The 72,089-nt window shown below is 40.2% G+C and overlaps 2 protein-coding genes across 3 annotated transcripts in view; one reads left to right on the top strand and one right to left on the bottom strand.

The window, feature by feature from the left end:
* Window positions 1-21,415, top strand: part of CAPSL (calcyphosine like) — a 36,687-nt gene extending 15,272 nt beyond the window's left edge. For both annotated transcript variants that reach the window (XM_025388580.1, XM_025388579.1), the window contains exons 2-5: window positions 8,171-8,307; window positions 15,153-15,330; window positions 15,625-15,834; window positions 21,065-21,415. In XM_025388580.1, the coding sequence (XP_025244365.1) occupies window positions 8,171-8,307; window positions 15,153-15,330; window positions 15,625-15,834; window positions 21,065-21,166 (627 nt within the window). In that variant the 3' untranslated portion in view covers window positions 21,167-21,415. The remainder of the gene's footprint in view (window positions 1-8,170; window positions 8,308-15,152; window positions 15,331-15,624; window positions 15,835-21,064) is intronic.
* A 26,859-nt stretch (window positions 21,416-48,274) lies between these two features.
* On the bottom strand, window positions 48,275-71,380 carry IL7R (interleukin 7 receptor). The gene is made up of 9 exons (XM_025387668.1): window positions 70,989-71,380; window positions 70,620-70,702; window positions 66,666-66,804; window positions 60,369-60,526; window positions 56,618-56,775; window positions 54,213-54,381; window positions 53,328-53,421; window positions 52,281-52,356; window positions 48,275-51,886 (listed from the first exon to the last, which is right to left on the bottom strand). The coding sequence occupies exons 2-9, from the start codon at window positions 70,699-70,701 to the stop codon at window positions 51,383-51,385; spliced, it is 1,380 nt and encodes a 459-aa protein (XP_025243453.1). The 5' UTR covers window position 70,702; window positions 70,989-71,380; the 3' UTR covers window positions 48,275-51,382.
* Between the last annotated feature and the right edge of the window lie 709 nt (window positions 71,381-72,089).

Raw genomic sequence — 72,089 nt, 5'->3', positions numbered from 1 at the left:
TTTGCTCTGCACTGCCATCCTCACTCTCTGCTGGTATGAAATCCAGCAGCACTCCAAAGTATTCTTTTCCCTGAAGTTTTTCTTTTCCTGCATCTCTTATTTCAGGGACCTTCTCTGAGTCCCCAAAGCAATTAACCAGTTTTAAGCAACATCATGGTGTAGTTGTTGCATGAAGTGACTTAGAACTGTTTTCAAGGCCGGGCATGGTGGCTCACGCCCATAATCCCAGCACTGGGGGGCCAAGGTGGGTGGATCACAAGGTCAGGAGTTCGAGACCAGCCTGGCCAACATGGTGAAACCCTGTCTCTTCTAAAAATACAAAAATTAGCTGGGCGTGGTGGCAGGCGCCTGTAATCCCAGCTACTCGGGGGGCTGAGGTAAAAGAATCACTTGAACCCAGGAGGTGGAGGTTGCAGTGAGCTGAGAACACACCACTGCACTCCAGCCTGGGGGACAGAGCAAGACTCTGTCTCAGGAAAAAAAAACCAAAACAACTGTTTTCAGCCCTGGCTCTGCTACTCCCTAGTGACACATTCTCAGACAAGTGACCTGGGTTCTTCAGGTCTCTGCTGACTTCCTGTAATAGGGCAGCAGTATTTGATAGAATCCACCACATGAGGCAATATGTGGATGTATGTAAAGTCCTTAGCCAAGGGCTTGGCCCCCAGCATAGTTACAACTGTATTACTACATGTTCTCTTCATGCCTTTATCTTGCCCTGTGTTGTGTTATAATAAGGCCTTACTCCTCTTACTAGAGGGTGACCTTGTAATTCCTATAGCTTATGTTCTCAAATTTAGGGATACATAAAAACCAACTAAAAACATTAAATGCCCAGCCACAGCATCTACACCAAAAGAGTCTAATTTACTGCACTTGGTGAGTGCTGTGGGCATTTTTGTTTTTCAACAGCACCCACAGTGGTCCCAGGTCTTTCCCTATTGCAGGACTTCTCAACATCAGTACTGCGGACATCTCTGACTGGTAATTCTTTGTTGCCAGGGGCCGTCTTGTGTATCTTGTGTAGGATGTGTAGCAGCATCCCTGGCCTCCACCCATTAGATGCCAATACACTCTACCCTACTTCCATTGCAACAACCAAAAATGTCTTGCAGGAGGCATTATCAAATGTCTCCTGGGGTTGGGGAGGGATCGTACCCAGTTGAGAAGCACTTCTCTATAATTATCGCCTGAAGAGTTAGCACAGTGTCTTGCATAGCTAGTGGTGCTAAGGGTATGTTCAGTTGATTCAAACTCAAATGGGCTCCGTGAAGTAACTCTCACGATGTCAACAACACTGACAAACATTCTTGTCTGAGGCTTCTGTGTACTGCAAAAGCCACGTATTCAAACTGTCAGAGTCTTCAATTTCAGTCTCTTTGGGAGGACATCACTATTTATTCATTTCCTAGCCACCTACTAGGCTATATTCAACACCTAGTGCTATGATTTGAATGTTTGAAATTCATGTTGAAACTGAATCCCCAATACAATAGTATTAAGTGGTGTGGTCTTTAGGAGTTGGTTAGGTCACAAGGACCCCTCCCCCATGAATGAGATTAAGGTGTTTATAAAAGTGACTTTGCAAATTGTTCAGCCCTTTTTTGCCCTTCCTTCTCTTCTGCCATGTGAAGACACAGCATTTGTCCCCTCTGGAGGACCCCGAGTTCAAGGCACCATCTTAAAGGCAGAGAGAATAGTCCTTGCCAGGCACCAAATCTGCTGATACTTTGATCTTGAACTTTCCAGCCTCCAAAACTATGAGAAAGAAATTTCTCTTGTTTATAAATTACCCAGTCTATGGTATTTTGTTCTAGCAGCACAACTGTACTAAGACATCTGAAATGCAATATATATTTCAGAAGGGCATTTTCTAAGGGGAAACTTATTGAGGAACTATGGGTTTTTGCCATCTATCACGTAGTAATATCTAGTTTATTGAATGGACTAAAGTCAGTGCAGATGGTTTAATTTTTTTCCGTTAATTGCCTTCAGACATGGTCTGTTGTATCTCTCTTCTCATACTGAGATGACGTTTCAAGTATTGAAAGGTCGACTGAGTCTTAATCAAAATTTCACCCTTATACTCAGTTTCCAACTACGGAGAGAGAGCAAAAACCATATCAAGTTCCCCATCTCTGTGGGGGACTAGTCTCAGTGCTCAGGATCAAGCCTGAGCTAGCAGAAATAGGAAATGTTTTGTCTTGGATGAGAATTTAAAAGAAGGCAAATGTTTTCCACCTTCTCGGAACTAGCTTGATGCCCTACAAGCCTCATCAGTAGCTGCTTACTGTATACATTTCTCCTTTCTTCTCTTCTCATCGTAGAATGTTTTAAAAGCACATGGGACCATTGTAGCAACCCCAGGTTCCTTGCTATTGAAAATAGCTAATGTACTTGCACAGGTATCTAACCATTACAGAAATGCCTACAAATGTTCGTAAGGCAAAAATAATGACATGGCCTGGCTGTGGGGAAAAAGGGCTCAACAGCATCAAGAGATGGGACAGGTGCCCGGAACAATTGGACTGCAGATGGCTGCTGTTGTCACAGGGTTGGACCTGCAGGACTTCCTCAACAGGACAGCTTCCTCGCAGTACCTGCTGTTCCAAGCAGTGGGGTGCAAAAGAAGACTGTCCAGGAAACATATGGTCCAGCCATCACAACTGCACGTCCCTGTCAGCGGGGAAGGCTCCTTTTCCTCCTCAAACACATCTCGCCTCTGTCCCCTACACCACATTTACTGTCCCTTTCTATTTATCTAATTCTGTCCCTCCCTCTCCACTTTAACACAGGTTAACCCTGCTCTTCTCTAAAGTTCATCCGAGCTGACTAAACCTGCTTCAGTTCCCTTTCAAGGAACTGTATTTCCCTGAAAAAGGAAAACCAGGAATGTACTGTCAGAGAAGTCAAAGGAGGGAGGGTTTCTTGAGGGTGAGGTGAGAATTTTCCATTGGATTTTGCAACAAAGAGGATGTAAAAGCCTTGGTGCCTTATGGTGTCTGGATCAATGATCTCTAGGGTTGCCTCTTTAGCAGTAAGATCCCCTTCTGTGTTTGCAGGTGGAGAGGAACAGAGAAAGAAGAGAGAGAGATGTAATTCAGCTTACTGCCACCAGGGAGCACCAAAGACAAGTCAATAGATGCGGGCTAGGGCTAGAGCGGTTCCCTCTTCTAAGGGTCCACTTAAATCTGTCTCCGAACCTTATAGAGGGAACCGTGAAGATATAGACCCCACGCATTTTCCGCTTTCCACATCCTTCCTACAATAATTCGCAAAATCCAGGCCGACAGAGAGTTTGGCGTGGCAGTCGGTTGTGCACCGGGACAGTGGAATGAGACAGCCTAAATGGGACCGCTGCTACTGTGGCTCCACTCTGCCTCTGCCCCAAATCTCCAGGCTTCTGTGAATATCCTCCCTTGCCACCAGCCACTGGAGGGTGGGGGTGGAGAGTGCAAGCAACAGCTCTGGATGCCAGCCCCGAGTCCGCCCTCTCCCTCAAACTGCACGTTCTGCCACTGGTCATCTTGTATCTCTTCCTCTCTCTCCGTCCACACCGTCGAGGCAGCATAGCTGGAGACAACAGTCTCCCACTGGCTAGCCTTATGTCCCACCTTCCTATCCATCCTTTTCACTGTACAATGCAAACGGCCTTTCCCTTTTTAAGAAGACTTTGTGGTCTCCTGTTGCTCTCAGGACAAAATCCAAACCTCACCCTGGCACCCCAGGCTCTTTGGGATCTGATGGCTGCCCGCCTGCTCAGTGTCATCTTTACCCCAAATTCCTCCGAATCTCCACGACTGTTCATCTCCCCCTGCCACCCATACATCTATTCTCCAACCATACTGAAATACTTGTACTTTCCTAATTATATTGGTTTCTCTCTTACCTTGGTCTAACAGTTGGTACACCTGCTCTCTAAAATATCCTTCTATCCCCACGTCCCCAGCCTCGATAACTACCACCTTCCATTAGGATGAAAGCTCAGACATCACCTCCTCTGAGAGGTCCTCAAAAAGCCCCACTCCCAGGCCAGGTAAGCAGCCCTCCCTCTTGTGATTGCATTCTCCACTCAACCCCCAGGCTGTAAGCGTTGTGTTGGTCCCGCTTTCATACTACCCCTGGCACATTGCGTGGCGCTTCCTGAGCTCTTAGTAGACCTGCGTGAAAGGCAGACTGAACCGCACGCCTGGCCGGGGGACTGCGCAGACGCCTGAGAACACGTGGTGGCGCTGCGGCCAAGTGGGTCGGGAGTGCAACCTCTTCTCCACCTTGCACAGGGATGCGCTCCGTTGTCACCACGCCGGATCTTTAAGGTTCAGACAGTCTTCTGCAGGCAGGGACACTTTGTGTACTGCTGTGAAGTCGGTGACATATGTTTGGGTACTGACTCTTGGCCTGGTGCCTGGCGCCTTTATTGAAACTTCAACGCTGAGGAGCTCCCTTCTTCACTTGAGATCCTGTGCAATCCTGCCTTCCTTAAAAGCCCCGGTGCTTAATAAACTTTATGTTTTCCGTTCTGCTTAAATATAGGAGATCAGGATTCAAACTAATGAAGACTCTAGGCTATTCAAGGGCTTGGTTCTCTGAATAATTCCTCACACTCCCGCACTCTGTTCCTGCATAGTGCCTTGAAAAAGTACACAATACAATTAGCTAGTGGTTGGTGAACTGGGTGATTCAATGATTCAAAAGGATGGTTACTAGGGGCATTTCAAGCTTCATGGTAGGGTAGCAGGAGAGAATGGACTTTTTTTCCCCTTGAATTTATTAAAGACTCCAGATAAAAACTGCCCACATCATCGCTGGGTAGGGTCAGCCACAAGAGGTGGGACAGCCTGGAGTACTGGGCTGGCTGTTTCTTGCCTTGCTGGACTTGATCCCACTTTCCTATGAGAAAGCACCATCAAACTGTGCTTTGAGATTCTTATATTTTATTTCATAAACCACAAACGTGATGAAGCAGAAAGAGCCCTGCTTGGGAATCAGAAGCCCTCTGTTTTGGTCTTGGCCAGGACTTTTGAGCAAGTCACTTTGCCAACCCAAGCCTTCGTTTCCAAGTTTGCAAAATGAGGTTGCACCAGAGGATCTTCAAGGATCATACAATTCTAACAGCGTGTGGATTACTGTGAGCCACGTTTCCGTGTGACTTGGGCAAGTTACCTGATTTCTCTACATCCTAATTTCTTTATCTGTGAAATACCAATAATAGTAGTAACTAGCTCATGGGCTTGTTTTACTTTTTTAACTTTCGCTAATTTACCAAGATGACTACATGCCCAGCACACTTTAAAATTTATTTTTTAAATTGACAGATAAAGTTGTATTTACCTTGTATAACATGATGTTTTGAAGTATGTATAATTGTGAAATGACTAAATCAAACTAGTAACATCTGTGCATGGGTTTTATTTTATTGAGATGAATACACATAACATAAATTAGCAATTTTAAAGTGTGTATTACATTCACAATGTTGACAAACCACCGTCTATATCAAGTTCCAAAACATTTTTATTACCCCTGAAGGAAACTTTACACTCATTAAGCAGTCACTCCCCACTGGCCTTCTCACCCCAGCCCCTTGCAACCACTAATTTGCTTTCTGTCTCTATGAATTTGCCTATTCTGAATATTTCACATAAATTAAATCGTACAATGTGTGACATTTTGGGTCTGGCTTCTTGTACTTAGCATAATGTGGCCAAGGTTTATCCACATTGTGGCATCTGTCGGTACTGTGTTCCTTTTTATGGCTGAAGAGTGTTTCATTGTATGGCTACACCACAATTTGTTTATCCACTTATCCATGGATGGACATTTGGTTTGTTTCTACCTTTTGGCTGTTGTGAATAATGCTGCTATAAACATGGGTATATGTGCACTGGTTTGAGTTCCTGTTTTCAGTTCAGCTCACGGGGTTGTTGTGGAAACTGGACACATGGTTACTACCTAGTCGGGGCATGGGGGCACCACTGATGCCTTTAATATTATTCTGAAGGTGTGCAAAGAGGGTCCTACTGGGGATCTGTCCCAGATCCAGGAGCCAGATCTCACTTTCTCTCCATGACTGGTTTTTAGTCTCTGTTTCTCTTCATTCTCACTTACTGTCATGGATGGCAGAGAAAAACCAGAGCAAAATGAATAAAGTGGACAAGGTAGGGGAGATGTCATGGGAAATGAGAATGGGAAGTGTATGGCTGGGGACAGCCATTGGGAAAGTATCATGAAGCAAGGTCGAGGGTCAGGAAAGATGGTGGTGGTCCTGGGAAGGATCAACACTCTGAGGTGGGTTTGGAGAATGAGAAGTGCATGTTGTCGACACCTGTTCCTGCTTCCATAGGGGTTGGGGTGGGGATGGGGCACATGCCACTGGCAGAATATGGTCAGGGCAAGGGAATGGTTCAGGCAAGGATGAGTAAGGCAGCAGGAGATGGCTAGATGAGTGAATTGGTGGTTTTGTCCGTGACTCAGGATTCTGGCTGTTAATGAGGGGAGAGTTAGTGCTGAAGCTGGGAATGAGCTCTGGGAATTGTCAGCGTGAGGTCGGGTGACAAAAATAAGCAAACACCAGTTATTAGAAAGCTAAAGCTGCCAGGAAGGGCATGGTCTTGGCTGCAGGTGTCCCTGTTGGATGAGAATTGGAATATGCTCCTTGTGTGTGCCTGGCAAGAACGGAAGCCTCTAAGCGCAGGGTGTGCCACCGTCTTGAGTTCCAGGGAAACTCTGCTTAGGTGCCAGAGGAAGCAGAGGAAGACTGTGTAGCTTTAGACAAAGCAAGTTTTTCCTAACGTAGAGTAAAGCAGCTGAGACCTAGATAGGTTTCCTTCTTGACCCGAGGTTCAAGAGAACTGAAAGGAATTGCTCCCATCTTCACCCACATACTGGGAATATGGATACAGGGCAAGAAGGTGGGATCTTGTACGTTGGTTCAGTTGAGGCTGCAAGAAAGTGGCCATGTCAAGTGTGTGCATCCCTGAATTGTCTATTCTGGCCTCAGTTATTGGCTTGATGAGATTCCCTTTCCCAAAAGTCAAATAAGGAGTACCCTGTGTGGGAGACCTTTCAGGGTGTATAGGAGAACAACAGTCTTGGCATAGACGAGGTTGTGAATCTGCAGGTTGCTCTCTTTGATGAAAATAACTCCGTCCTAACGTAGCACTTAGGGGAAGTGCCAGAATTTGACTAGGGATGGAGCCTTGAAGCCAGGGCGGAACCACATTCTAATACTATTTTTTTTTCTGCACATTGCATGCTGTCCTTTGCACATCCTTCAAGCCTCTTGCCTCTCATTCTTTTTATTTCACAACTCACAAGTAACTTCTAGAGCCTCCTGAGAGCACCCATGAGAATTAGTGTTTTTTGAAGCTGGAATGGAATTTAAAGACCATCTTATCCAATCCTCCCATTTAACAGAGGAGGAAACACAGGCTGTGAGATTCACTCACAGGGAGGTTACCAGGCAGATGGGGGTGAGGAGTAGGGGGAGTTGTGGGGTGGGGATTGAAGAGTCAGGACTATAACCCAGGTCTCCAGGCTCCCAGCCCAGTGCTCTTCCCACTGTTGTGCAAGCTTTGAGAGCTCATGTGTGGTTACAGGAGTTTGTACGTCCCTCGGGGACCACTCAGGAGACAGCACTTCACTGCACCCATCCTAGGAACCTTGTTAGGTGTTAGTGGACACTAACTTGTGAATCAAGGAGACCACGCCCATTACTAGTAAGAATCATTAAGGATCAAGTGCTGAAAATCTCATTCAAGACAGAAGTAACAAAATCAGAGGAGAACATTAAATGTCAGGGTCAAGGGAATATGGAAAATTCTACATAAAATAATGTGGCATATAAGGTTGGTTCAAAAAAGAGAGTATAGAGAAACTGGACTTCTTTTATGGATGGAGGAGGGCCTCAGAAAGACCACAGCATCTTGGGAAATGGTGATATATTTAAGATTATTGTCTGGGCTGGAGAAACCAGATGTCCTCAGGACTAGATAAGTAAGTTATAAATATGCCAGGCACACAGTTGGCATAGAGAAAAATGGGAAATTTTGAGAGGTTTCCTGACAGAGAAGGCTGTAGATTTCCTTCTCAGTGAGGCTGCTGTCACCCTGCCCAGCCAGAGGCAGTGGCAAGGCCTGGACTCTGCTAACATGCTATGGCTTCCCCTCAGATGGCAGGGACAGTGCGCCATGACCGAGAGATGGCAACCCAGGCCAAGAAAAAGCTCACCACGGCCACCGACCCCATTGAAAGACTCCGACTGCAGTGCCTGGCCAGGGGCTCTGCTGGGATCAAAGGACTTGGCAGGTAGGACTCAGCTACGGTTAGCAGTGAATGGAATGGGAAGGAACGACTCGGCGAGGTGAGGCTAATGTTGGCCACGTGGTCTTGGGCAAGTCATTTCCTCCTAGGGCTCAGTTCCTTATTTGTAAAATGTGGAGTGTAGAAGAGTTGATCTATGAAGTCCCTCATAGTTTTTGGATCTTAGTCCCAGATTCAGCAAGACTCATATCTGCTACAAGACAGTGCAGCTCTGGGAAAATATGAGGTAAAGGGAGAAGCAGCATGTGCCCTGGCATGGAGATGCCTACCAGGACAATGAAAGGAACTCTCTCTGCAGCTGTGATAATAATGTCCAGGGTGGAAGAGGGAGGAAGGAACAGCCATTTAGCCCTAACTGCAGAATTTGGAGTTTTGCTCTCAGGCAATCATTTCTCCGTCACTTCGAGGGACACTGGTATTGCTTGTCAGATAACTGACAGCTCACTGCCAATGAGGTTCTATCAGCTGGGTAGCTCCTGTTCTCCCACCCTCTGTCCTCTGAGTGTGAATAGTTTTAAGGACTGAGAAACCCAAGGGGAAAGAAGATTGTGAGCCTCCTGAGGGCAGGTCCTGTGCACCATAACAAACTCCATCAAGAGTCTGCCATGGGCCAGGCATTGGACACATCTCAGGGACCCTTGGGTGAACAAGGCTTCTTAAGCCCCCATGGAGGACTAAGACTATGGAGTACATGAGTGATCTAAATGTATCTCAGTGGTGTGAGAAGTTGTATATTAGAGATTACAGGATGCCAATGGGAGGGAAATCCAGCCTTGCACCCAGCTGATGTGAAAGGCTTCACTTCCAGCAAGGTACTGAGTGCCTGGGAGACAACTCTGAACAGTCCCAAGTCTCAGACTAAGCCCAGATCTGTCAGAAGGCCAGGCAGTGGGGATATGGACCCAGGTGGCCAGGCTGCCCCAGTCCAATGGGAAGACCAGTCCCCATGCCCTCAATATTGTGTCACTTCAACCTCTACTCTGTTCATCATGGGCTCACATCATTGTCCTTAGTGCAAACCCTTGAAGAATCCTCTCTTCCACTCTCTGGTTCACTCAGTGGAATCCCTCCTGCTGCCTGTGCTGTCTTCATCCCATACCCACACTGCACACTGTGTCTCTACCAGCCTTTCTACTGGGAACCAGTCTATGGTGAACAGACACCATTCCATCCTAGACCTTTTGCAGAATGTGCCGTCTGCCTGCCTTACTGACTTTGGCCTTCTCTAAGTACCTCCTAACTCAAATGGAAGCTGCCCCTTCTCCTCCACTCCTACCTTAGGATCAGTTGAAGACTAAATACTCTCCTTCAGTCTAACTCCAAATCCCAGGTCATATTCACCCCTTTGTTCATTTATTTCTTTCCCATAAATCCTGTCTTAGAAGGACATCTCTTCAGGTTAGACTCTGCCATCTTCCCACCTGCACAACATTTAGCATTCTGTGAAGTGTTGGCTCCTGGCACCATCTTTCCACCCTGTCTGAGTCTTTACCCTGACCAAGATCAAGATGACTTTATCATTTATAACCTTGACACCTTCATTTTTTGACATGAAATTCTCATGGTTTTCAACAGTATATGTTCTTTCTTAGTAATTTCCAATTGCCTTGTTAATGTAGATACTTCTCTAGCATCTAAATTTTCAAGATTCTTTTGCCAGTATCCTTAATTTATCAGACACTTTGGCTACTCCTGAGTTAGCACATCTCTACTCTGGCCCCTTGCCACATTCTTGGAATGATATCCTTTCCTGAGATACAAACTAATTTCACCATATATATATATACACACACACACACACACACACACACACATATACGTGTGTGTGTGTGTATATATATATATATAAAATCAGGAAAGATATAGCTAATTAGCCAACTAACTAGTGAATATCTCTGTGTGGTTGCCTTACAGAGTATCTAATCCAAACAAAACAAGAGTCTTTTTTTGTTTGTTTGTTTTGCAAATACAGCTTCTTCTGCAGCCCCTGCTGTCTTCGTGGTATTACTACTCTTCCAGGTCCTTGGGTTGAAAACTTTAGAATTACCTTCATTAGCCCACCATATTGACTCCTTTATTTTTATAATATCTTGAAATCTTTCTTTTTTAATTTTCATTCCAATGGCTCAAGTATAGACACTCAACATTTTTTCACTGGACTCTTAACGATAGTATTCTTACTGGTTCCTTTGCTTCTAAGTTTTCAGTCCTCCAATTCATTCAACCCACTGTTGCTAGAGTTCTCTTAGTTCTCCTATTGCTAAAGTTCTCATTATTTTGATAATGCACTTCAAGTCAACCATTTAATGACTTTAAAAATGACTTGCTAGTAAAGTTCAAACTTTTTAGCGTGTAAGGACATTTAAGTCTTTAGATTCTGATTACTTCAACTTTCCATCTTTTATAAAGATTATTCTTTAATTGCTGGGATACATGGGCAGAATGTGCAGGTTTGTTACATAGGTATACACGTGCCATGGTGGTTTGCCACACCCATCAACCTGTCATCTACATTAGGTATTTCTCCTAATGCTATCCCTACCCTAGTCCCCCACCCCTGATGTTCGTGTTCCCATGTGTGATGTTCCCCTTCCTGTGTCCATGTGATCTCATTGTTCAACTCCTACTTACAAGTGAGATCATGTGATGTTTGATTTTCTGTTCCTGTATTACTTTGCTGAGAATGATGATCTTTTAATTGGGGCATTTAGCCCATTTACATTTAAGGTTAATATGATTACGTGTGAATTTGATCCTGTCATTATGCTGCTAGCTGGTTATTTTGGCCGTTAGTTGATGCAGTTTCTTCATAGTGTCGATGGTCTTTACAATTTGGTATGTTTTTGCAGTGGCTGGTACCAGTTTTTCCTATCCATGTTTAGTGCTTCTTCAGAAGTTCTTGTAAGGCAGGCCTAGTGGTGACAAAATCTCTCAGCGTTTGCTTGTCTGTAAAGGATTTTATTTGTCCTTCACTTATGAAGCTTAGTTTGGCTGGATATGAAATTCTGGGTTGAAAATTCTTTTCTTTAAGAATATTGAATATTGGCCCTCATTCTCTTCTGGCTTGTAGGGTTTCTGCAGAGAGATCCACTGTTAGTCTCATGGGCTTCCCATGGTGGGTAACCCAAACTTTCTCTCTGGCTGCCCTTAACATTTTTTCCTTCATTTGAACCTTGGTGAATCTGATGATTATGTGTCTTGGGATTGCTTTTCTTGAGGAGTTTCATTGTGGTGTTCTCTGTATTTCCTGATTTTGAATGTTGGCCTGTCTTGCTAGATTGGGGAAGTTCTCCTGGATAATATCCTGAAGAGTGTTTTCCAGCTTGGTTCCATTCTCCCTGTCATTTTCAGGTACACCCATCAAATGTAGGTTTGGTCTTTTCACATAGTTCTATATTTTTTGGAGGTTTTGTTCGTGATTTTTTATTCTTTTTTCTCTAATCTTATCTTCACGCTTTATTTCATTAAGTTGATCTTCAATCTCTTATATCCTTTCTTCCACTTGTTCGAATCAGCTATTGATAGTTGTGTATGCTTCACGAAGTTCTCATGCTGTGTTTCTCAGCTCCATCAGGTCATTTATGTTCTTCTCTAAACTGGTTATTCTAGTTAGTAATTCCTCTAACCTTTTTTCAAGGTTCTTAGCTTCCTTGCGTTAGGTTAGTACATACTCGGTTAGCTCAGAGGAGTTTGTTATTATCCACCTTCTGAAGCCTACTTCTGTCAATTTGTCAAACTCATTCTCCATCCAGTTTTGTTCCCTTGCTGGAAAGGATTTGTGATCCTTTGGAGGAGAAGAGACATTCTGGTTTTTGGAATTTTCAACCTTTTTGTGCTGGTTTTTCCTCATCTTTGTGGATTTATCTACCTTTGGTCTTTGATGTTAGTGACCTTTGGATGGGGTTTTTGTGTAGACGTCATTTTTGTTGATGTTGGTGCTATTCCTTTCTGTTTGTTAGTTTTCCTTCTAACTCTGCTGCAGGTCTGCTGGAGTTTGCTGGAGGTCCACTCCAGACCCTGTTTGCCTGGGTATCCCCAGTGGAGGGTGCAGAACAGCAAATATTGCTCCCTGTTCCTTCCTCTGGAAGCTTCATCCCAGAAGGGCACCCACCAGATGCCAGCTAGAGCTCTCCTGTATGAGGTGTCTGTTTACCCCTGCTGGGAGGTGTCTCTCAGTCAGTATGCATGGGGGTCAGGGACCCACTTGAGGAGACAGTCTTTCCCTTAGCAGAGCTTGAGCACTGTGCTGGGAGATCTGCTGCTCTCTTCAGAGCCAGCAGGCAGGAACATTTAAGTCTACTGAAGCTGTGCCCACAGCCGCCCCTTCCCCAGGTGCTCTGTCCCAGGGAGATGGGAGTTTTATCTATAAGCCCCTGACTGGGGCTGCTGCCTTTCTTTCAGAGATGCCCTGCCCAGAGAGGAGGAATCAAGAGGGGCAGTCTGGCTACAGTGGCTTTGCTGAGCTGCACTGGGCTCCACACAGTTCAAACTTCCTGGTGGCTTTGTTTACCCTATGAGGGGAAAACTGTCTACTCAAACCTCAGTAATGGTGGCCCTCCTCCCTTCACCAAGCTCGAGCATCCCAGATCAATTTCAGACTGCTGTGCTGGCAGCAAGAATTTCAAGCCAGCGGATCTTAGATTGCTGGGCTCTGTGGGGGTGGGATCCACTGAGCTAGACCACTTGGCTCCCTGGCTTTAGCACCCTTTCTAGGGGAGTGAATTGTTCTGTCTCGCTGGCCTTCCAGGGGCCACTGGGGTATGAAAAAAAAAACTTCTGTAGCTTTTTTTTGGTGTCTCCCCAAGTGGCCGCCCAGTTTTGTGCTTGAAACCCAGGTCTCTGGGCATGTAGGCACCTGAGGGAATCTCTTGGTCTGTGGGTTGCAAAGACCATGGGAAAAGCATAGTATCTGGGCCAGAATGCACCATTCCTTATGGCACAATCCCTCACAGCTTCCCTTGGCTAGGGCAGGGAGTTCCCCAACCCTCTGTGCTTCCAGGGTGAGGTGATGCCCCACCCTGCTTCTGGTCACCCTCCATGGGCTGCACCCACTGTCTAACCAGTTTCAGTGAGATGAGCCTTGTACCTCAGTTGCAGATGAAAAAATCACTCGCCTTCTGCATTGATCTTGCTGGGAGCCGCAGACAGGAGCTGTTCCTATTGGCCATCTTGCTCAGATCACCCAACTTTCTATCTTAATTTCGTTATTTCTTCCTTCAGAGCTGTCCTCTAGCTTTCTGAGATGCCCCAAGAATACTCTAGAAACTGCCGTTGCTCTGAAATGCATCCTTTCTCCCTTCACTTAAAACCACTAATTATCCTTTTTAGTGTTTCTCTTTCAATAACTTCTTAAGACCAGAGACTGCATCTCGTTCACCCTTTTATTCTTCTTTACAGGGCTTAGTGCAAAGTTTCATGCATTATAAATTCCTAAGCAGTGAATTTTATTGAATAACACATGGTGGCTTAATAATACATAATTAATTTCAGATTTATTTATGTTTTACAAAGAAACTGATAAGTTCACTTTCTGTAGCACTGCTGTCTGTTCATTAATTAGTTATATGTGCTTATTGTTACTGGAACATTATTATTTCTAGGTCTTCTTGGCTGACAAAACAAAGAAATATGTGTGTGTATAGTAATCTACATATAAACATTTTTTGTTTATTTGTTTATTTTTAAAAGACAGAGTCTTGCTCTGTCACCCAGGCTGGAGTGCAGTGGTGCGATCTTGGCTCACTGCAACCTCTGCCTCCCAGGTTCTAGTGATTCTCCTGCCTCAGCCTCCTGAGTATCTGGGATTATAGGAGCATGCCCATACCTGGCTGATTTATTGTATTTTAGTAGAGATGGAGTTTCGCTGTGTTGCCCAGGCTGGCCTCGAACTCCTCAGCTCAGGCATTCTATCTGCCTCGGCCTCCCAAAGTGCTAGGATTACAGGCATGAGCCACCACGCTTGGCCTAAATATTTTCATATGTAATGATTTATGTCTATATTAAGCTAAACATGAGTTCACACTGATGTCTCCAACTCTAATCCATGCCTCTTTTCCTATCTTATCTCTAAATTCTCACTTCCACTTTGAGAAACCTGGCTTCCATCTTTGTTATCCATTTACTTGATGGTTCAACTTCAGTATACATGTACATCAGTGTCAGAATTGTTAACCTGTATCCCTGTGGGAAACAACTTTATCAACTAGAGTACAGTAAATTGTGTGCAGTTCCTGTGTCCTTACAGACTCTACTCATTTTCAAAATACTTAAAGCAGCACCTGTCTCTCTTATCCCTTTACCCCTTTTGGGGATGTTTTGTTCTTTCATAATACAGTGAGATTTTCTTGTCACAGTTTGCATTCCTTCCTGTGATTTTCTGAATTCCTAAATCATTTTTTTTAAAATTCATATGCATTAAGGTTTATGCCTTGTTTTGTAAAGTTCTATGGGTTTTAACAAATGCATAATGTCATGTATCCACCATCATAGTATTATAAAGGATAGTTTCATTGACCTAAAAATCCCATGTTTCACCAATTCAATTATTTCCTCTCCCTTTCATCTTTTTACTGTCTCCACAGTTTTGTCTTTTTCAGAATGTCATGTAATTAGAATTATACTTTGTGTATGTGCGTGTGTGTGTGTGTGTGTGTGTGTGTGGTGGGAAGAGGCTCTTTAGTTTTGGAAGGGAGGGTGCAGAGAAGAATTTAAGACTTTTTTATTTTTATTTGACGAAACCCTGAGTATGGATTTTTTTTTTTTTTTAAATCTTTACACTTACACCTGTTCTTTGTAAAATTCTTCTTAATTTTTGTGTGTATTTTCTTCAGAGTGTTTAGAATTATGGATGATGATAATAATCGAACCCTTGATTTTAAAGAATTTATGAAAGGGTTAAATGATTATGCTGTGGTAATGGAAAGGGAAGAGGTGGAAGAGCTTTTCCGGAGGTTTGATAAAGATGGAAATGGAACAATAGACTTCAATGAATTTCTTCTCACATTAAGAGTAAGTGGCCCCATTAATCAGTATATCTGGTGAGTTTGGCTTTCACGTGGTTTGGGTTGGCTACCTTGAGGTTTTGTTTTCACAAGTTGTTAGTACACTGTGGGGAGGGGGATGAGCAGAAGACTGTGAACAGACTTAAGAACTTTTTGGAGCAATCGTAGTGCTGCTTATTATATAATAGCACACAAATACTATTTCACATCATTGAGGGGAATAAGATATTTTGTCACATAGGATACCAAAAAATCTCATTTGCTTATGTATGTCTCTGCATGTATTCTTCCATTTTTGTAGCCTCCAATGTCCAGAGCCAGAAAAGAGGTAATCATGCAAGCTTTTAGAAAGTTAGACAAGACTGGAGATGGCGTTATAACAATCGAAGACCTTCGTGAGGTGTATAATGCAAAACACCATCCAAAGTACCAGAATGGGGAATGGAGTGAGGAACAAGTATTTAGGAAATTTCTGGATAACTTTGATTCACCCTATGACAAAGATGGATTGGTAAGTAAAACAGTCTAATCCAGGGGAAATTTCTTCAATTTGAAATTGTAAGTGGGAAATAGGTTCAAACCCTATTCAAACCCTATATATTAACACGTGGATATATATTTGTAGTAAATAGAAGTAAACTATTTCCCTAGGAACCATTTAGAAACTTCCCCGTTGCCAGGGGAAACTTTCATGTTACTTCAGTTGAAAACTAATATATGTATGTGCACGCACACACTCATAGACATATATTGACATATATTGGTAAGGGATCCACATAAGTGATGACCTGTCATCTGGGGAATGTGATGTTTTGATTAAACATGCCATTTTATGGTTATTATATTTACCATACTCAGCTAGTTGCATTCCAATGAACTATAATAAAACATTTAACTTTGAAATTAAATCGTAATTTAATTTTGGGAAACAGATTTACAAGGCTTTTCAGGATGTTTTAGTGCCTTCACACTCATCCTTATGAGCCTCATTTGTCATCACACTTTGTTATGTGGAAATGCCATTTGAAGGTAGTTTTCGGTAAAGGGGATGCCAAATAACAGAATTTACTCTGATTTATTCTTTAGTGTGCTTTGAGATTAACTTACATTTCTAAACTGCACTGAATTTGAAAACAAAATCAACCGCCCCATCTCCATTAACTTTTATCTTCAAGTTACAAATGCATAGCTTGGTAGGGTAAGGAATTATATAGCTCCATGACTGTGTCTAGGCTGAAATGAAAATGTCATCTGTCCTTTATCAACAGCCATAAATGGACTTTTTAGGAAAAAAAAAAAAAACAAACAAACAACCAGAGCCAGTTCTGTTCTTAGGTGACCTAAGGATTTTGGTGATAAGGAAAGGGGGTTATCCCCTGGATAACAGTCAGCAGCAGCACAACCCCAGGGTTCATTGTCTCTTAAGCCCTTTACAGCACAGGAAAAGATTAGTGGCCCAGTGGACAAGAAGACGGTGGTTAAGGCAAGAAGAAATAAACCTTCCTCTTCTGAAGGGAATGCCCTCCAACTTTTTAAATGAAACTTTGTGATGAGTCTCATTAGCAAGGGGTGGGGGATAGGAAGGTGACCTTTCTGTCCTTCCTGCTGCCATTTCCCAGTCAGGGATGGAGATATACCCTCTATTTCAGGCTGAGGATTGTGGAGGCAGGTTTACAAAAGGGCCGAAATTCAATAGGGCAGCCGAAATCTTAGGGACAGAAATAAAAACTATATGTTTTCTTCCAGTATTGCTGGCCTTGATCAGTGAGATGTCAGTGGAAAAATAGCCAACTGCCATTTCCCCAAATTAGCCCACCCCTTTGTGGATCCCAGAGTGTGTCTGCTTCCTCTCTGCAGGTGGTTCCTTCTCATTGCCAGGGGAAACCTCAGCTACCCTTTTCTCAACAAAAGTCAAAATCGCCAGTTGTGATTCGGCTGATTCAAGTCTGCACACAACCCTTTTTGATATTTATCTTAAGAAGCCACATTAAGCTCTCAAAAGCTCATAAAGGTTATTGAGGTTTTTAGCAGTTATAGCACTTGATGTCATCTGAATGCTACAGACCCTGTATTGATACCCAACTCTGGCTGTTCATAATCATCACCAAGAGGGTTTATTAATAATGTAGATTGCTAGCTGTACTGCAGAACCACAGAATCTGATTTTTTGGAGGGTGGAGTCCAAGGCTTCACATTTTAATGTGTATCAGATGACTCTTACACTCATGCATATTTGTGATCCTTAGCTCTAAAAGGTTCAGAAATGACTGTTTTAAAATTACTAAATATAATATGCACATGATACCATTTAGCATAATAGTGAATCTGGGCAACATTTTTGAGCACATATCAACTGGGCATTTGCTAACGGCTTACCAGGGATACCTCATTTAATAGACATAATAAAAGTTTTCTGAGAAGTGATGTGTAATTCAAACTTTTGCACGCTGAATTGTATTTTAAATGCACAAGAAATTGTTGATGTAGAGGAACTCCATGGTAAAGTCTTTTATGAGGAGAATAATTAGCTTCTAATTTACCTCTTGCAAGTTGAATTATTTTGCATATGAAGATTTTTTGTGTTGAAGCATAGCTCTACTTGAAGCCAGTGTGCTCATTTATGGTTAAAAACATCCCATATAAGGCAAAATTTAAAATAATGCAAAAAATTCAGCATAGCTCCTAGTTAAGGATATTGTTTAAACTTGATAATCTAGGCTAAACTCTCAAATACCCAAAAAGGTGCTGGAGTTTGCAGCAGTCATGGAATTTGATGTCATAAATCTTGCACTAATACCCTACTGGACTCCCATAGCAGCTGGAAGCCATTTGGATGGAGGTGTGAAGCAATCAGATAACCTGTGAAACAAACTTTCCTTACCCCTCTTCTATCACTAAACCCCACCCCAATTTGGTGACACATTTACTTCTTATTTTTTAATATCTAAGTTTTGAATTCTTCATGTGTATATATGACTTTATAATCACCATATTTTTAAAAAGCCTCTTAGGCCTTAAGCCCTTCAGGGAATATCAGTCTATTACCTCATCCATCTCATAAAAAATTTTTAAATAATTAAAAAGATGTTAGGTCTATTACTGAGTGTATGTATTAATAGTAACCTAGATTTGTTTTAGGATTTTTCTGATGAATTTAGAGCTGAGGAAAAGGGATTGTATTGTGACTTCCATTATCCCCATCTGGGACCTTCCCCTGTATATATGATATATACCTTGTCACATAAATGTAGCCTAGTCAAGAGGCCTGCTAAAAGTAAGAGTGCCCAGTCTCTCATTTTTTCTAATATCAAATAAAATGAATAAGGATAGTAATTATTGCTAACCAGCAATTTACTATGATGAGGGCAAATTTACGGGAGATTAGAGAATTTGCAATTCAGGCCATTCCCAATAAAAGTTGAGTCTCAGAAAACAAGCAAACACCTAGCTAAGAGTAACTGATGGCTTTTTCTGAAATGATCAAATACATTAGCTCTGACCTCTGGCTTGACATCATCTGACTTCCAAGTGAGATTTAATGCTTCCTTTATCTTTTGCTCATCTTGGATTCCTTCTCCATTCTCCATCAGAGCCAGCTCAACTCAGGTCACCCCATCCCATTGGGGGAGTTTGGGATGGAAGCATGGGGGTTTCGATACCAGTCTCAATCATGTATTGGTGTTTCAGTTAGGGTTTGCTTTCAATCCAAGAAATAGGAAATCTTATTAAACATTGGAATACACAAAGTAGGTTTTTTTTTATTCTACTTGATGTTCTCGCTTAAGTGGCTTAAAGAGAACACAGCTGAGGTCTTTGTGATTTTCCTGGCCTTTCCTTCATGATCTCAAGATGGTTGCCTAACTTCAGCCAGCACATCTGAGTTTCAGGCAGCAGGACAAAGGAGGGAGAAGGAGGGAATGAGAAAGGGCTAGAGCCTGCATAAGGAAAGCAAAAGCTTCCCTAGAAATTCATGTCAGATTTCTGTTGTATCTTATTGGTGAGAACTCTATCACTTGGCCATCCCAAACTGCAGCTGCAGGGGAGTCTGGGAAAGTGAGTTTTGAGTCCTTCAACTTTCATGGGAGAGAAAAGCTAGGGACAGGAGTATTACAGTGGATTTGGAGGGAGTCTCACTCAATGGCTGTCACCCCTGGTCGACCAATAGACAATAGAAACAACAAAGTAAAAATATTAGGAGTTTGGTAATTTTAATTAAAAAATAATTAGCTGTAAAAATGTTCCTCAAACTGTCACAGTAAAGTGCACAGTCAAAATGGCTCAGGGTCTCGTGTATAACGCTTATACTTTACTTGCTATTTGCTGTTAAAATGATCCACTTACTTTGTTGGAGTATTTCACCCCTGCGGCCTTTTTGAGGACTAAGACTTTGTCTTAATTATCTTTGATATTCCCTGTTAAATTATTGTAGTGTGCACAACAATTAACTGGGATGTTTAGATTTTTAAGTAGTAAATTCCGCAACCACTTGCTTCCGAGATTCTGATTTAGCAGGTCTATGTAGGGTAGAGCCTGGGGACCTAGGCTTATGACAGGCACCCCAGGTGGTCCTGATGTAGGTGGTATGGATCCACACTGATAAACATTTCCCTGGAACCTCACAGAACATGAGAAAGATAGAGAGAGGGCAATAATGATGTGTGAAACTAAATGTAATCCCTTAATGAGGGAATTGAAAACAGAGGCTGAGGAATCCAAAGGAGGAGAGGAATAAAGAAGTTCAAGAAAGGGGGACGCAAATGGTATCCTAATTTTGACAGAGGCTGTATGCATGTATTGTAGATGTGTATTTACAGTTCAACTATGAGTTGAGTTCAAATGCCTTTCTTTCTACTGCCCTTCCTTATGTTTTTAGTGGGAAGGGGTGGTATGAGAGAGAATTATGGATCCTGTGACTTTTCTTTCTGTTCACTTATAATTTCAGCAAACAGGAGAAGGGGGTCAGTCATCTCTTATGATTCCTGGAAGGCATAAGTATGTCCCCAACTCATCATGTCAACCGACATGGTTAAATTAGAGTGTACATATTATCTAGACCTGTCAAAAATAAGACTAATAACTGTTTTTTCTTCTTCTCCAAAGGAAAGTAATATAAAATCCCAGCATAGATAAACACATTAGTCGATATTTCAAAGAGATGGTCATGGGTGTAGAGTGGAGAGAAGCCAGGATGGGTGGGAGGCATGAAGCAGGGGTAAGCTTTTTAGTCACTCTGGGCCTTGAATGAGTTATTTATGTGTTAGAAAAGCTTGCAACCCAGGAGTGTTTAACTAGAAATCTGTTTCTTCACCCACAGGAGAGAACTCCATTTCTGGAAAGGAAAACATCACTTATCCTGACACAAGGACATGAAATGTTATTTCTGACGTGTCACAGAAAGACAGAAATAACTACAGTTGCAGAGCACTTCCTTCTTACTCTGAGTTTCAGTCTCCCTTATCTGAACTGAGGGCTCCCACCCTTAGAGAAAAGATGACAACCTGTGTCACTTTCCATTTAGGTTGGCTTAGAAACTTTCAAGACTTTCTTTCTCTCTTCCTAGGTGCTGTTCTCACACCATCCTCAACTTCACTTGTTCTTTTGTGTTAGATCAGTTCCTCAGCCATGATCACACACACAAAGAAATCCTCTATTTCCCTTCTATTTACAGGTGCACAAGGTGGGCCCCCATTGACAGAGTGAGAAGCAAAGTTTTGTTTTTGTTTCTAACTTTTCCACTGCAGGTGACCCCCGAAGAGTTCATGAACTACTATGCAGGCGTGAGCGCATCCATTGACACTGATGTGTACTTCATCGTCATGATGAGAACCGCCTGGAAGCTTTAAGGATGTGACCTGGGGACCAGGCCTTGGGACAGCCATGTGGCTCCAAATGACTAAACCTCAGTTCAAAAACCAGAATCATATTTGATTTCACACTCATCCTAATGTTTTTTTTTGTGTCAAAATACTGCATTTTCTGGGGCCAAAACCAGGCAGAAATAAAAGACATCGAGTAGCCAACTGTGAGCTTGCCTTCCCTGAGACTGTTTCCTTTGCTCTAAAATAGAACTTAAATAAAATGAGCTCTGTAAATCTCCTAGTGCTGTGCTGATACATGCAGGTGCCTAATCAACTTTAGGTTTTATCCCTTGGCTATTAATGAAAGCTTGAGTATTTTAATGAAAACGCTCACCCATGGACTCATAGTTTTTTTTTTTTTACCTCTTTTGAGATGATCCGTTTCTAGGTGAGATGACAATTTATCTCTTTTTATGACTGATTGAAAGTCTTTAAGTGTTTCAGTGTCATTTGGGGACCAGAAGAAGACCACGTGTTAGCCTCAATTTCTACAAGAAAATCTTGAGTTTCACTGCCTAGGGTTTAGGGAAGCCACAGTTTGACAAATAGATTTAAAATGATTTATTTAAATAGTCATTTTAAAGACTAGTGTGAGAGAGGAGGCCATTTCTTTGAGGAGTAGATCCACGACTGTTCACAGTACTCCTGTGGCTAAAGTTTTGAAACTGGACTGGGCGCCCAGATTTTATGTGGGACATCTTGCCCTGTGTGTGGGCAGGCTATCCCAGAAAGCCTCCACCTGGTGGAATGTTTACCTCTTCTCTCTCTGCTTTCTGCCAATTATGTTGAAATTCCCACCAGTGAGGGCTGGGTGCAGTGGCTCATGCCTGCAATCGCAGCACTTTGGGAGGCTGAGGCGAGTAGATCACCTGAGGTCAGGAATTCGAGGCCAGCCTGTGCAACATGGTGAAAACACTGTCTCTACTAAAAATAAAAAAAATTAGCTGGGCTTGGTGGCACATGCCTGTAACCCCAGCTACTCCAGAGGCTGAGACATGAGAATTGCTTGAACCCGGGAGGCAGGAGCTGCAGTGAGCTGAGATCATGCCAATGCACTCCAACCTAGAGCAAGACTCTGTCTCAAAAAAAAAAAAAAAAAAAAAAAAAAAAAAAAAATTCCCACTAGCAAAAGGAGATTGGGTGTGACACAGACTAGGATCACAATAATATTCCAAAGCAGGTTTTCCATCTTGACACTTCATGGCTTAACGCCTCCTCCTCCCAGCACTAAGCTTTGGCTTCATGTCGTTAATGTGTAGGACTCTGCCCATGAAAGGCTACTAGAAGCAAAGACAGCCCAGAGGCTGGAAATAGATAAGGAAACTACAGCTCTCCTTCTGTGTATTCTGTATCTGGGGCCAGAGATAAAAGCACAGTGACTGGTCTCTGGTTATGGTGCTAGAGACAATGTCCACCCACCTTGCTGCTAGGTGAAATATCTCCTTTTGCCTCTGTCCTTAGCTGTACTCATCCCCCAGTTTGGAGACATAGGCTGGGTTAATAGTCCTCTTTAAGATCTTATATATTTAATTGGCTCTGGATTCAGGGTTTGAACACACTTGCCATATTTTGTATCAATTCACTGTTTAGGTTTTATTTCATAGGCTTGGAAGTTGAGATTCGGATATGTATTGATTTAAAACATGTGAAAACCAGTGCTGCTACATAAGCATTATAGCAGTTATTAAATAACTTGCTGAGATGCTCAACTTTTTCTTGAGGATGGGTGCATCCCTGTATTACCAGAAACTAGTTTTTTTTTTTTTTTTCTTGATTGCACAAGTCTGATTTTGTATTGGATTTATTATCTCTGCTCATAGAGAGATTGGTTGGGCCAAAGATATCAAGTGTTATGAAGAAATGTGTAGAATTATGGAGAAAAGCAGAAGAAATGGTGAAGAAATGTATAGAAAAAAAATCCATGTATTTTTGCAGCCTGCACCTTGCAGATTGTGGCTAAGGAGAGGTCCCCTGTTTCCTGGGGATGGTGGGTTTCAAGCCTTTTGCTCTAGAAAGATTCTTGTCTTTGATTCTGGGTATGACTCATGCCTCAGCTTAACTGGGGCTATAGAGTGAGCATGTGATTCTGAGCAAGGACTAGGTTGCAGCTATCAGCTTAGCCTTCTCCGGTGATACTTTGCTTCCTGTTTAATGGGGGCACAAGGCACAGCTATCCAATTTCAGATAACCCCTACCTCATAGTGTATTTGGTCACATTTAGTTGCTTCTCTTCTAGCGCTTTGGGTTCTGGGCCCATGAGCAAGGTTCCACCAAGGCCCTTTCATCCTCTGGAAACAAAGTCTGCTAATAACCTAATGGTCAAGGGTCACTGCACTCCAATTCTCATTCTCCTCTGTGGCTTCTGGCACAGTCAGGAATTGTGCATTATTTAGCTCTACTCCTAGTAGAAGTGGGAGGAACATAGAAGAGACATTTAAAGAAATCATTTGCTAACATTCTTCTGGATATATTTTTGGTTATTTAACTTACAGATTTTAAAGCTTACTCTGTTTACAATTTTAAAAATAAGCCCTTAGTTCAGAAGATAAAACACAATAAAAAATTGTCAAAACATCCCCCAGGAAAACCTCACCTGTTGGATCTGGTCCTCAGATGGAAAATTAAACAAGCCAAAGAAAAGAGAATGAAATTAGCGACTTTTTATGAGACAAGAATGATGTATGCAAACATTCTGAGAATGAGAGTTTGTCAGAACAAGTCACCCATAACAATACTGAATTTGGATTTCTAACTCTAACAAAGGCAAACGCATGCAACAATGGCCAGAGACTGACTCTCTGCTGCTGTGCACATCGTACCTGGATTTCATTCACAGTGCAAATGAGAAACCCAGAAGGTACAAGCTGTGCAAGCTAAAGTGTAGACTGAGGCAGAATTCTTTCTGCTGGTCTGTGGGACTGGTTTTCACAGTGATATAAACTGTGATAGGATCTTCTGAGGCACAGATGGCACTTTGGAGGACCATGTACTTGTTCTGTACGGTTTGGCAGCAGGCATGGAGTCACATTTCATACCCTAATCATGCTTTTCAAAGGCAGAGCTGGGTGTTCTCCAAGTAGGCTGCAGATTGACTTGGCATACATCATGGCTTGCAGGGGGAAATACATCCCATCAATAAATATTTTTTGAGATACATGCTTTTTTCTAGGCTGTGGGGACAGAGCAGTGAACTAGAATAATTGCAAGCAAAACCACTGGCTTTCAAACCAAACTAACAACCCACAGTTGTTAAGAGATCAAAGAGGGTAGAGAGGGAAGAGAAGAACAGGCAACCAAATTCCCCTCCCAGAATCTCATTCAGCCTCTGAAGCCAGTACAGTTGGAGCCCTTTCTATGGCACTGTGTTGGGGAGTGATGTAATCAACTTCATGAACATAGACAGCCTATCAAGACAACGCAAGGAAAATCCCTCTCTATATTTGGAGGCAGATAATTGTCTTGGCTCTTTAATTCTCTTGGCCAAAGTAGATTGTCTCACTGAGCCATGAGAGTACAAGTAGGTAATAATTCCATTCTCACTAAACTACCTGCAGATCCAGTCTATGTTGAAGTTTAATCAAATGGAGGGAGAGAATTTACCAGATGTATTCATAGATGGTGTGTGGGGGCCCTTCTACCTCTGCTTCCTGCAATTCTATTAACCTTCTCTGAGTAGTATACCTTTTTTGGATTTACGCATATCTATTTTGTTATTGTTTTTATTTATTATTTTTTTGATATGGAGTCTCGCTCTGTCGCCCAGGCTGGAGTGCAGTGGTGCCATCTTGGCTCACTGCAACTTCCATCTCCCAGGTTCAAACGATTCTCCTGTCTCAGCCTCCAAGTAACTGGGATTGCAGGTACCTGCCACTACACCCAGATAATTTTTTTGTATTTTTAGGAGACAGGATTTCACCATGTTGGCCAGGCCAGTCTCAAATCCCTGACCTCAGGTGATCTGCCCGCCTCAGCCTCCCAAAGTGTTGGATTACAGGTGCGAGTCATCACTCCCGACCATGCGTATCTATTTTGAATACAGATATGAAGAACCTCATATTTTCCAATTTTCCAAATTGGTCAACAAACTTGCTTTCCTGGAGATTATTGATTGTTCTTTTAAATTAAGATCCTGTTGAATGAAGCAGCAAAGTTTTAAATCCTAGAAATGCTTATGAGTCAAAGAAAAAACAACGGCATCAGGGGTCTGACAGATCGCCATATAATGTTGTTGAGTTTCGTGTAACTGATCCTTTTGAAAGCCAATATTTCTCAGCATGATTTTACTCCTCCAAGTCACTTACACGAAAACTATGTAACTTTGATAGAGGTAACTGGTTCTTTTATTCTGAAAAAATTAAACCCACCTAGTTAACCCCTAAAATTATATATTCTAAAACAGATGATGGGTGAGATCTGTTGAAAGAAACATAAACAAATGATTGATGGGGTTCTGAGAACATTGCTGTGTGAGAAGAATTCTTTTTGCCATTTCAGCTGGTGTGGTGAGAGGTTGTGGTGAAACAGCTCTTCCTCTCTGAGAATAGCATGACCTTCTTGTTTAATTCTCACACCTGCCTCACCAAAGCCATATCTTTTCCCCTGAGCAAAGTATAGTGGAAGAACCTCTTCAGGAGTGAAACTCACTGAAAATACGAGCAGTCAACCAGTAAACAAGGTTTTAACACGGACCTTGCAATGACCAGAAAGGTAGAGTTCATCAGGGGAAAAAAAGTCTCAACACGTAATGGCCTTTTTAAAAAATTTTGTATTAGATTCTTCTTTTGATTCTTCCTAATGGAATTTATTTATTGTTTCTCTGGGATATTTCAAAAATCCTAGCAGCCACTGAACATTGTTGATGCCATGTGAGTTTCACGAAAGTCCCCGTGAGCACCACGGGCTTCCAGCTCCGTCTCCCGACACTAGAAGTGTGACACTCAGCTCAAAAAATCCAAGGATCACATCCAGCTTTACATTATGCCACCATATAACTGTTACTCATTTCCAATTTTGTTCTGCTCCAGACCCTGTAATGAATGTACCAGGGACCTTGTGACTCAGAGCTCAAGCACTTTAAATTTGAAGAAAGAACTGAATATATAGTAGTTTATTATCCTGTACTCAAAGACTTGAGTAACTTTTTCTTTTCTGACCTGAATACTTGGCATTCAGAGCCTGCTGTTGACTTGGGAACATCTTGATCTTAAGCTTGAAAGGTTTGAGTTGCTGAACTCCTGGAAACACTTAGGTGACATGTGGAACTAATGACAATCCGCAACCCTAGAGAGACTTAGAACAGGATGAGGACCTGGAATTGAGAGAAAATGACAAATGCAGGAGGGACTTGCTCCTTCCAGTTACAGTGAGTCTCAGAGTACTTCCTGGTGATGGGATAAAGTGCTACACAATCGGAGGTTATTATCAAACGTTAGCCATTACCTTACTAATCGGCTCGCTCCTTTTGTTTCCAAGGGAACTGGGAAATAATGGACCATTCCACAAATGTCATACTTAGTTATGTTTAAAATCTCATTTAGCAATATTACTCAAAATCCGTTTATTTAAGTTTATTATTGAAGTGGCTAAGTGTGTTTAGCAAATCACTGTGAATTCAGCCTCTACTAATTGAGGTCATTTAGACAGGGTTTGAGTGGAAGTTTACTCCTATTTTATCTGTACCAGAAAAAAGAGAGAATGGAGGTTGTTAAGCAAGTCAGCAATGCAAAGACTATAAGGGCTGTGCCTACATAGGCCAAGTACCTGTAAAACATGTATACATTCATATACATATATTTCCATATATTCATATATGTTTTACAAGTACTTGGAGCTATCTATTTGCATATAAATATACTTAGTATGCTAGTCATAAAATGTTTTCACATATCTTTTAAAATAGTCCTAGGTTAATTGTTAATTGGCAACAGTTTATTGGACAACTATAGCTCAAGCTGTTTTCTAGATAGTGAAATGTTTCTATTACGTAAATCCTATCTTGATAATATTTTTAAATAGAAATTGAATAGACATTGAAGCTGAAAACAACATTCTGCTTTATAAGGAAAAATTTTCATGGTATTTATGGTGTAAATTTTTATATATTTTATTTGAAAAGCTACAGATGTTCCTAGTGGTAAGCTATACATGCATTAAAAGCAAGAACTTGGCTTAATAGCAAGAGCTGAAATATCATTTCTAGCGATGAAAAATCGAGCAGTTCTTGAGTTACAAAGTTAGATATGATTTAATTTATAATACCAGCTTTGTCATTTTTTTACATTATCAGACTGCACTTTGCCATTAACTTGGTTCTAATTTAATATCATCTCTTCAATTTAAGGTTTGAAGCATTAGCAACTATTGTAACAAAAGACTACATCTGGCTGCGTGCAGTGGCTCGTGCATACAATCCCCCCACTTTGGGAGGCCCAGGTGGGTGGATCACTTGAGGTCAGGAGTTCAAGACCAGCCTGATCAGTGAAACCCCGTCTCTACTAAAAATACAAAATTAGCTGGACGTGTTGGTGCATCCCTGTAATCCCAGCTACTTGGGAGGCTGAGAGGCAGGATTGAACCCAGGAGGCACAGATTGCAGTGAGCCAAGATTGCGCCATTGCACTTCAGCCTAGGCAACAAGAGCGAAACTCCATCTCAAAACAGCAACAACAAAAACCCCCAAAACACATCTAGTTCTGTATTTCAGTTTTTTTTTTTAATTTATTTTTTACTTTTGTTATTTCCATAGGTGTTTAGGGAACAGATGGCGTTTGGTTACATGAGTAGATTATTTAGTTGTGATTTGTGAGATTTGGGTGCACTCATCACCTGAGCAGTCTATACTGTACCCAATTTGTACTCTTTTATCCCTCACCTCCCTCCCACCTTTTTCCCTGAGTCCCCAAAGTCCACTGTATCATTCTTATGTCTTTGCATCCTCATAGCTTAGCTCCCACTTATGAGTGAGAACATATGATGTTTGGTTTTCCATTCCTGAGTTACTTCACTTGGAATAATGGTCTCCAATTCCATCCAGGTTGCTGTGAATGCCATTATTTCATTCCCTTTTATGGCTGAATAGTATTCTGTGGGTGTGTGTGTGTGTGTGTGTGTGTGTGTCCTTTATCCACTCATTAATCGATGGGCATTTGGGCTGGTTCCATATTTTTGCAGTTGTGAATTGTGCTGCTATAAACATGTGTGTGCATGTGTCTTTTTTGTATAATGACTTCTTTCCTCTGGGTAGATACCCAGTAGTGGGATTGCTGGATCAAATGGTAATTCTACTTTCAGTTCTTTAAGGAATTTCCATAGTGTTTTCCATAGTGGTTGTACTAGTTTACATTCCCACTAGCAGTGTAAAAATGTGCCCCTTTCACTGCATCCCCGCCAACATCTATTTTTTTTTTTTTTATGGCCATTCTTGCAGGAGTAAGGTGGTGTGTCATTGTGGTTTTGATTTGTATTTCAGTTTTAAAGTGTTTCCAAAAAATATTTCTTCTTATTAGCAAACACGTAACATATCATGCTTCTTTAAAAGTATTATACTTCCTTGACAGTGCTTTTGGATCATTTAAAAACGTTATTTGTGTGATATTTCAGTTACAGGTGATGACATGTCTTCTTTGAAAATCATTCAGCCCTGTTCACATTCGCTCATGAGTTCACACTCGCTCATGTTCTTAAAAGAACAAAACATAATTAATCATAAAACTATTATTTTGACAGCCAAGAATGAAAGTTTGAACACTTGATGTTAATATTACTTTCTTGCAGGGATGAACTACTTCCATCTAGCAGACCGAGCAAGTTTCCAGAATGCCCAGTCTTTGAGTGGTGCTTCTAGGACTGTAGGAATAGTATGACTGTATATGCTGGTATTAAGGAATTGGGGAGGTTAAGAGGGAGGAGAGAGACATGGAATTTAGAGGCTGATTCCTACTCTTTGCATCTTTGCTCTTAACTTCATTGCCCAGCACAGGAAGCACAAGCCCAACCATAAAATGTTAACATGCATCCTGGCCAAATTGAGAAGTGGGTAGAGTTGACCTTCCAGTGCCTCCTATAGGGCTAGTACCTCTGTACTCTGCCACTGAATGTCAGGCATCATGTACTTCTGGGTGCACAAGGATTCTGGGAAGTACTCATTCTCTAGTTCTATTCCTACCTGTGTGTTTTGTGTAGACCCCCTTTCACTAAAGCACTTTTTATCTGTTCATTTATGCTGTAAATTTCTACACCCTAAAATGCTATTAATAGTCATGAGAGTGGTTATACAATGTCCATTCTAGAGCACTGCTATCCCACAGAACTTTCTAAAATGGTGGAATTGTTCTATATCTGTGCTCTTCAATATGACAGCCACTAGCCACATATGGCTAGCGCAACTGAGAAGCTGAATTTTTCATTATATTTTATGAATACATTCATATTCATATTCATTTTATGAATGTATTCATAAAATATGAAATATGAATATATTCATAAAATACAAATATGTTCATAATATCAATTATAAAATATACTAATATTTAAATTTAATAAATAATTATTAATTTGATAATCATTAAATAAATAATTTAATTAACGTATTAATTAGTATGTTAATATTAATATAAAATATATTTTATAGTCTATATTATGAATATATCCATAAAACATATATTATAAAATATATATTGGTAAATATGTATATTTTAATCAGTGTAAATTTAAATAGCCACATGCAGCTAGTGGCTACCATATTGGATAGTACAGTAGAGATCTAGAAATCTTATCTTAATGTACAAAGTGATGGCCATGAGGGAACTGTACGTGGCCAGTGAGCAGGTGAATCTTTGGCTACCTTTGCACATGTCCCATCTCAGTGAGCCATCTCAGCAGGGACAGGCAAGCCAGACTCTCCTTGCCTGACTCGAACCTGCTTGATTGACAGTGGCAAATGACACCCAATAGAAGATATCTTGGAGAATGTAAAATGCTCTGCTATGACTCACATATTTTGACACCATTTCCTTCTTTCTTTTCTTGCCTTTTTCTTTTCTTCAGGTTTCAAAAGAAGACTTTTTGAATTATTATGCAGGTGTCAGTGCTTCTGTCGACACCGATGCCTATTTCATTTTGATGATGACAAAATCTTGGAGATTATAACTTTTACCTATTAATTCTTTTGGAAATCAGGGACTCCCAGAGCAGAATGAGTTTGAAAGAATTCCAAGCTATGGATTTGGATCAGGTGTAAACTAAATTTCCTAAAAGATCTGGAATTTTAAAAGCAATAAATAGATCTTTGATCATCTTAATTATCTGGAATGCGTTCATTTTTATAAATGACTGGGATTATATTTTTAAGTCATGAAGGAAGGAAGAAGGGAGAAAGGAAGGAGAGAGAAAGGAAGGAAGAAAACCACGAAGTGATATTGGGAAGTGGCTCCTAGGTAAAACAAACTGCTTGTTGTTATGGATGTTCCTCTTATAGGTGTAAATGTAGCTGCTTCCTCACACCTTCACTTTACAGTCTTGGAACTCCATAGCAGAAGGTGATAATACAGGGATTAGAGGAACCTCTAACTGTGTAAAATGTCCTGAACTTATTTATTTTAATCTTGGTGAATACAAATAAAAGAACATTTATTTTATTCTGAAATGTATGAGTCTTTTTCGACTTTCAGATTTTAATGCAAATTTCCACATGTGCTTAAACAGGGGACATAAGTGCCTCTGGTAGGAAAAGGAAGGTGAGCTCAGCTGGCCCACTTGGTTGAAGGCTGGGCTTTCATGGAGTGATCTCACTTACTGGGTCAACCTATGAGGAGGAAAGAGAGTGCAAGGGAAAAAGGAAGTGCCTATTGCAAACTTCAGAGGCTTTTTGGAGCTTTAGGTTAGATTGGAGAGGAGGACCTTAAGCCTGTTTTGGGGAATTCATCTTTTTGAACCCACTTTTAGGCTCCTTCGCCAGACAGGTGATGTCAGGTTTTTTTGACTGATTTCTCTCCTCCATTAACGGCTTCTTAGGTAACAAAAGCAGCTCTAAGTTGATTGCACACACCTATAAACCCTTCACCTTGGAAAAGGGGTAGAAGTGTAGGAAAAGGGTTGGAAGGGGAAACCTGTGCTTCTCAGGCTTTAATGAGCACATAGATCACCTGGGAGTCTTGTTACCCTGCCCATTGTTTTTTAGAAGTCTGGGTGGGGGACTGAACTTTTGCCTCTAAGAAACTTATTTTTTTTTTTTTTTTTTTTGTTGAGACGGAGTCTCGCTCTGTCGCCCAGGCTAGAGTGCAGTGGCCGGATCTCAGCTCACTGCAAGCTCCGCCTCCCGGGTTTACGCCATTCTCCTGCCTCAGCCTCCCGAGTAGCTGGGATTACAGGTGCCTGCCACCTCACCCGGCTAGTTTTTTGTATTTTTTAGTAGAGACGGGGTTTCACCGGGTTAGCCAGGATGGTCTCGATCTCCTGACCTTGTGATCCACCCGTCTCGGCCTCCCAAAGTGCTGGGATTACAGGCTTGAGCCACCGCGCCCGGCCTTTTTTTTTTTTTTTTTTTGAGATGTAGTCTCACTTTGTCACCCAGGCTGGAGTGCAATGATGCGATCTCCACTCACTGCAAGCTCTGCCTCCTGGGTTCACACCATTCTCCTGCCTCAGCCTCCCAAATAGCTGGGACTACAGGTGGCCACCACCATACCTGGCTAATTTTTTTTTGTATATTTAGTAGAAATGGGGTTTCACCGTGTTAGCCAGGATAGTCTCGATCTCCTGACCTTGTGATCCACCTGCCTCTGCCTCTCAAAGTGCTGGGATTACAGACGTGAGTCACCATGCCCGGCCAACCTCTAACAAACTTCTCTATGATGTTGATGCCTCTGGTCTTCAGAAAACACTTTTGAGTAGCGAGGGGTACACTGTATATTTCCAGTGTGTTTTTCTTATTATTTGCCCACCTTTGGTTGGCCATAATAGTTTGTGTTTTTTGACTGCTGGGCCATCCCTTTGTCTTTAAAGTCAGGAACTTATGAAAGAAATAGAAAAAAAAAAAAAGTACCTCCCAGGTATGTGTAGGAGGGAAATGAGAGATAACATTTGCAGTTGAAGAATTTCTCATAGTCTAGGATGGAGTCCTGCAGTTTTCCAGCATCAAATATTTGAATCTGTCAGTCATCCAAGAGTAGATCATCTCTTTAAGACCTATGTTGAGCAAGCTCATAGCAATTTATGCAAAAACTAGAATGCCAAGCCACTGATCAACTATAATGAGGATACACTTCTCACGTTTGCTGATAAGATCAAAGAATTTCATATGGATTTGAGGATGTGAGAGAATGACAACTTAGCTCTCAGTTCAGGGATGCTTTTAGTAGTTTATTCTCAGATACTACAAAGCAGTAAAGAGGATATATTCATGGTATGTTAGAGTAATGCTATGGCTATAACAAATAAATATTTCAATTTATAAAAGTTCAAACACAATATATATTTATTTTTCATTCATAAAACAGTACCTCTGTGCAGTGGTTTTCAGTTCCAGGCTTTCTCCATCTTGTAATTCTGTTGTTTTCTAGGACCTTATAGTAACTGAGTCCATGTGACTGAGGAGGAACAGGGAGTTGAGAATGCTGAAAAGCTTTCTGAAAAGCTTTGACCTGGAAGTGACACACGTCACTTATGCTTGAATTTCATTTGATGGTAGCTAGTCACATGATTACATCTAACTGTGGGGGTCGGGGAAGGGGTGGCTAAGAAATAGTCCTTGCAGGAAAACTTCTTGACAGCGAAAATGTACTTCATGCAAAGAAAGTACTATTTTGGTCAACATCTAGCTATCTCTGCCACTTGAAGTAGTAGTCTTCACTGCCTATAGTTCATGTTTGGTGATCTCAGTAGCTCATGTGGAGTGAGATATTCGTCAGTTTGGAGGAGTGAAAAACTGAAGTCTCTCCATCCTCAGCCATGTTAGCAACCAAGAAAATAACTTATATAACCATATAAAGTAACAACTCTCCAATCAGAAACCCTGTCACCTGGGCCTCAAGACTTTATTGAAGGCCTTGAAATTTATGCTACAACACAAAGGCAACTCGTCCTTTATTGCCTCTATAATATGGGTGCTAGGAATTTTCTACCTATGTCCACATAAAGGCTTTCGGGGGGGAGTTGAAGCTATGTCTTATTGTACAAGTCAGGACTAAGTTATTTATTCACATGGTAAATGATAACATTTTTGTCCTACAGGCAGACCTCTTCTTGGAAGACAAATTATAGTTATGAGGTTCTTTGGTCATTGGAATCATAACAAGGGGTATGAAGACTAAATATTTAATGAAACTAGACAGACAGTTTAATGCATTCATCTTGCCAGTGAGACCATAACACTCTTTTCACGAAATTCCTAGAGGGGACTAATAAACATGTCCTCCCTGACCTTTCTTTTTCAACATTTCAAAGCTGAGTAACTACCTGTGGGAGGGACACTTTACTTTAGATTCATTGATTATACATATTAATCAAATCAGTATGTTACCAGTGGAAGGTATCCGAGTCACCTGTGGCGAATCCTTAGGGGTCTGTAGCAACTTCAGTTCTTGCCTCCTTAGAAGGTGGAACTCAACCGAGGTGCGTAAGGCAGAAAAAGAGACCAAGACAAGTTTTAGAGCAGGAGTGGAAGTTTATTTAGAAAGTCTTTAAAACAGGAAAGAAAGGAAAGTTCACTTGGAAGAGATCCAAGTGGGTACCTGAAGGTCAAGTACTGTGTTTAACCTTGATCCTAGGACTTTGCAGGCTGGCCTCTTTCCCACGATTCTTCCCTTAGGATGAGCTGCCCACAAGCACAGTGCCCTTCTTACCCTTGGGAGCTGAGCACGCACCGTGTGTTTAGGAAGTTGTACGCATGCCCATCTGAGGCTTTCTTCCCTTTTCTGGTGGTGTGCCCCTGGAATGTCATACTCCACCATTTTGTCTCTTACTGTGCATGCCCAGGAAGTTGCTTCTCCTTGGTGTCTGCATTCAATTAACACTTTAGAGCAACGGGTGTAAACCATCAGGAAATGGCCTCTCCCTGATGCCGGCTCTCAATTTATCACTTTCAAAGAGGCAACGTGATAATTGCCAAACCATCACCTGATGTTTCTACTGGGTGAGGGACAGCCCTCTCCTGCCCTACTCATGCCTGTCAAACTACCTGTAACAACTCAGGATCTGGCCTGTCTTGCCTGCCTAAGGGTGATGTTTGTCTCCTTAGGTGGTTTTATATACCTCTTGCTATGGTTGAAATGTTTGTTTCCCCACAAAACTTAATACGATAAACTCCAAACCTCCAAGGTTATAGTATTAAGAGGTGGGGCCTTTGAGGATGTGATTAGGTGATGAGGGCAGAGCCCTCATTAATAGGATTAGTACCTTTATAAAATATGCCCAAAGGAACTTGTTCCATCATGTTGAGGACACAGCAAGAAAGTGTCAAGAAGGAACCAGGCCTTCGCTAGACACCAAATCTACCAATTCCTTGATCGCGGATTTTCCAGCCTCCAAATTGTGAAAAATAAATTTCTATTGTTTGTAAACCACTCATCCTGTGATATTTTATTATAGCAGCTGGACAGACTAAGACAGTTCTATTCTAATTTATCATATACAAATTATGACAGTAATTTTAATGTTTCTCTAGGGCCATGTTATTTCCATGTTATTAATATTTGGAGTAAACTTAATGTAGCACCACTCAACTGACTGCAGAAATCATATGCTTTCACATTGCCATAGTAGTGGGAAAAAGTAAATAATCAATAGGATTTCATAAGACACTAGAGACATAGGCTTCCACACATAGTAAACTGATCATTAAAGTTGAATATAATTAAAGGTGGAAACTGTAGGGAAAAATTTAGAATCAAGTTGAGTAAAAAATCAGATCATTAAGATATTAGATCTAACACTAAATATCGGTTACCAAAAATGTAGCATGGAAGAGCTTACTTTCCTTGGTTGTTGAAGCCCAGACAAGAGACATTTGTATATGTTGGTCAGTTTCACTTAAATTTAGCACAGCCAAAATAAAAGTCATCATTCTTTTCTCTCTACTAACCCTATCCTATTTTCCATTTATGCCCAGCATACTTCTAGGTCTGAGTATCTAAGAACTACTCTTTGAACTGCCCAGGCTTGTAACCCAAGGACCTTTGTTCCCTTATGGTTAAGGGTAGAGATGCTGAAGCCAGTCTGCCTAGATTCTTGTGTGACCTTGGGAAAATTACTTGCCTTCTTAAGTCTCAGTTTTTTATCTGTTAACTGGAGATAATAGTGACTACCTTATAGGATGAGGGTTGAAAAAGTTAATATATGAAAAGTTTTTAGAATTTTACCTGGAGCCAAATAAGCTCTGTGGAAGTGATTGTTCTTATTTACTGTCATTTTCTAGAGTCATTTTTTAATGTCATTTTATTGAGTAAGCTTTTTATCTCTTCCCATTGTACAGATTCAGTTTATCTTACCTCAAATACAGAAAGAGTCCCCATATACTTTCCCTGACTAGAGTCATACCTTTATATCCATCTCTCACTCTAATTCCAGAATGACTTTTCCTAAGCCTCAAGTCTACGCATATTATTTCATTTCCTGAGGACATTCAATTGCCTCCTAACCCTCATTAAAATATTCAGACATCTTAGTATGGCATTCATGTCATCCATAATTTTCCCTGATCTTTCTTTTTTTTTTTTTTTTTTTTTTGAGACAGAGTCTCGCTTAGTCGCCCAGGCTGGAGTGCAGTGGCGCGATCTCGGCTCACTGCAAGCTCCGCCTCCCGGGTTCACGCCATTCTCCTGCCTCAGCCTCCCGAGTAGCTGGGACTACAGGCGCCCGCTGCCTCGCCCGGCTAATTTTTTGCATTTTTAGTAGAGACAGGGTTTCACCATGTTAGCCAGGATGGTCTCGATCTCCTGACCTCGTGATCCGCCCGCCTCGGCCTCCCAAAGTGCTGGGATTACAGGCGTGAGCCACCGCGCCCGGCCCCCTGATCTTTCTTTCTATATAATTTTGCATGGCATTCTTTACATTCCCTTGCTTCAGCTATATGAGAATGATGTGATAAACAATCTGTCATGTCTTCATCCTCAGTTCCTGATGCAGACCTTCTAAAACTCTCTTATTTCTTTAGTAATAAGAGTGTCTTTTTTATACAAATGAGATGCCTCAAGGTAAGCACCTAGATAGGTTTTGAATGTGTGGCTGGTCACCAGAAAGACCAACCATGTTATTAGAAGGTTATAATAACCATGTTGTTAGAAGGTTAGGCCAGCCAACCTCTGGGGAGAGGAGTGGTGTGGAAGATTGAGTTCAGTCACATAGACAACCTTTTAATAATTTGTAACTATGCAATGAAACTGTAATAAAAACTATGAACATTGAGGCTAAGTGTCACTTCTTGGTTGGTGAACACATTGACATGCTGGGAGTGTATGTATTGCTTCTTAAACTTCACTTATGTGTCTCTTTATTGGTTTGATCTTCCTGTTTTATATCCTTCAAATAAAGCCATAATTTTAAGTATAGTATTTTCCTGAATTCTATGAGTTGTTCTAGCAAATTACTGAACATGAGGGGGTTGTAAGAACCTGTACTTCTTACTAACTGGTTATAAATTCAAGACTGCAATATAGAAACCCCACCAGAGTTTCCAGCTTGCCTGGCATGCTCTGCAGAATTTGGACTCAAAACTGCAACATTAGCTCTTACCTGAATTTCCAGCTGGCCGACTTGCTCTACAAATCTCAGACTTGCCAGCCCTCACAATCACATGAGCCAATTTGTTAAAATAAATATCTCTTTCTCTCCCCTACTACACACATACTCTGGATTCTACTTCTCTGCAGAACACTGACTAATGCAGATGAAGTATAGATAGCCTGGGGAATCCCAACGTATGAGGAAAGTTTCTAAAGTAATAATAGTCTTGTTGGGTATTATTTTCTTTAACTTGTAAGAGTGTTGCTAACTCTGGGTGGTGAGTGCCAGGACTGAATTGCAGTACACCTAGCTGGGGCTGAAATAGAATAACAAGCTAAGTCACTATTTGCTAAACTGGCTCATATTTCAAGGTCCTATTGAAAAGTTAAAGCCTTTACAAAGCTTACCTTGACGTTTCAGCAAAATTGACTTGCTCTTTCATTTCTGTGCCTCTTTTGTTGAGTGTATATGCATCTTTATATCACAGCCCATCGTCAGATAAGAAATACTACTTTATTTTCTCTGACATTCAAATTTTGCAGTCTTCTCCCATTCAAGCTTGCTGGCAGAAACGTAGGCTGTCTTTCTTGGGATTCCAACTTAAGTCTGTGCTGTTGTTCTTGGACATGAAGCAAAGCCAATGCAGAAGGAGTGGGAAGTATGTAACCTCGGTTCACACAGGTTGTTCTTCTTTTCAGAGTCCCTTAAGTCCACTGAATTTTGGGAACTTCTCTACCACACGTGGAAAATGGCAACTTTGAAAAGCTGCCAGTGGGGTAGGTGAAGAGCTCAGTTTTGAGATATCTGTGGTCTAAGTCAGAAATCCAATAGGCAGTTGGATTCATTGAACGTATATATATATATATATATATATATCAAATGTTAGGTCCTACCAGTGAGTACTTCTTTAAGCACTGGGGATCTAGCCTTGAATACATAAATATAGCATACTTCTTCATGGAAGTTCAATCTAGCAGACACGATTCTGAAGTTTAGGTCTGGATGGAATGGAAAACCTTGAAGGTAAAAAGCCAATAAACAGAACAATAGAAGCAAAGAAATAAGAGAGATCAAATGACTGATGAAGCAAGGTTCTGGAGGAAGAGAGACGGATAGAGTTAAGGGTATGAATGGTTGGTTTGGTCTTCTACAGATGAAGGGTTAACTTATTCTTAGACTAGGGGAATAGCAGGCAGGAATTTACCCAGTTTTGGAGTTTGCAGATGGAGATAGGAAATAGAGTGGAAACATGAGTTATGGTCCACATTTTTTCAAGGTATAGGCAAACTTATTTTCTGAGAATGAGAAAGGCCAAAGTTCATTGGAGGAATTAAAGTAAATGATGGAGTGTATTTGACAATAGTCATCAAGGGCATTGGAAAAGAATGCTGTCAAGCACAAATAAAGGAAAACAAATTTATATGGATCCCATTTGGCAGCATTGTGTGATTTTTCACTAAGACAGTTTAGCAGATAAAGCACAGAAGCAGAGACATGACTTGTAGGAACATGTTGTATCATCTTGTTCCACAGCAGTTGTCACTGCAATTTGTATAATAAGAAGTGCTTGATAAACTGTGATGAAATTTATTAATTACTTAAAACACTGAAGGATAAGAAATCTTGAAATATACTGTTGTACTATCCATCTCACAAGGGACAAATCAGATTATGATTCTAGAATAGAAAATTTTGCAGTCAAGGTTATTATAGTCTAGATTTTACAGAAAAAAATGAGAATATTAATTATAAGTAAGAGTTATATTAATAACTTATACTTTTATATAATATATACATGCATATATGTATGTATATTCCCATATATGTATCTATGTATGTATACATATGTATGTAGATATGTATACTCTCATATATATGTATGTATATATGTATACATATGTATGTATGTATGTATGTATACATATATATACCTCTATATACTCCCCCCCTCAAAAAAAATGACAAAAGAAATAAGTAGAAGTTTCCAACTTTCATGCATCCACTACCATCCCATTCTTTTCCCCAATAATCACTGAAAACATTTTGGCACTGGCTTCCAAACTTTTTTCTAAGCATATTCTCATTCTAATATTCCCTCTTTTTCTCTCTAATTAAAAAAAAACCCCTTCTTCTGATAGTAGACATTCTTGTTTTCTTCTCCAACATTCTTAATTTCTTCCTTCTTTGTCACCCCTATTTTGACCAGGTACCCATCTCATTCTCAGTTCTGGAAAAGGTGAGCTATTCCCAAGCCAATAAGTTCATGGCATTTTCCTAGTGACTCTTATTGGCACAAAGATGTGCATATGATTTCAACTGGATCAATCATATTAAAGGGAAAAGCTCCCATTTCATGCTTAAGAGAGGAGTATTCTTTTAACGTTAACAATTTCAATAAGAAATGATTATATTTTTTGCTATTAGATTAAGATATCCATGAATATTGAAGTCCTTGCATGACCTAAATACTTTTTCTTCCCTAAAGTTTCTCAATACGCATATAGACAAAACTTATTTCACAAAGTAATGGAAAGCATGTGGCTGTGGTCTGTTGCGATATGGATGAGATAAGAAGAGCTTCCTCAAATAAGAGATGACATTTGTGTCTTTCTGTAAATGTAACCCGGGCTGTCCTCATGTACGACTGTAGGATATTGCATTAATGGCTTGACTCTTCACTCCTTCCCCTATCCACCTATTTTGCCATGTGATTTGAGGTTTCTACCCAAGGGGAAATAGATTTCTTCACTCCCTGATTCTGGGTTTGGTCATATGACCTTCTTTGCCAATAAAATGAAGTGGAATTGACAGGTAGGCCAGCCTTGCATTTTTCTGCTTGCCGTCTTATGTCCCTGCTGTAAAAAGAGACAGCTGGGTTAGCCTGCTTGTCTCAGGAGAAAGATGGGAAACTTATGGAACAGAGGCATTCCCAACTGAACCCAGCCAACTTTCCTTAAGTTTCACATTCCTGAGTCATCCTAGCGGATAATGGTACCATAGAACCACCCAGCAGAGCCCAATCTAGATCATTCAACCCTCACACAATTTGTGAAAATAAATATTGCTTAAAGCCTCTGAGTTTTGGCGTGATTTGTTGTTGAGCATCAATGTAGCAACAGCTGATAGATACACTGCACATTTCAGAATTTTCATGGAAAGGATAGGGGAAGGAGTAAGAGAAAGAGGGAGACTTTTGGAGAGTTTTCTCTTCCTAGAAGCTTTTGACAAAATAACATAGACATTTGTCTTTATCAGCGTATGTAGCACTACCATGCTAGTTTTAGAATGCTGGTAATTTCTTTACTAAATTTTAAAAAGTCACAAGAAAAAGAAAAGATAAAAAATACTGGAAAAAGATAGTAATATTATGACAAGCAAAGTTCTGTTATCCTTAAAACTCGGAGTCTTATAAGTCAGGAAGCAAAAGATGAAGAGTCTAAGAAGGAAATGTATTTTTTTACATTAAAATAATTTTTTAATGGTTTTGTTAGTATTCCATAGTATGAATATACTACAGTTTTTTTAGATCTACAATTCTTCTTAGTTATGAGAAGTAATATATAGATATTTTATACATAGAATTTCTAGGTATATACATTACAATTTTTGTCATATATTTCCAAATTGTCCTCTTAAATGTACTAATTTACATTTCTATTAACAGTATATGAGAAAGCCTATTTTCCTATGCCCTTCTCAGCATTGAAATTTAGTGATCTTTATAATTTTCACAATTTAATGGGCAAAGCATTTATCTCATTCATTTTATCAGCATTGTTTATTCTGAATGAGATTGAGCACATTTTCCTACTTTTAAGGTTTGTTTTATTTCTTCTGTGAGCCTTCTGTTAATGTGCTGTGTTCATTTCCCTCTTGGACTCTTCATCTTTTGCTTGCTGGCTTGTAAGACTCTGGGGTCTTATAAGGATAACAGAAGTTTGCTTGTTGTAGTGTTGCTGTCTTTCTCCAGTTTATTTTTATCTTTCTTTTGGTCATGACTTTTTAAAATTAAGCAAAGAAATTACCAGCATTCTAAAGTTTATCTAGTCATACATATCACTCTTTTACTTTTATGGCTTTTTTATGTTTTATCTAGAAATGCTTTTTACATACAAAAAATATGAAATGAGTCATCCATGTCTTCTAGCATTAGTTTTTATTTTAAAATTTATTTATATATTTGAGTTATAAGGAATTTATTTTGAAATAATAAGTCAGTTACCTTTCTTCTTTGCTTGCAAATGGTTAGTGTGTTATTCCAATCTTATTTGCTAAATAATCCACTTTAACCCTATTGATTAGAAATGGATGAATTTTTTGTAATTACATAGATCTAGACTGACAGATTCTCTATTTTATGCCATTGATTGTTCTGTGAATTCCTGCTGAAACAAATTTTAAAACTACGTGTATGTTTAGTCGATTCACAATTCTTTTCTTCTCTGGAATTGTGCAGGCTATTCTCCAACATTTATTTCTCTGCATGATATTTAGAATAATAGTGTATGACAGAAGAGCATCTGGAAGCCTAAATGTCAGTTATTAAATATGATTATTCCTGAAGAGTGTGATTAGAAAGTGGCATCTTCAACTTGGTACATTACACGTCTATCTTTTTTGAATTTGGGGCGCAAGCAAATAGTAATTGTAAAGATTCAATAAGGATTTAAATAAATAAATAAACATGAAAATATTGTAAGCAGAGACCTTAATAAAGTATCTGCGTCTTGTAGTGTCTTGATTCCCTTGTGTTTTCCATATGTACAATAATTTTATCTGCCAATAATGATGATTTAATTTTCTCCTATTCAATATTTACGCTTTTTACTTTGTTTTCTTGTTTAATTATATTTCTTAGAATTTCTAGAACCATGTTAAATGAAGTGTCGATAGCATTTCTTTAGTTGAGAAAATAAAACTTTAAAAAAATTAAGCTTGGCCGGGCGCGGTGGCTCAAGCCTGTAATCCCAGCACTTTGGGAGGCCGAGATGGGCAGATCACGAGGTCAGGAGATCGAGACCATCCTGGCCAACACGGTGAAACCCTGTCTCTACTAAAAAACACAAAAAACTAGCCTGGGGAGGTGGCGGGCGCCTGTAGTCCCAGCTACTCTGGAGGCTGAGGCAGGAGAATGGCGTAAACCTGGGAGGCGGAGCTTGCAGTGAACAGAGATCTGGCCACTGCACTCCAGGCTGGGCGACAGAGCGAGACTCCGTCTCCAAAAAAAAAAAAAAAAAAAAATGAAGCTTTAATTGAAAATAAAGCTTTTAATTCTACACTGGCAACTTCACACTTAAATTCATGAAAGTTTATAATTATGTAACAAACAGGTTTATCAGTCTGATACTATAGCATTTACTGAAGCTCTAATTAAATTAATGATTTATTAGGCTCTAAAAGTAATATTTCAGTCTATCAGTGGATAAGCTTAAGAGTAAAATGTTTTCTGGTTATTCTGCATTTTTGTTTCATGACTAGTACAGTTCATACTTTGCAGAAACTAATTTGTCATAAAAAAGAGGGTCCTTTTCAGTCTCTATAAGTTCTCCACCTCTTCTTGATGAAAAATCTTCACTTAGGGTAAAGGGAAATTAGTTCTAATAATTCACCGTTGAGAGGCCCTCCAGATGAACTCAAGTGTTTCAGCACAATTCAGTATCTAAGCCTTATTTTTCAATCCTCAGGGGCTTTGTATGTTGTTTGCTTCACTGCTTTTACCCGAGTCTTGAGGAGCATGAATGTCTTCCTTGGACCCAATAGGTTTTATACATCACAATTTCTTTGTCTGAACAGCTGTTTCATTGCAAGCTACACACAAATGCCCACACAAATGCCACAAACCATTACAATTCAGAAATTAGGGTAGACTTTCATATGAATCTAAAATAAACTAAATAACTGAAAAAACAAAATTAAATATCTATATTTATTAGATAAATGAAGCTTTGGAAAATGTTCTTTTCACTTCACCCCAGCCTATTGTTTCCCCACTTCTGTGGTTACAGTGGTTAAGAGTACAGCTGCAAAGGCAACCGTGTATGGGGAATGCAACCGACTTCTCACACCCGGCTGCCCAGATGTGCTCCTCTCTCAGGGATGTGGTGCTTGCTTCTTTCTGAACAACCTGGCTTGGCATTCTTTTATCTTTAACAGTGATGAGGAAAGAAGTTGACTAATACAACATCATTTCCTAAATGTTTATTCATTCTTTGATTCATTCATTCAATGTTTATGAGGGAATGCCTACTAAATTTTAGGTACTGTGTTGAGCAAGACAGGTAAGCCCCAGTAAGTCATAGTTCTCTGTGCCAGAATGCTTACAAGCTCCCACAAGAGTCAGACAAACCATATAACTACGAATCAGTGTGGTAACAATATAAACAAGTGAGGTGCTATTAGGAATGCACCCATGAGTCATATCCTGGCCTGTAAGAGGATGTCTTCCCAGAAGAGGCAATGCCTGAGGCTAGTCTTGAGGGACTGGTATGAACTACCTAGACAGTGGGGGTAGCAAGTGCAAAGGCTGGCGATTGAGACCGCAGGCTGAGAGTGGTGGCAAAAAGTGAAGAAAAAAAGGCAGGCTGAACAATCCCTGTGCTCGACAAAAGTGTCCCACATCCTAATAATGAAAACATATAAATATGTTACTTCAATGGCCAAAGGGACTTTGTAAATGTGATTATGTTACAATCTCCAGATGGAGAGATTAGCCTTGATTATGCAGGTGGACCCAGTGTAATCACAAGGAATCTTATAAGAAGAAGGCAAGAGGGTCAATGTGAGAGAAGGCATTGTCATGATAGAAACAGGGAATGAAATAATTTACTTCAAAGATAGAGGAAGGGGCTGGGAGTTGTGGGATACGGAATACAGGTGGCCTCTGGTAGATGAGAAAAGCTGGAAAACGGATTCTCCCTGCAGTCTTCAGAAGTATCACAGCCCTGTTGACACTGGGGTTTTTGCCCCAGAGGACTCATTTTGAAATTCTGATGCCTGATCTGCAGGCAAATAAGTAAATTTGTGTGTTTTAAGCCACCAAGTTTGTGATAATTTATTTCAGTAGCCACAAGAAAGTAATACACTAGGTCATCAAGAGCCTTCCATGTTGTGTTAGTTCGTTCTGGCATTACTATAAAGAAATGCCTGGGACTGGATGATTTATAAAGAAAAGATGCTTAATTGGGTCACGGTTCTGTATGGTTTACAGGAAGCATGGTGCTAAGATCTGCTTGGCTTCTGAGGAGGCCTCAGGAAATTTACAATCATGGTGGAATGCAAAGGGGGAGCAGGCACGTCACATGGTGAAAGCAGGAGCAAGGATGGGTGGAGGTGCCACACACTTTAAAAACAACCGGATCTTGTGAGATCTCTCACTCTTGAGAGGAGAGCACCAAGGGGATGGTGCTCTCACAAGGCTCCACCTCCAATACTGGGGATTGCATTTTATCATGAGATTTGGATAGGGACAAGAATCCAAGCCATGCTGGAAAGTCACTAAAGGATTTTAGTTAGGGAGGTAGCTTGATCAGATTTCCTCTTTAGAAAGATACTCCCAGTGCGCATGGGGGATAAGTCATATGACAGCCAGACTAGGGCAGGGTCAGATGGACTTTTGTGATTAGGGGACACCACAACCACGTCAAAGATGAGTCTGAGGCTAAGACCAAGTGGATCCTTGTGCCATCTTTCTTTTCATCAGAATAGCTCTTCCTTCTCTTCCTCCCTTCCATCTACCAGTACTTACTAAATATTTGTTTTATTCCAAGATTAATAGAGGTAGTGGAACTTGCATGGAACTTGAATTTTAGAATCAGAGAAAGGCAATAAGAACAATCAGCAAAAATAAATTAATATTAATAATTAGTAATGAATTAGTGATTAATAAATGGTAGTTAATATTGAGGAAGGGGTTTTGAAAGAAATAAACAGGGAGGCATGATAGAGAATATCAGGAGGAGGGTCTTGTTTTCATCAGAAAGACCACTTCTGTGGAGGTTACATAGAAGCTAGGACCTGGAGAGTAAGAAGGAGCCAGCCACACAAAGATCCAGAGAAACCACATTTCAGACAGAGAGAGCAGCAAGAGCAAAGGCCTTGGGACAGGCAGGCTGGCTGATTCCCTATTATAAGATGTTCTGGAGGAAAAGGATAAAAGCCCTTCACTCAAGCTCTAGCTTGTCTAACTCTCAGCCAATCAGTAACAAGACACCCAGAAACCTATTAACTACAAGCTTCTATTTCAGGGGCCTAGGGATTTCCCTGGAGTCCCACAGGTTCTACTATCTATGTTATTCTTGGGATGAAACAGATATTTAGTAAGTAGTAAGTACTGGTAGATGGAAGGGTGGGAGAGAAGAAGGAAGAGCTTTTCTGACAAGGAGATAAAGGTGGCACAAAGACCAATTTGGTCTTAGCCTCAGGCTCACCTTGGATGTGGTTGTGGCATCCCCTAAGTGGGTATAGAGGTCACAAAAGTCCATCTATCCTGGCTCTAGTCTGGCTGTCATATGACCTATTCTCTGCCTTTGCCAGGGGGATCATTCTAAAGAGGACATTTGATCCAATTACTTCCCATGCTTGAAGAGGCAGAGAGGTCTAGAGGATGAAAGAAGCTTTCTTGACAACACGTGGAGACCCAGTTAATAGACGGTATGTGGATCATCCACATTCAAAGGAACATGATGGGCCCTGACACATTAGCAGTAGATACAGCACAGGGGATACCATCCACAGACAGGACAGAAGCCTAGAGCTCAGAGGAGTCCAAAGAAGTCACATGGCCCCAGATTCCTTCTCCCAGTACCATGTGCATTCATTTTCTAGGGTGGTGATAGCAAAGCACCATAGACTGAGTGGCTTAAAGAAGAGATTTATTGTCTCACAGTTCTGGAGCCTAGAAGTTTGAGATCAAAGTGCCAGCAGGGTTAGTTCCTTTTGAGAGCTGTGGGAGAGAATCTGTCCCATGCCTCTTTCTTAGCTACTATGATATTCTATCAATCTTTGATACTTACTGTCTTTTAAAGATATAACCCCCATCTCTGCCTTCATTTTTCACATGACGTTTTCCCCATGTGCATGTCTGTCTCTAAATTTTCCTTTTTTTTATGAGGACGCCAGTCATACTGGATTACGCTGCACCCTTATGACATTTTAAATTGATTACCTATTTAAAGAAACTATCTCCAAAGAAAGTCACATTCTGAACTATTGCATGTTAAGAATTCAACATATGAATTTTGGGGGGACACAACTCAATTCATACCACCATGTATCTAAAACTCCCAGGAGAATGGAAGAAGACATCTGAATTTGACTGAAGATTTAACAAGAGACTGAACTAAAAATGGCAAGACTGAGTTAGCTTGTGTGTCAACCAGGCTTTAATGTGGCCCCTGTGATGGCCAACTCCTGAGAATCTTGTCTTTGTATAATCCTCTCCTCTTGAGTATGGATGGGACCTCTGACTTGCTTCTAAACAAAAGAATATGACAACATGATGGAATGTCATGACGGTGGTCATATCACTTATATAAGACACTATCTTGCTAGTAAACTCACTCTCCCTTGCTGGCTTTGAAGAAGCAAGCTTTTGTTGAAAGAAAGTTTATGGGTCAGGCATGGTGGCTCACACCTGTAATCCCAGCACTTTGGGAGGCCAAGGTGGGTGGATCACCTGAGGTCAGGAGTTTGAGACTAGCTTGACCAACATGGCGAAACCCCATCTCTACTACAAAAAATACAAAAATTAGCCAGGCATGGTGGCATGTACCTGTCATTCCAGCTACTCAGGAGGCTGAGGCAGGAGAATCTCTTGAATCTGGGAGGCAGAGGTTGCAGGGAGCCAAGATCGTGCCACTGCACTCCAGCAGCCTGGGCAACAGAACAAGACTCTGTCAAAAAAAAAAAAAAAAAAAATGCTTATGAAGAGGGTCATATGACAAGAGGCTGTGGGTGAACTTTAGGAGCCGAGAGTGAGCTATCAGGAAGCTGCAGCGCTCAGTTTTATAAGCACAAGAAAATAAATTCTGCCATAACCTAAGTAACTTTGGAAATGGACCCATTGCCAATGGAGCCTCCCAAAGAGAAGCAAGCGAGGGCCAGCATTTTGATTGCAGCCTTGCTGAGGACTCAACTAAGCCATGCCCAGACTTCTGACCCACAGAGGTTGTGAGATAGGAAATGTGTGGTGTTTTAAGCTGTTAGAAAAAGAAAGAAGGAGGAAGAGGAAGAACAAGAACAAGAAAAGTAGGAGGGGGGAGGGGAAAGGGAAAGAGGAGGAAGAAGGGAGGAGGAAGAGGCCAAGAAGGGGGAGGACTCAAGAGAACAAAAGCTATTATCTTCCTTTCTTTCCAAGTTCCCCTCACCACAAGCCTATGATAGGGTGTGTGTGGCTTTAATTAGAATATAAGACTGCGTGGCCGGATGCGGTGGCTCATGTCTGTAATCCCAGCACTTTGGGAGGCCAAGGCAGTGGATCACGAGGTTAGGAGATAGAGACCATCCTGGCTAACGCGGTGAAATCCTGTCTCTACTAAAAATACAAAAAATTATCCGGGCGTCGTGGCAGGCACCCGTACTCCCAGCTACTTGGGAGGCTGAGGGAGGAGAATGGTGTGAACCCGGGAGACAGAGCTTGCAGTGAGCCGAGATCATGCCACTGCACACTCCAGCTTGGGCGACAGAGAGAGACTTGGTCTCAAAAAAAAAAAAAAAAGAAGAAGAAAAGAATGTAAGACTGCATCTTAAAACTAGATGAATTAAGCTTTGGTCACTTAAAGTAATCTACTTCAGACCGGGATGTTCGATGGAGCATCTTTGGAGATGAGTAATTAAAGAAATGTCAGAATTACTTTATATTTATATCCTACTGAATTAAGATTCCTTCCTAAAACCTGATACACACATGCACAGAAAATGTATATTTCACATCACATTCCTGATTAAAATCCTGCCAAGCACCTCTATTTTCCGCAGAATAGATGACAACTTCTTAGGCTGCCATGCCAAATGCTTAATCATTGGCCCCCACCAATTCTTCCAAGCCTAATCTCCAGCCACTACTCTGCAGACTGTAGGGACTAGGTATACCAAGTGAAATAGGTGTCCATGAAGGGCTTCCATTGAACCACCTGTTGAGTGAAGCAACACTCTGTTCTCTCTGTTAAATACATTGACACATTGAGACTTAACTACTAGCAGACTGCCTTCTAGTGCAGTGGTTCTCAACCTTTTTGGGACCAGGGACTGGTTTTGTGGAAGACAGTTTTTTCCATGGACATGGGGAGGTGAGTTTTCGGGGGCTGAAGAGACGTGTGGTCCATTCTGGGAATCCCTCTAGCCACAGTTTCCAGAGAAGACAGACACAGCCACAAAGAGTTCCATAGCATTTAATTAAATATGAGACAGTTACATACATTGTACACTTATATAGTAAGCAGCTCTGCGAAATGTTTGTAATGCATGTGGATAATACATGGTCAAATCAGAGATCTTCACTGTAGTGAACAATGGGTATTTTAAAGAATAATCCCAACAATAAACCATGGAGCTGACAAAAATGCCTCCTGATCTGCATCATTTCCAGGAGCTCTACCACATATTCTTCCTGACCCGTTCCAAGTCTTGTAGCCCCCCTAGAAGAGCTAAGAAAACACAGGTATGCACCTCTGAAACAGCCCATACTTGGCTTTTCTGAAGCAAATTCCCATGGAAACCACTGTCTGAAGGAAGAGGCAAAGGCTGGTAGGAAATCAGCCGAATAAGCCAGGGTGCCCTAGACCCAGACATGGTTGTTGGACCAAATTAGTTGTCTTTTCATTTCATGCTATGTAGAACTGGCAGTTTACACTTCTGATTAATACATTGTCTCTGATCAGGAGGTTTATTTTTTTTCTTAATAAAATCTGAAAGGAGATTGGGCAGAATCAATTAGTAATCTTACATTACACATTGTCCCTAGGTATGTAATCAAGAATTAACAGCAGTTATGATTATATGATTATAGCACATGCATTTTAAATACTATAGTAACAGACAGATGCTCAGACACTAAATTCCAATGAAACATATGCCAAACAACATTGAGACAAAGGATTTTAGAGCTGGAGATATCTCGACATTTCTCTATGGTCATCTCTTCATTTCTTCGAGAGATTGTCTATTTATACCAAGGATACAAAATTACGGCTCCCAGTTCTGACTTAACGTGTGAGGTTGGGTAGTTTACCTGTCTTCTTGTGCCCCAATTTTCCCGTAAGTCAAAGAAAGTAACAATAAATACTTCAAAGAACCTCTGTGAATAAGGTATCAGAGACCTAGGTTTGGCATGAGATTTTGTGGAGCCTCCTATTTGAGATTTGACTCCCATTTCTACAAAAGGAACACCTGCCCACTGATGAAAAATGTCTTCTGCTGCCTACAAACTAGGCAGATTCTACTTTTCCTCCATGGAAATTTACATCGTTTTTGTGGCATTTGCCCTGTCTCCAACAGGGCACTTTCAATATGCCTCTTTTATAGCATTTTATAATATAACAATAATTTGTTTACCAAGTTGTCATTTTCATTAGGTTTTGTAATTTATGAGGCAGAATGCCATCCTTTTGTTTGTCTTTAGGTCCCCTGTGCCTAACACTATGATTGACACGTAGCAGGCTTTCCATAAATGTCTACCAAGGAGGTGGAAGGAATGCTTATGGAAGTGCTTTGAAAATTGTAAAGGCACTAGGCAAACCTAAGGGATTATGGCATTGTATTTATTACTGCTGGTGCAGAGGAGGGCACTTCAGAAAGTAAAACATTCACCTGAAGAATAAGATGGTCTGATTTTACCAGTCCTTTAAGCCAACAGATAAGGTCCATTCATCCGCAGTTAAAACCCCATTCACAGACAACACAAAACAAAACAAACAAGAAAACTAAAATATCAGAAACACCTAGTCCCCCTAAATAAAGTAAAAACAGAACAAAGAAGAAAATTCAAAACAGAAAAAAATAACAACAAATCTCAAACAAAACCCTAAGCCTATGACCCCTTCTCTAGTTTTCTGTGCAGCATCTGCCCTTTGTGGTTCTGTGAACAGCCAGGGTTTGGAGGTCTGTGGGAGAGGGGTTTGCTGCACTTCCCTGAGCTGACATTACTGAGTTGCCTTGACTTTGAGCTAGTCATTGTAAGTCAATCTAGACCAAGAAAGGTAAGATGATAAATATCAAGCATTAATATGTCTCTTCCGTGTATCTTCAAGAATGTAGCCACAGTCAGTTCACTCATTGCATGTACTTGTGACTCTTTTTCCCTGAAGTTTGTGGCAGCATCTATTGTTGGAGAACTTGGGACAATTTGGGGATGAATTTAGGTTGGGGTAGTGTCTATACACGTGGGAGGGGTCATGCCTCCTCTCACTCATCAAACGTACCCGTGTCCAGGGTCAGCGACATGTTCCTCTGAGATCATGGATGGATGTGGTTGGGTGGTAGCAGCAAAAGAATCACAGTCTTGGTAACAAACAGGAGAAATTGTGAGTTTCTAATTTATTCCCTCTTGAGCTTATTTTCAGAAAAATGAAATCAAATGGGCTTCATGGCTTTTTCTTGCCTTCTTTACCTTCTCTTGACATGGCTGGTCATGGGACTTCACATCCACAAGACCATTTCTCCCCCTCTTTCTTTCTTATAATCATTTTAATTTAAGCGACCATATGTATGTTCACACTTGTCTGGGGGAAGTCCTAGTTTCTGCTCATTGTCCTGGAGGGATTATATGTAAGTTCCCCTTTCACTTTCCAAAGTGACTCAGTTTGGATCATAAATTATCTAAGCACACCCTGTTACTAGTGAGACCTGGCACTCAAGAATGGGGCATTCCTCAGTGAACAGAAAGGCACATGGCTCAGGGAACTGCAATTAGACTCCCAGCCATCATATCTTGGCCCCACCCTTCACTGTGTGAACAACTTGGACAAGTTACTTAACTCCTTAGTTCTGAACTTAATGATCTATAAAAAAGTGAGTAGTCATAGTAATTGCACACACCTCCCAGTATTATTGTCAGGATGGAGTGAGACAAGGTGCACAGAGCACTTGCAAAGCGCTGGATATATATTAAATCCTAATAATGGCAACTATAATTTTTTATTTTCCTTTCTTTCTTTTCCCTCATGCTCTCTTCCTGCCTTCCTCACTCCTCATTCATTTTCTTTACTCTTTCATTATTTCCTCTTAAAAAAAAAAAACAGCTGAATCATTTAGTCACCTTAAACCTTGTGACCAAATCCACATGGTAGAAGCAGGATGCTCTTGCCTCATGTTGAGTGCCACTGAACTCAGGAAGAGTGGTCAAAGCAATGCTTCAGAATCCTGCAGACTGTGTAGTGGGGTTTTGCTAATTTTGTCTTATCTTTGCTGTGAGGGAGAGTAGGAACTCTAGGCTTCCCCTTTAAATCATCTTTGTCACTCACGGTAAGTTCAGTCTGGGTTTCTTACACTTCACTGGTTTTGGTAGAAGCTGGACATGGTGACATACGCTTCTTCTTGATTTGATCCCAGCGAAGTAAGAATGGGCTGCCCTTGAGCAACTGGGTTCAATGTCAGGATTCCGGATTGGAGAGAGAATGGAGGGGGCAGGGTGCTGTTTGTAGTCCCAAGGCTAAGCAGGAGGTCCTGGTACACATGAAGCCCATTCTTGCCACTCTCCCTGCAGTCTAGGGACCTGGAAGAGGAGAGTATAGGGGCATCACATGCACTGACATTCCCAGCCAGGCATCTGAGGGATGAATCTCTTTCAAAACTTTCTGGGGTGATGACCACATCCTCAGATGGGCCGCTGGGGCTCTGCACATCCCCTCCAAGCCTCTGCTTCTTAGATTCTTCTAGTTGCTGAGGAAACATATCTTGCAGAAAACCTTCCACTTCATCTCTAGCTTGAATGTCATCCACCCTATGAATCTGGCAGTCCAGGAAACTTTCAGGATTGAAACTCACATTTAAATTCTGCATGGAAAAAGCAGAAAAGGCATTAAGATGGCACCAGAGAGACACACCACCAAATGTTCAGTTCCAGAGTAGGTCTAAAGAGTTTTCTGACAGGGAATGTCACAGAATTGCCTGCATATTCCTCAATGGACTCTTTGCTTCTGGAACTTCTGAGACACTTCAAGACTTGAAGTGACCACTGGTGTGACCTCCAGCCCCAAGGAGCCCAGAAGTTCTGAGATGTGTATCTTATTTCAGTTCCCTACTGCAGCTAGGGTCTTAGGAGGGACCCTAGTTACAGGATGCATCAAATACCAAAAGGTGAGGTTCAATTGTTCCTTGTCCTGGAATATCATTCTTGGCCACCGGGATGTTGCCAACACAATACTTTTTAAGCACCAAAAGCACTCACCTTTCTTGGTTTCTTACAAAGATGTTCCAGAGTCTTCTTATGATCAGGGAGACTGGGCCATACAATAGGCTTAATTCTGAAATCAGAGAACATTGATAGATGAAGTGAATGGCAGAGGGCACAGGCACACTGAGTCTTCCCACTTACTCTAAGCCTGGAATCAGAAGAATAGATTTCTAGTCTTGGCTCTATCACAATTAGGTGGGTGACCATGGTCAAGGGACTGGTTTTCTGTGGGCCTCGGTGCCCTATCAATTCAAGGAGGGGTTGGACCAGAGACCACTGCTATCAATCCATTCCGTGAATAAGACATGACAATAATATACCTCTGGGAAAAAGCCCTAGAGGGAAGGAACACCAAGGCTTGCAAGGAGGTAGTTTTGGTGGAGCTATGGAAGTACAATTCGACCCCGTTGTTTACTTCCAATTTAAGTGTTGTCTTTTTATTCCTTCCCTTTACTGACAGCAACTCTGGCAGCTGATTTTGGTGGAAGTGGGGGAATATTTTTCAAGTTACCCAGGGAAATTGCTTAGTACTTTCAAGGCAGTACTTTTCAAATTAAGGTATTTGTAATCCTGGGAATATATAGCCTTCTGCCAAGGGCATTCTCCTAGTATAGTAAGTAACTTAACAAGTGCCTGTTTAAAACATCATTTTTATGATGAAACAAACATAGCCTTAGCATGGATTAGAATACAAAATCCCATGAATTTATATGTTTAAAGTCAAGACTTCAAGTGCATTGTGCATTTGCCATGAATGATGGCTTCTGCAACCTTTAGGAGATACTGGAAGAAAAGCTTGGGAAACATTGCATTACAGAATTCTTACTTTGGGGACAGGGTTTGCCTAATGTCCAGTTTATACATTTTTGCCTCTTATGAAATTAACTGTGGAAATTCACTGAGGATAGGTAGGGATATTGGGCACTAAATTTGTGAAATGCCTTAATCCCCTTTGTGGTTTTCTCATCAATAAATGGGACTCAAGCTCTGACTGTCTGTGATCCCACACAATCACCCTTTTTATTAGTTGAAGAAGGTCACCTTTTTTTCCATAACACACAGGCCAAGATGACCAACAGAGCCACAGAGAAAAAACTCAAAATGCTGATGGTTAGTAAGATAGGATCCATCTCCCCTGGAAAGCAAGAATAGATCGTAGTGAGCATTCAGTAGCCATGCAGTGGGGGTAGGGTTTCAGGATGCTTTGCATTTACTTAGTAATGTGGGCCGACTTACTACTTCCTGAAAGTTGCTTTTGAGTTAACAGAAAGATGTGACAGCTTTACAGAGGGAGTTTGGTTTAAAAGGCATTGACTTGGGTGACCAGGCCTAGAGCATCTGCCACTTGAAATGTAAACGTGATCTAGCATCAAAGGTACCAATGTTCTCTTCCCTTCTTAACTTTCTACCAATGGAAAGAAGCCAGAGCAGGAGATGATGAAAGAGATGTTCACCCCTGTTGCAAATTCTAGGGAGGGGATGTCTCAGTTCCTAGGCATTCTCAGTTCCAGTCCCAAGGACATCTTCATCCTTCTGGAAAAGGACAGCCACACCTGTCCACATACCTGACACCAATAAAGGTGCTTCTTAGAGGGGCCTTAAAGACTGCAACCATTGGGGTCCCAGGCTAGATTGGTTAACTGGAGGTAGTGGGTGGGGATTTTGTTCAAAATGTATGGCAGCTTCCAGGAACACAGACGGCCTGTACTAATTCTCAGGTAATAAGGACCCCGCTCCCTCTGCTTCCTTGTTCTTTACAAAAGGGGCAAAGACAGCAGGCAAGTCATTCTCCAAACAAAGTGTAAGAATGTCCTCCAGGGGTGTCCTATTTTGCAGGTTAGTTTCAACAATCTTCCTCTCACTTGCTCCCACACTTTGACATGCAAAGCACTCTGGGGGAACAAAAACTCTACCACCATTCCTTACCTGGGCTATTGTTGATCTCTGGAGTTCTGAAGTAGTAACTTGGACTCCATTCACTCCAGAAGCCTTTAAAATAGTGATCAGGGATGGATCGAACTTTAATCTCATACATTGCTTCAGGTTGGAGGTTTCTCTGCAGGAGTGTCAGCTTTGTGCTGGATAAATTCACATGCTAGAGAGTAGAGGGCAGTTACATTCTTAGGATGGGAAAAGAGGTGTTGTCTAAATCTCCCACATCATTTCAAGTGGGATTCCTTTAGTCCCATAAGCATTCTCTCAAGGTTGTCTCATATTTGTTAGAATAAGGAGCTCTGATATGTAAAGGAGTCAACAGCAAAATTAGGGACAGAATCTGAGCTTATAAAGGATGTTGTGAGTGGTCTAGGAGGAGAGTGAAATGATGGGTCTTATTCAGGTGAGTTAGGCACTGCCCAGGCTCTCCCTTTCCACACTTCAATATCTTCTTCTTTTCTCTCTATGCTTTCGCATATGAAAGGGAGAAGAAAGGTTAGGTTAGGTTAGTGAGCAAGAATCATTTCTCTCCAGAAAGATGCCATTTTACATTGTGAATAGTGATATAGAGACAAAAGCCTCCCCCACACAGTGTATTAACTTTAAGATAAAAAAACTCTATAAATTTGATAGATAAAAAGTAGTCCATTGTTATTATATCTGTATTTATTTGATAATTAGTTCATTTCATGTATTTATTGAATTTATTCCATATTTCATGAGATTTTTTCCCAAATTTTTTGCTCCTTTTTCTATTGTGATTTTTTAAATGAATTATAAGAGTTTGTTATCTATTAATGATACTAACCATCTATCAGCTGTTTATGTGGCAATTTAAGCCTACTTTTAAATTTGCATTTTTGATTTTTGATTATTATGTGTGTTGACATATATAAGCCTCTACATTTTATGTAGTCACATGTCTCAATCCTTTCCTTCCTTCTACAGCTTTGATGCTTAGAATGTTCTTCTTCATGTCAAGATTATGTAAACATTTGGCTATATTTTTTCTAGTTTGTTTAGAGTTTCACTTTTATATAATTTCCTTAAATCATCTGTTATTTTGTTGTTATTATATGAAGGCAGCTAAGCATTTATCATAATTTTTTTTAATTAAAAAAAATTTTGGCTGGCGTGGCGGCTTATGCCTGTAATCCCCAGCACTTTGGGAGGCCAAGGTGGGTGGATCACCTGAAGTGAGGAGTTCAAGACCAGTCTGGCCAACATGGTGAAACCCCAGCTCTACAAAAATACAAAAATTAGCCAGTCATGATGGTGGGTGCCTGTAATCCCAGGTACTTGGGAGGCTGAGACAAGAGAATTGCTTGAACCTGGGAGGCAGAGATTGCAACGAGCCAAGATTGCGCCATTGCACTCCAGCCTGGATGACCGAGCAAGATTTTGTCTCAAAAAAAAAAAAAAAAATTTTTTTTTTTTAGTTAACTAATTGTCCTGGAAGCATTTATTCATAATCCTTCCTTTCTCCACTAAGTTGCTTTTCTATTGGTGCAATTTTCAGATGAATAATGAAAGATGGCAGGATCAAGGGTGGGGTGGGTAAGTAGAAGGAGGGAGCAGGTGGTTTGGGGCAGGTGTTACATTTATGCAAGTGGCATCTTGCATCTTACTGCAAACAAACAAGGCCAATCTTGGCCGGAAAAAAGAGGACAGCAAGAATAAGAAGGCCTTGAGAAAGAGAAATCATCATCTCTCCTCTTCGTCTCTGAGGTGCAGAAAGAACAAAAGTTAGGCTGGTGGGTTAAGAGAACTCTCATAACCTGATACACTCCACTCTTCTGCCACCTCCTCCCCAAAATAAATTTCAGGGACTGCCAAATCATTCCAACCTCAACAAATCATGAAGAGAGCATCTAAGTAACCCTCCTGATTATGAAGAAAAATTAAGCTGTTACTTCAAAAACAAAGACCTTGGGCTTTAAAATAAAAACAAAGCAAAGACAAACATTATGCCTCTCTTCCTTACCTCATGCTGGTCCCATGAATCCCATAAGCCAGAATGTGGCTATGACTTGGTGATCATAACCAGATAAACATTTTTGCCAGATTTGCCTATGAAAGCGGCACTAAACATGATACTTTTTGAGGCCCCTGAATACAGAGGATTAATTTGGCCTCAATCTTTATTGTTATCCATCTCACTAATGTAGAAACATTCTGAAGACCAAAATTAGAGCAGAAAAAATATCCAGAGCTAGAAGAGTATGCACCAGGGAAGATCCAGGTTTTTGTGGGGCCAATATTGGGAGCTTCTTTCAGTAGAAGGTAGGTTTTGAAAGCAAAATTGTTGGGTCCTCCCAGGAGAAATGCACCAGTAGGCCAACAAAATAGAAAACATGAATAAGTTTTTATTTTATTAACGTAGATGAACTACATACCATCCATTTGTTTTCATCCTTTTCCTGGCGGTAAGCTACATCGTGCATTAAAACTTTTACATACTTCTTTTGCAAGTGTGATGTATTAAATGTCACCACAAAGTCATTGGCTCCTTCACGATAGATGACACTTAGGTCAAAAGGAGCCTCAGGTTTAACTGGAAAAGAAAAAGAAACAAATTCTGTCTAAAGGGCAGCCAAGGAAATAATTATAGTATTTAAAATTCATCCCCTCTGCAAATCACTTTGATGCTTTTTGTGTCAGTAAATGGCCAACTATTCAGAAAACCATTTCTTCTTCTTGGGTTTAAATCCAGTCCACATTCTCCAGCCTCCCTTGCAGTGGGGTGTGGCCTTGTGAATGAGGTGGGCAGAAGAAATGCACACCCACTTCCATCCTGGCCCAGACACACACCCATATGTGACTCCTCGGCTGTGCCCTCTTCCACTACTTGGAGTCCTGCATTACAGACGGTGGAGCCACAGGATGGAAAGTGCCCTGAATACTGCTTGGAGAAGCCCCAGTTGCAGGTTAGAAACATCCATTTTGACTCTGATGTGAGTGAGAAATAAACTTACGGTGTTTGAGATATCATATGTTTGGGGGCTTATTTGTTACAGCAGCTTGTGTTAATTTTACACTAAAACACATCCTCTTTGCTTTTGAATATTGGAGAACTTGTTACTAATGAGCCCCAAAGCAGGAGTATTTAAACTCTGAGTCTTCATTCTTGTAATAAAATTAGGTTATATGCTGTGAACCTTGCACCTCATCTCAGCTACAGTGACATGAAGGGTCTGCATCCTGGCCCTGGCTAAGACCTTCCAGAGTGGCCTCAGGGGGTCCCCTCTGTCAGTCTCACTGACTTAATGCTGAAGGAATGTCTTAATTCCTCTTGGGCTTCCTCCTACTGCCTTCCTGCCTTGCAGAGTTGCTGTTAGAATCAAATACTCCACACATGCTAAGCTGTTGGAGGGAGATCAGTATTACTTCAGGTAGAACAAACCCAGAGAAAGGTATTGATTTCCTAGAAAGGTCCTGAGACTTCCCTGTCCTGGCCTCTTGGCTGCTCATTGATCACAGCCTGGGAAGTTAGCTGTCTGGGGATGGGGGTGCTACTTTTTGCATGACTGATCTCGGGCGCAGTTGTTCACAAGAGGATGTGGGTTCATCAAACTTTCACTCAGTAGAGTGTGAGCTGGGATTTAGAGCTGCCTGCCAGCCCAATAAAATGCAGAGTTTGGCCCAGTTCTTGTTGTAGTCACTTGTTCATAGTGGTGACTGCCTGTTTCTGCTGCTTTGCCTTCGAGGTACTGAAAAAAAAGCAGTGACTTCATTTTTCACCCTTGGATCCGTTATAAAAGGGAAGTTTATCAAAAGGAAAGATGCCCTGGACCTAGAGGGAAGCAGGAGGAAAGGCAGTGGGTGGACAACAGCCCAACAGAGAATGCTGGCAATGCTTTTGCCCCTCTCCCCGGTTCCTGCCCTCCATTCCATTCTCAACAAGGCCTTCTGAGCTGAAGCCCCTGCCCCGTGCCCATCTTTTAATAATAGAGGAATTAAAGGAAGAACACATCTCCTAAGTACTGCATGCTTTGCTTATGCTGTCTTCAAACAACAGTCACTTATCACCAGCATATTGATAAGGAAACTGAATTTCAGAGAAGTTAATTGTGTTCAGGTCCCTGTAAAATGGTTTAAAGGGATTCAAATTCATTTCTTTGATTCTGAGGCTCACACTTCTTCATTTAGCTTTTGTTTCTCTACCTTGTTACATATCACAATGGCTGGTCCTGGTGCCCTCTGGACAGTTCTGCCTCAAGCCCAAATGATTTCTTTGAGCAAATTAGAAAAAGGGTCTCATTCGTCAAGCAATATTTTAGAGGGAATACATCCTTGTACAATCTGAACAATCATATCAATCTACTCTGCCCAGAGAAGTGGAAAGGCAGGAAGCTTCCCTCTTCAGCCTTACTGGGTTGGGAGACACCCAAACAAGGGGAAGTGAGGGTGCAGGTGGTGGCAGGGGAGCGCTAGCTCTGGGGCTCAATCAGAAGCATCCAGTTTAATTTCACTTAAATGGTAGTTCCATTAATGAAGTGTCCCATTAGGACCTAGGAGATGCTACTGTGAGACATGCCTCCACCACCTCTCATCCTGCTTGTCCAGGGGTGCTTTCTATAGCCCGAAGGGACTCACACCACCCCTTCCAAAGGGACCTGTGCTATCAGCAGTGTGTGTACCGTACCTCTCCCCATTGCCGTTCGGATGAGGCATGTCAGATTTACAGTCTTCTGGGGCATGGAGACTGTAAGTGCATTAAGCATGTGGGATATGGGGATTTGGAGGTGGCAGGTGTCACCTGGAGACTCTTGGTATGTTGTTAGTGCTTATGTGCATGTAAATGCTTGCATGCTGGTGTGGAGTTTTGTAAGAATGGGCTCTCCCCTGATGCTCCAGAACCTCTGCCTTCTCTGCTCACTCTCAGAGAAGTGAATGTATATTTGCAATGTAAATGGTGAAACTTTAGATATGGTGCTCTATCCATAGAGGCCTCATCTCCAAATGATCAGAACCCAACTTTTTCATAACCTCAGATATACCCTGTTGTTGTCATGCCTGGTCCTTTGCCACTAATCAGGACCCACACTTGTCATGGCCAACACTGCTTCTGTGTGGCCAACATGCACAGCCATCTGCCTAATGTCTCTTTTCTACTACATTTGCTTTTTCACAAGTTAATTGTTCACACATGGAACTTCTGCTTTAACTCTCTATTTTATCATCTTAGTGAAACAAAACTGAGACAAAGCTGAGCTAGGTTTCTCACTCTTTCCTGTCTTTAATGAGTATTGCTCTCTTACCTTTAATTTTCTTTTTGAGTGCTGTAGTGGGTGCGAATAGGGAATGCTAAAGGTATTTTTTTAGACATGGTTAACATTTAAATCAGTAGACTTTGAATAAAGTAGATTGCCTTCCATGATGTGGTGGGTATCACCCCATCAGTAGAAGGCCTCTAGAGCAAAGACTGAGGTTCCTTGAAGAAGAAGGAAGTCTGTCTCAAGAGTACAATACAGAAAATCTGCTTGAGTTTCTTGCCCTGCGGAATTTAGACTCAGTACTGCACTCTTTCCTGCATTTCTAATCTACTGGCTTGCCTTATGGATTTTTGCAATTGCCAGTTCCCACAACTACAAAAGTCAGTTTCTTAATAGAAATCTCTCCTGTCAATTATCTGTCTGTCTATCTATCTATCTATCTATCTATCATCTATCTATCTATTCTCCTATTGATTCCCCTTTTTTTTTTCTAGAAAACTCTGACTAATAGAGAAGGCATATATACTTTTAAAAATAACTTGACAAGTTAGCTAAACTTATTTGGGGATTTGGGGAGAATACCACAAGGAATTCAGGAGAAGGACAGGTGAGGAAAGAAAGAACAGGTAAGGAAGGAAAGGACACCTGTGGATGGATGACAAGAAACCCAGCTCCAGTTAGACACGTCACGTAGATTTGCACAAACACTCTCTTTCACAGGTGGGTTTGAAGATTCTCAGAATTCTTTCATGGCAGGAAAGTATAAATTTCAAAATTTTCATTTATTAAAAAAATTTGCAGTAGGGAATTAGCTATTGTCTATTGCCAATTGTTTCCACTACTTGTCTACTTTTAACCTACAGAATGTCCAGACACAATGTTTTCAGGTATCCCCAAAATGACAACCATACCCTTATATACAACTTCTTACCTATAGTGGTTAGGTCTATTTTTTTGCAGGTTAGACTCTTTCCTCCAACCTTCACACATATATTGCTCTTTCCAATCAGTAAGAATTTCTTTGTCTCAATGAAATATATCTCTTGTAGTTTCCTGAAACTCAGGCACTTTACCTCCACGAGGGCCCCACTGTAGGAATAAAAAGGGGATATGTCTTGATTCAGGTAGGAGTTCCTGTATACAATGGAATAGTATCATACGCACATTGATGTATGTTAGACTTTAACTCTGTTCATAGGTATGTGGGTGGGTGAGTGGAGGCATGTTCAGGAATGAGAGATAATGAATTAAAATCATATGGCTTTCTGCTGCTATGATACTTAGTGATGATTTACTTATAATTAGATGCAATTGAGCCTGAAATAGTCAAAACATGTTTATAAAATTATAGGAAATTTCTGTATTTTTTATAATTGATCATTGAAACACAAATGCTTTGTTCAGGTAAAAAGGTAATTGCTTTTTTTTTTTTTTTTTTTGCTGTTCCGTAGGAATATATGTGAGAAATAAGAGCCGTAAAAATATTGATTAAAAATGAGTTAAAGAAAATGATAACATAGTATAAAGGGTTATATACATAATATCACATATACTTAATGGGTAACGTAAGGGATTTTCATAGGTAATTTTGGCTGATAAACCCTAACAAGACCGGTTAAGAAAACAAAAGATATAAATTACTAATATGTGGAATGTAAGAGGAGATATCACTATAGAACATGCAGATGTTAAAGGTACAATAAGGAAATTTTAAATGTTATTTTAATGTATATAATAACTTAGGTGTAATGAAAATGTTTTCATAAACACAAATTAGTAAATCTGACCCACATAGAAATGGAATATTTCAAGAGTTATATTTCTCTCAAAGAAATTAAACTTATTATCAGTAAACTTTCCCACAAAGAAAACTCTATGCCTGATGGTTATATTCTGGTAAATTATATCAAATGTATAAGGAAAGAAATAGTGCCAATCTGACACAAATTCTTTTGGAAACTAGAGGAGGAATGACCCTTGTCAATCTATTTTTTGAAGCTAGCTTAATCCTTGTACCCAAACCTGGCCAAAATATTACAGAAAAGAAGCTGATAGACAAATATCCCTCAAAATGTATAAGCAAAATTTTACCAGAAAATACTAACACACTAATTTTAATACATAATGACAAAGTAGGGCATATCTCAGGAAACCAAAGCAGGTTAAACATTCAAAAATTAATCAGTATAATTTGCCACATTAATAGACTAGAAGACATAAATAACCTGGTTATAGTCAACTGATGCATTCAAAGCATAACTTAGTAACATGAATGCATCTATTCATATTAAAAACTCACAGCAAATAAGAAATAGAAAGTTACTTCCTCAACCCGATAGAGAGCATTTACAAAAGCCTATAGTTAATATCATATTTAATGCTGAAATTGTGAACACGAATTGTTTCCCTAAGACCAGGACATGACGGGATATCCACTTTCACCATTTCTATTCAGTGATGTTCAAGAGGTTTTAGCCAATGCATAAGGCAAGAGAAACAAATAAAATGTATCCAGATTGGAAAGAAGGAAAAAATACTTCCAGCATTTGCAGACAACGTGTTTATTCACGTGGAAAATGGTAAAGAATATTCAATACAACTACAGAAATGAATAAAGTGAGTTATCAAGGCTATTATACAAAAGTAAGTTTATATGTCTATAGGCTAGCATCAAACAATTAGAAAATAAAATTTAAAAATGATATTTCAATTTATGATATAAATAAATACATAAAATATTTAGAAATAAAAGATGTTCAAGGTCTTTGCACTAGAAACGACAAAACATTGTTGACAGGTTTTAAAAGAAATCTAAATAAATAGAGAGCTATGTTTATGGACTAACTAATTCAATATTGACAACATGAAATTTTCCCCAAAATGGCCTATATAATATTACTCAAAATCTCAGTAGAATTTTTTAAGAAATTGACAAGCTGATTCTAAAATTTATGTGGAAATACAAGGAACCCATGATAGCCAAAACAACACTGGAAAATGGAAGCCTCAGAAACCCGACTTCAAACTTAGTATAAAGCTATAATAATCAAAACAATTTAGTACTGGCATAAGGATAAATAAATTGACCAATAGAAAGAACAGAGAATTCAGAAATAGACTCACATATAATGTTGATGGATTTTTAAATGCAGGCACCCAATAAATTCAATGGAGTCATAGCACATCATTTTCAAATTTCTTTGAAACAGCTGAGTAAATGTATAGAAAATATAAACCCTACTTCCACATAGTTATATAGGGTTAATTATATGTCGGATATTAACCTAAATATGAAGGCTAAAATTGTAGAATATTTAAAAGAAAACATAAGAAAATATCTTCCCAATTTTGGGGTAGGCAAAGGTATCTTAGCAAGGATACAAAAAGCACTACATATAAAAGAAAATGAATGATATATTAGACTCCATCAAGACAAAAAAACCTCTTGCTTATTAAAATGCACCGTTAAGAAAATAAAATGGCAAACTTCAGACTAGAAAATAGATGCAATACATCTATCTGACAAAGGAAATGTATACAGAATATATAAAGAACTCATATCCAGCAATAATAAAAGGACAAATAACTCAATGATTTTAACAGATTCTAACCCAAAGAAGACATGCAAATGACCAAGTATATGAAAAGATGTTCAACATTTGTTATTTGAGAAATACAAATTAAAAGCCTAGTGAGATACTATCCCAAACTCAAATGTTGCAAATGATGTGTAGCTCTCATGCATTGCTGGGATGAGAGTAGAATGGTATAACCACTTTGAAAAACTGTTGGGCAGTTTCCTATAAACTTAGATACCCTCTTACTTTATGACACAGCAATTCCATTCTGAGGTTTTATACCCCAGAGAAATGAAAATACATATTCACAAACTGATTTGTCCAAGAATGTGAACAGCAACCTAAAAAAGAATAGTCTCAAACTTGAAAAAACACAAATATTCATAAAGAGGAGAAAGAATTAAAAATTTGTGGTATATTCATACAGTGGAATTACTATTCAGCAATTGAAAAGATGAGCTATGAGATGGACATCAACATGGCTAACTCTCACAAACACTGTGTTAAATGAAAGAAGACAGAAAAGAATAAAGAGTATTCTATTAATAAGAACTATCAGAAACAGGCAAAAACCAAAGGGTAATAAAATCGAGAATTATGATTGCTCCTGGGATATGAAGATTGACTGGAAGGGAACATGAAGCGTCCTTCTAGGGAAAAAAAAAAGTTCTATATCTTTACTGTTGGAATGGCTACATGTCCTAGACATTTCTCAAAATTCACTAAAGTTTTGTGCATTTTACCACACATAAATTTTACCCCTAAAATCCATTGTAATCAAACAAGAAAGTAAACAAAAATAAAAAATAATGTAAAAATTAAAGAAGTAACAAAGGTATATATTCTCATTGTAAAGATAGAATAAAAGTAAAATCCTAGGGTTATTTTCCTTTCCTAACCCTAAATTTAATTTTCCTCTTCTGTGATAAACACAGTTACCAATTTGTTTTTCCTATGTGCTCTTTAAGCTCAGCCAAATAACTCTAAAGAGGCATAACTGGGTCAAATTGGAAGTGAAGATCTGGGCAGAAAAAAGTTCCTCTGGGTAAGTGTGCGTATATGAAAGAATTCTTTCCATTAACCAGATGTAATTTTGTTTAAATCCTAAGGAGTGTGTTCTAGGAAGGCCTTTTACTACCTACAACCCACAATGTGTGTTGGTTTTCCTTGGTGAACTGGATGTGTGTACACTCTTCTCTAAATGTGCTCAAATGAGTCCTTTCGAGAACGGCTCCTGGACTCAGCAGAAAAAGAGGAGCGTGTTTGTCTAGCTTCGGGTGAGCTGGCCAGGAGGTTAAACACAGGGGAGAGTGGCCCAGCTTTAGGTACAGAATCTTTCACCTTTGGTTTATTGTGGTCTGAGTGACTGGTTAAGCTCCTACAGTCATGAAAACTAGAGATTGGTGAAGAAATGTTAAGTTAATTAACTGGCAAAACATATTGATTACTTTGGGGACATTCCTTAAAACTGTTCTCCCAAATCGTTAGTTTTGTTAACTGCTATCTTTTAGGGTATGCAATTGTTTAGGCTTTAAAGAGTATGCGTGTATGTGTGTGTGTTTCAAAGTTACCAGGGAGTTGTGTTCCTTGTTGGGGTAGATGGGCTTTCCCATTTGGAACAGGATAAAAATAAAAACTGAATTTTTGGGTAAGGTAGACAGATACCAGGGAATAAGCTTAGGATGAACATCAGGTGGAAAGATCTGAAGATGGCAATGTCACGATTTGATAAATAAATCTAGAAGGGGAGACTGGGAGTGGGGTCCCATTTCTGAATTTTAGGTAAACATGGGTTTTAGAGAAGCTAGGACAAAACTTTTAGTTCAATCCTTGAATATAGAATATATTTGTAAGGAAAGTATGTGTGAAATATCCAATTACAGGCCCCAACCTGTAGCAAGTTTCTGGCACTGTTGGGAATTTAAGGGGTATCTAAAATGGTATTCTCAGCTCATTCCCATGTTTTTGAGAATGAAATTAATGAGCAATGGACAATCAAGGATGACTGTATGGCTGTCTTGTGAAACTGGGCATCCTTTTAAGGGCTCTGAACTCCAGGAGTTAATCTATTAAAGAGCTCATACTTATATTTTCTGCTGAAAATATTTCTTAAGGCAGTCCCTTTCCAACTGAAATACCTGAATCCAATTGGAAAACCCAAATAGAGGAGGCTCTGGACAGATTACAATTACAATATGACAGGAAAAATCAAAAGACATGTTAAAGGGTAAGTGTGTTCAAGTGGGCAAGGAAGTGGTCAAATATGGTGTGAATGAAAGTGAACAGAAAGGTCAACCTCAGCTTGGCCGAGAGAAACCAGGATGAACACTCAGCCCACCAGTCAAAAAGCCAAAGTCAAACCTCTGTGTGAGAGAGTGATTTGCCCATGAAAATGAGTGCATTGTTTGAATGAGTTGTTCGGCTATTTTAGTGCAATCCATTTCCAGCCTAGATTGTGGACAGTGAACTGGTTCCGGTTCTTTCGACATATTTTATTCCTGGAAAATGTGTTAGGGAAGTGAACAGAGGCAGACGGAGAACACAGTACACTACTCAAGTCCAAGAGCGTGTTTATCTAAGGACTGCAGCAGGAAGCGCTGCAATGAATAGACACAGGAAGCTCCCATAAATTAGCATAAACAGGAATTCAGGGCTTGTTTGGACTATGGACTGTGGAGAATTGTCTCAGTGTCTACAGAATGTAGGAAGCCTTCTATTACTACTGGTGGATCTTGATTTACTTTGCTCACTAGGACACTAAGTAAAAATTAGGTCATTCGGATACGAATTTGGAGATAGCCTCACATCAGAATTTCAAGTTAGAGTAGTGTCTCAAATCACCAGAGATAGTAACCCTTGGCAACAAGAGATGACTTATGTTGGAAGGAGAAGATAAAGTTCCCTGAGACCTTCAGTAAATTTTCAAATCAAAGACTCTTTTTCTTTGCCTTTTCTGTGAGACCTTGTGAAAAAAAATGCCAACTTGTTCCTGTCGATTTTTGGAAAATTTACATTGAGAGGATCATCTGAAGTCAAATTGTGTCAAGATGGTAGAAGTTAGGTCAACATTCACAGAATTATAATTTAATGTTGCTTTCCCATTACTCGTTATTCACTGGCTATTTGGAATGATTTACATGATGAAACTATTTAACCATCACAACCTTCCTGTGAGGCAGGTTATCTCATTTTACAGGTGAGGAAACTGAGGCATAGATATATCACATAACTTTCTCTTGGTCAAAAAGCTAGTAAGCACTGGTATTGGGATTGGAAACAACGCAGTTTAACTCTCAGATGCAACTTGAAGACACTGGATTGTCTCATGTTGGGCAAACAGATTTTTGGTGAGGCATGTTGAAGGAGATGCAGGTTTTAAATTCTGACATGAAGTTGGGAGGGATGTGGGATCCCCAAGATCCAAAGTGTCATTTGAATGAGCCTCAGGATCTGAAAGTTGGACCATGAGAGGAGCTTTGCATGAGTGTTTTTGGTGAAGGACACGCAGTTTCAGGAGGCTGTTGGGAATTCCTTAGATGTTAACATTTGTTAATTAGGCCACATATTCTTTCTTTTGCAGCTATTAAAAACAGCACATGAAAAGAGAGACAGAGGATGCCTAAGCAACAATTAAAACCACCATCCCTCACCATATTTCAAATTCCAGATTGGTGGTGTTGACATCTGGGTCCTCAAAAGCACAGGTCAGTGAGTGCTGGGATCCATTCACTTCCAACTGGCTATAGCATGAGAATGAGTAGTCATCCAGTTCTGCATCTTCCAAGTCTCCTGGGGAGGAACAAACATGCAGCTGTTAATGAAACAAATAAATGCATCCTTTTGAAATATGGCATGACCTTAATAAAATAGCAGACTCTGTGGCAGACATGCAGTAGTAATGGATTATGTATTATCTAAAGAAGGAAAGCCCAAGGGTGAAGACAAGGAAAATGCTTCAAAACCAACCAACCAACAAAAAACAAAAAACAAAAATGCTCAATGCTAACAGAGTTTTCCAATGCAAAAAAAAAAAAAATCCATCATAATGAGTAAGTAACCTCCAAATATTTCTGAGTTAAAGAACCAGAGGCACTGAACACATTTTTTTTTCTGTATTTAAACTGGAGTTTCTTCTACTACATTTGTTATATTGATTGTCCCTACATTTCAAAGAAGAGACACTTTATTTCCATTATCCCCATGCTACCTAATCTCACTTTTGACTTTATTACAAATCATAATTTATTCCCTCCCTAGTATCTTTTTTTTCTTAAATGAAGGACAATGATAGCTATCTTGCAGTCAGAATTTTGCTTTTTTAAGAGGTCACTTTCTCTTGCCTAAAAAGGCATCCCAACTAAAAGTGGCACTGATTATCTCCATTGTCTTAAGCTACTGACTGAGACAAATGTGGTTAGGAAAAAAATTAGATCTGGCAGGACTCAGATTTGGTAAAACTTCCTGTGAATGTTGTACATACTGCTTCTGCTCTTATAGATTCTTCTATAGACACAGTATCTTATAGATTCTAGCAGGATTCTGGAAGAAAGTGGGGAACCAAAAATTTTCTTTTTTTTTTTTTTTGCTATTACTTTTGGAAAGTGTAATCTGTCACACATAGTATTTGGTTTCTTAAGCTGAGTTGTAGACCCTATAATGAAATCTGCGTTTTGTATGTATGTTTTACATGATAGCAAAGTGAGGCTGGAATAAATATGTCAGAAAGTGCACAACCACTGGGACCTGAGAAAATCCAGAGCAAGCAAAGCCATTCTCAGAGTGCTCAAGTGTGAGCCTAGGACTGCGTCCATGTATTTTTGGTTCACTGGTACTAGAAATTAGATGCTTCCAAGGCTTTACACTGGAAACAGAATATACTAAAATCGAATCCCAGTTGAGTGTCCCAGAGACCAAGGGCTGTTGGAACAGCACTTTCTTTACTTAAATAACTCAGTAGGGAAAATGGGAAAGTTAGTAAAGCTGATTGTGAATGGACCAACCAGTTGAATGACAGATTGGTTCAGTCAAAGCAACAAATCTCAAACAGTCCTAGCTAGACCATAGGTGTGGGCGCTGCTCACAGCCACAGGCATTTATCTTTCTGGCCATTCCCAGAATCCATCCAGCTCACAGCTCTGCCACCAGCAAAACTCTTTATGTAATTTCAGCAGGGTATGGCCCTCCTTCTGATGACAGCATGAAATAATGAGAGGCAGCCCACTAATTTTGTAGACTTAGATTTCTTCCCTGTGCAGTGATAGCTTTCTAAACGCAGTGGTTCTGACTTTACATGGCACTCCTCACACTGTCCTGACATTTTCTCTTCCACCAATCCTATACACAGAACATAGATTATTATTTGGATTCAGACATCCTGTGGGCCAGCTTTGTCTTCACGATTGTTCAATAGAGACAGCACACTCTAGCAGATGCCGGCACCCACATCACAAAACAAAGGACTCCCACTTCCACTCAGTCTGGCAAAGCATACAATATACAAAGAGCCATTTATACCCTGTTTCCTGCACCTAAAATGGTTGTGTTTTAGGAAGCAGCTCGCTGACTTTTCAGTAGATATTACTGGGCAGAGTTCCTTTGTAACCCAGAAAAATTCCCTTCAATGACTTATAAAATGTGATGGCATTTTACAAAGAGAATATTCTGCATGACATGAGCTGAAAAATTCTTGGCTAAGAGTAGTTAATGTACACAGTGGTTAAGACCTGTGGTGTCAGAGCTGGACAGATGTGCATTTAAATTCTGTCTATAGTCTACCTGTGGTCCTCTGTCAGGTAGGCAACTTCTCTAAAACATGTGTTCTAATACGTAAACTCATGCTATGAGCAATCACTGGATGGATATATACAAAGAGGCAGCTTAGAACACAGTAAGGATTTAATAGAGATTAGCTATGAGTATAATATTTTCTGAGAAATAAGTAATGAAAAGGTAAAATAAGAATTCTAATTCTGAAAATGTACATGAAACATTTGAGCTTCTCTTTAAAAAGTTTGTCAATTGAAGGTGTTATAATCACTATGGTTTTGAAATTACATGGAGCTTTTGAATAATGAGTTAATCTATTATTCTTTAAATGCGCAATAATTAATATTATTCATATTTAAATAGGTATCTAGACATATTTATCCATAAAAATTTAAATTTTGTGGAATATGTATCATAGGCAAGCCAGTGTCATTTAGAAGACTTCTTCCTACTGAAATGGAGTTAGTTGATTAATAGTGTAAATGATTTGGATTTTTAAAAAGTGTACCTTTCTTCTCTTGATCATCCTTGTGATGATCAGAAAATTGACAGCTTTCGACAAGCAGCAACTGAATGTGAATTCCTTATACCCCAAACTGGGAAGTATTTTGATGTAATCATGTGAATAGGGTAATTATACATCTTCTAAAAAATCTGAAACTTAAAAAGTTGAAGTGAAAACTCAGCTTTCAACTAGAATTCTTATATATTTTAAAAATAGTATGATCACCATGGTGAAATAGTGAGTATAGATGACACCAAAGAGAGTAAGATTTATGTTTCCTGCCACACATCAGTCTTTGTGGAAATCCAAGGCAATGTTTAGCATAGAATAATGATCATCCCCCATAAAGTGAGTCATACACTGTAAAAAATGTCAAATTCTCTGACAATTCCCTTAATGAGAAAATTCTAGGGATTTCCATCCTTCGTAATTACATGACTCAAAATATATAAGCTGAGTCATTAGGCTGATGTGTTTGATATTGTCTACAGGCAAATACTCTTTAACTCTTGAAGTGAAAGGGCTTAATTTGCAGGAGCAAGTTGATTGTCTAAATTCCCACATGTCTCCTGCTGCTGTTAGACACCTCTGTCTAGTTTTGTTATAATTACAATGTGTTTATATATGGGCAGGGTTGGCTTCTCGGTACTAAGTTTTTTAGATCCCAAAGAGAATCATTACATATGGCCAATTTGTTGGTGTAGAGGCAATTCAGTGTATTGCAATGAGTAAACTTATTTAGATCTTTCTCTAGTCAGTTCTTTACTTAAAATCTCACATAAATCTCTCAAAACTAAAGTACTTTGCAAACACTTTCAAAAGTTATTGGATGTCTACTATATTCTAGCCACTGATTTGGGTGTTGAGGATACAGCACTGGTCAATGCAGACAAAGCTATTGATTGCTTCTAGACATTATCTCATCCTGAAAGTTATGCTTTCAGGATTTCTTAAAAAGTCAAACAAAATGAATCCAATTTGATCTCCTGACAAAGTAAAATGACTTTGGACATTTTCCTACAAGCACAGTCATAGCATCTACATGAGTGTTCCTTTTGTAAGAGCAGAGGAATCATTCAACATTTAAGATCTACACTTGGGAGTGAAATGCATTCCTTCTTGAGAATTCTGAGGTCTTATAAACCACCCATAGTATTGACCCCCTGCCCCCTGTCATGGTGGTTAGAACATCTAAAAAAATGACTGAATATGTAGTAAATTCTCAAACTCCACTCCAACCCAGTGCCTGACTCAGGTCTGTTACGGAACTGAGTAGCCTGAAACCATGCTACAGATAATCCAAAATCCATAAGAAAAGTAAGAAATGACTCACCATTTTGCGCATAGCCACTTTCTCCAGAAACGACTTGAAGTAAAGAAAAAAACATGCCAAAAGTTGTACCTAGAATTGTCATTCTGAGAGAGAGAGAGAGAGAGAGATGTGTGAGCCAGTGTGTATGAAATGAATGAGAGGAAGAGGAAGGGAGGGAGGGAGGAAGACAGAGAAGCTTAGATCTAGGGCTTTATACTTATCTAACCACAGACAAGGGAAGTATAAACACAGCAAAAAAGAAGGCAAGTTCCAGAAACAGGAAGTCTGAGTAAAAATATTGCTGCTGTAAGCAGAGGTAAAGGACATGAAGAGACAGAGCCTCTGAAATTATTGTTCCTCCTGGATATTCCCTGCAGCCCCCACACTTACTGTGCTTACTTTAAAGTAAGGCAGTAGATTCACACCTAGGCTCAAGCTATCTTAGGCTAGAGGCTACTTTATTTATTTTTTTAATTTTTATTTTTTTGAGACAGAGTCTTGCTCTGTTGCCCAGGCTGGGGTACAACTGCATGATCTTGGCTCACCGCAATCTCCACCTCCCAGGTTCAAGCAATTCTCCTGCCTCAGCCTCCTGAGTAGCTGGGACTACAGTTAAATGCCATCATGCTGGGCTAATTTTTGGATTTTCAATGGAGACGGGGTTTCGCCATGTTGGCCGGCTTGTCTCGAACTCCTGACCTCAAGTGATCTGCCTGTCTCAGTCTCTCAAAGTGCTAGGATTACAGGTGTGAGCCACCGTGCCTAAGGGCCCACTTTAAAAGAATCTGAAGACAAAAACTCAAACTTACGAAGTGAATCAATTGGTTGTTTGGAGTGAGTTTTGCTTTAAAGAAACAGTCTGCACTATATGAAGTACTTTATCGTAGGTCTATTTTAAATAGCTTACCTCCAACTTCCAAGTTTCACAAGAATAGCAGTTTTTCTCTTTTGTTCTCTGTGTATCCCTGGTATTTACTCATATCTTATGCATCATAGTAGACATTCAAGAATTATTTGTTTAATGTAAGGCAGAAGTTGGCAAACTATGACCTAGGGATCAATTTTTTTAAAATTATTTATTTATTTTTTCTCTTTCAAAAGATCATTTTTTTCCCCAAGTAAGCCTTGGGATCAAATTTAGTCTACCACCTGTTTTTGCAAATAATGTTTCATTGGAATATAGCCTCACCCATTTGTGTATCATCTACAGCTGCTTTTATGCTACAATGGCAGAGCTGAGTAGATGGGTTAGAGATTGTATGGTACAAAAGGTATAAAATCTTTACTATCTGACCCTTTGTAGAAAAAGTCTGCTGACCTCTTGTTTAAAGGATAAAGTAGGTCCTTTCTTAGTGTATGTAAAACAGGATTCTATTTGTGAAAATTTGATTGCCCCACTACTTTTCAGGTACATATAGTACACATGAACTATATTACTGCCTAGGTATACAGGGCAGAAGTCTGAGACCATGGCACAGACAACTCAGACTC

The sequence above is a fragment of the Theropithecus gelada genome, chromosome 6 (genome assembly GCF_003255815.1).
Source record: "Theropithecus gelada isolate Dixy chromosome 6, Tgel_1.0, whole genome shotgun sequence".
NCBI classification, from domain to species: Eukaryota; Metazoa; Chordata; class Mammalia; order Primates; family Cercopithecidae; genus Theropithecus; species Theropithecus gelada.
This window is presented reverse-complemented; position numbering and strand designations above follow the sequence as displayed.

Coding starts and splice junctions, on each gene's coding strand:
- IL7R (XM_025387668.1), bottom strand. CDS start 70,701: ATGACAATTCTAGGTACAACTTTTGGCATGTTTTTTTCTTTACTTCAA. Junction 56,776..60,368: donor AATAGACCTAACCACTATAG/GTAAGAAGTTGT, acceptor TTTCTTTTCCAG/TTAAACCTGAGGCTCCTTTT. Junction 53,422..54,212: donor AGAGATCAACAATAGCCCAG/GTAAGGAATGGT, acceptor CTTGCTTTCCAG/GGGAGATGGATCCTATCTTA.